The 72,089-nt window shown below is 33.1% G+C and overlaps 2 protein-coding genes and 3 long non-coding RNA genes across 8 annotated transcripts in view; 2 read left to right on the forward strand and 3 right to left on the reverse strand.

Moving 5' to 3' along the window:
* Positions 1-21,006: 21,006 nt before the first annotated feature.
* On the reverse strand, positions 21,007-26,355 carry LOC146916732 (uncharacterized). Of its 4 annotated transcripts, XR_015015251.1 has the most exons (5): positions 23,381-26,355; positions 23,193-23,278; positions 22,817-22,900; positions 22,526-22,703; positions 21,007-21,206 (listed from the first exon to the last, which is right to left on the reverse strand). It is a non-coding gene; the product is annotated as an uncharacterized LOC146916732 (long non-coding RNA). The 4 variants fall into 4 exon arrangements; XR_015015250.1 differs by lacking the exon at positions 21,007-21,206 and having other exon boundaries at positions 22,567-22,703; positions 23,205-23,278; positions 23,381-25,453; XR_015015253.1 differs by lacking the exon at positions 21,007-21,206 and having other exon boundaries at positions 22,573-22,711; positions 22,817-22,932; positions 23,205-23,278; positions 23,381-23,519.
* Positions 26,356-27,279: 924 nt separating this feature from the next.
* LOC146916733 (uncharacterized) lies at positions 27,280-32,113 on the reverse strand. The gene is made up of 5 exons (XR_015015248.1): positions 29,663-32,113; positions 29,487-29,560; positions 29,099-29,182; positions 28,808-28,993; positions 27,280-27,488 (listed from the first exon to the last, which is right to left on the reverse strand). It is a non-coding gene; the product is annotated as an uncharacterized LOC146916733 (long non-coding RNA).
* Positions 32,114-33,561: 1,448 nt separating this feature from the next.
* LOC146916734 (uncharacterized) lies at positions 33,562-36,265 on the reverse strand. Its single transcript, XR_015015249.1, has 5 exons — positions 35,945-36,265; positions 35,769-35,842; positions 35,381-35,464; positions 35,090-35,275; positions 33,562-33,770 (listed from the first exon to the last, which is right to left on the reverse strand). It is a non-coding gene; the product is annotated as an uncharacterized LOC146916734 (long non-coding RNA).
* A 27,298-nt stretch (positions 36,266-63,563) lies between these two features.
* On the forward strand, positions 63,564-69,197 carry LOC146916735 (uncharacterized). The gene has a single exon (XM_085721721.1). The coding sequence runs from the start codon at positions 63,564-63,566 to the stop codon at positions 68,988-68,990; it is 5,427 nt and encodes a 1,808-aa protein (XP_085577847.1). The 3' UTR covers positions 68,991-69,197.
* A 1,602-nt stretch (positions 69,198-70,799) lies between these two features.
* LOC146916736 (uncharacterized) overlaps positions 70,800-72,089 on the forward strand; it is a 3,198-nt gene continuing 1,908 nt past the window's right edge. Inside the window, exons 1-2 of the mRNA XM_085718705.1 lie at positions 70,800-70,929; positions 71,254-72,089. The exon at positions 71,254-72,089 is cut by the window's right edge and continues 1,908 nt beyond it. Of these exons, the coding sequence (XP_085574831.1) occupies positions 71,262-72,089 (828 nt within the window). The 5' untranslated portion in view covers positions 70,800-70,929; positions 71,254-71,261. The remainder of the gene's footprint in view (positions 70,930-71,253) is intronic.

A 72,089-nucleotide genomic window follows, 5' to 3' on the forward strand; every position in this document is an offset into this window, starting at 1 on the left:
TGAACATACTCCTAATTTATGGAAGACAATGTTAGAACCATCAAGCAGTACTTTAAAACTTATACCATGAATTAGACCAATTAACTTCTAACTAATATGTAACTAACTAACTTCTATATATGTAATATTAAGTGTGCTTTTCTCATAACTTCTAGAGTCCTTAAATCTTTTCTCCTTTTTGGCACTAGTTCATACTAAAATCTCAGTCACAGTGCTGCTCACATTCATGCATATCTTAGTGCTGCTCACATTCAAGCCTTCAAGCAAGCATCTTCAACGAATCTTAAATCAGATATATATATATAACCTAATATTTTTATTCCTTAGGTCACCTAGATTTTATAGATAAATTAGTCTCTATTGAATTGATATTAACATGATAATGGTAAATACATAATGGCCCCGTTTGGATTGGCTTATTTTGAGCTTATGTGGGCTTATCTACTCCCATAAGCCTTTTTAAAGGTGTTTGGGTAAATAAATAAAAATAGCTTATCATAGTTTCATAAGCTGCTTATGCCATATTTTAATAAGCCTAAATTTTCAGCTTACCCTCCGGCTTAACAAGGAGCTTATGAATTTATGTAACCTCCTTCGATTCTCTCTGGATCCACTTTTCCAAAACATATATTTTAATTATAATATTAGTTATCTTTAGCCGTGCATGAGTAACAAAATTGTTATATACTTATCTTATTAAAGTAACACACGTAACTAAGATTTTGTTTTTTTTTTTGAAGGATGATTTTTATTATTTTTTTGTCACGTAACAAAATTTAACTGAATAAAAAAACAAACTTAACTTGTCTTTTTTTGGTAACAAACTGTACACTAACATATATATATATATATATATATATAATTAATATATTATAATATTGTTTTTTACATCTTGATTAATATTATCAAAAAAAATGATAATTGTGGTTCGATTCTTTGATTTTTTTTTAAATTAAAAATATTTAAAATTTCGATAATTGCTTATGTAATGTCGCATCCAAACACTTCAATTTATGTAAGTACTTTTTAATGTACATATCCAAACATAAATAGCTTATCGAGTATGAGAGCTTATGATGTAAGCTCTAATGTTACAACCTCTAATGCTATAAGCATCTATATAAGCTGTTTATCCAAACGGGGCCTTAATTGATTAAACGGTTCATTAGTAATAATTTTTTTGGTTTATTGATATCTGAACGGTAGCTTGGGGTTAAAATTTAATGTAATTATTTTTTTTAACCCACCTAGCTTTCAGAAATCAATGAATCGAAATAATCCGAGTACCTAATTTTTTTTTTGATGAAATCAATTTTATAAAAATAATCCGATTCCTTATTTTTTTTTTATGCAATCAATTTTTTTTGTCTATTCTGTCGAATAGAATTGGCGGTAGAGATCAGATGGATCTTGTCTAAAATGAAATATTGGGAGGAGTAACAAATATTAATTGAAATATTATACTAATTGAAATTCATAAAAATCATATATAATTTCATCCAAAAAATAACATTCAACAATTCCAACACAAAACTAGAGCTTCAAATATACTATCTAGTATCTACCAATTAGATAGTTGTTGAAATTGGCTCAAATTTGATGTTGAGGTTTTGGAGAAAAACCGTGACACGATTTTGGTTGAGCATTTGGAGGTTTGGTTCTATCAAATCGTGGTGCGAAGGAGAATAACATTGTGTGGTTTCGAGGATTAATTAGGTTCAATAAAATACTGAATACAAGCTCCAATCTTGGTATGATCCACGTAAATCACGACACTATTTTGCCTGGGTTAGAACTCCGTAAAAGGCTTCATTCTTCAATTTTTTGGACAAGGTTCAAGAGAGAGAATCTTGGTAAATGAAAGGTGGGAACTTTAGAGTCAAGTCTCTTTGACGAGAGGTTCTTGGGTTGGGAATTACTTCACAAACACCTTGGGTAGTGAGATCTCATTAGGATTCATTGTGGGATTGAGTTACTTAATAAATTGATAGAAATTAAGGGGCCTATTGAGCCTCCAGCTTTTACTTGTCACAAGTTTCTCACTACTTAAATTTCTTTAGTTCAAAATCACTTTTTCTGATAATCAGGTTTGCAATGCTAATCTATTAAATGCATTTCGACATTTAGTTTTTAAAATAATTTTGCAGATAATATATTAAGTAATAATGGATTAATTTCTTCATAATAGTAAGTTTTATCTCTTCAAGTTGATCCGGTACTTTTTTGGGGGGATGTCAGTTTTATGATCCTCTTGGCTCTTAGGTTCATCTTTAATATCAGAATTTTAAGTATTAGGAGCTACATCATCAGCCACAGAATTTTTGGGGGATGTCTTTTTGATTCATTTACTAAGACTTGATGTTCAATTTCTTTTCCATCATCGCATTCTAAATAACAATTATTCTATGCAACTACACCAATATTAATCCAAAGTTGAACAAGTTCAAAGATCTAAATAATAGCACATACAAATTCTAAGCACCAAGACATAAAAAAACAGCTAGAAACATGAGCAGAGGAAGAACAAGACATATAAAAATAGTTTGGTTATGATTGTCTTACATCGAAGGTTCTTAAAGAACCAAGAGGAATACTTACGTATAAAAGAACCTTGTATATATGTTGTCGAAGTATAACAATTCGGACCCAATATTGACATTGTGATGTCCACTTAACTGATTTATCATTAGTAATAATTTTTGGTTCTATGATTGGAATGGTCTCTCATGAAAAACAAGTTCTTTCATACTTGGCTAAGTTGACATAGAAACCATTTACATGGGACTTATACATTGCTAAGTTGCTAACTTGGTTCAGATTCAAAGCAATGATTCCTATCATAAAGATTGCTACTCCACTTATACTGTCACTTTACTATATTGTGAATGAATTTTTAATTAGAGTTTTGTGAATATCATAGCAATGGTTATTCTCTATGAAGCCAAGAATCCTGCCATAATTCTTTCACTAGTGGTACTTTTTTTTTTTTTTTGCATCCATGAATGCTTTTGTATTGTAGTAAAATCAATTTTTACTTAAGCATTTTATTTAGTAATTTTTTTGACAAATTTTTGTTCGGTGACAATAAAAAAATGATCGAAAAGCAAAACATACATTATTTAGATATATTTTAGCAATCACATAAAGTAGTTAAACTTTCTTATTAGTTCGTACTATAAGGTATTATGTCATCTTAACACCTCTTCATTTTTATTCAAAACTGTTCACCATTTCAGCAGAATTCAAGAAAATAATATTCTTAACTGATTTTATTTTGGTCTTTTTTCTTAATGAGTCTTACAATGATTGATGAAAATTTGTTCCTTAAGCCTTTTAAATCTTTTGTAATAAAAAGTTTGATTGTGTGATTTTAGGACTATAGAAGAGTGATTGATCTACCAATTTTTTTTTCATTGTGCTATATGTTCTTAACCTTTACCTCTATTATACAACAAATGTGTGATTTTAGAATTAGAAAGTTTTTAATTAGTGTTAACATAAATGAACTTGTCAAACTTAGTAGCTGTTACTTTATTATCTAAGCTATTAGTTACGAGTGTTATTCTTCTATCTACATCATATAGTTTTTGGTAGAAAATTCTCACCTTGGACATTAAGGTTCACCTTTTTATTGCTGCATGTGTGAACAAAGTGTGGGGATCGACCACTGCAGTAAAACTCATTCGAAAATTTCCGGTGGAATTAAAAGAAATGGCTGAAATTCTACTGAAACAACCTATAAGAAATGTATTGTTTAAAGTTCCAGTTTCATTCATTCAGTTGCAGTTAACCAAGGTTAACTCGCACTTGTGCGATGGGCGCGGTCTACATGTTCTCAAGCTGAATCCTCTACTAACAGCTGGGACTTTGTTGTATCCACAACAACAACTGCATGTTTCGACTTCCTCTCATGAGAATGTGGACAGTGAAAGCAAGAAAATTGCTCTCAATTTCAGTATGGATGTTGGTTTGTGTGATTTTAATGTTATTGCTACGTCAAAAAGAAATATGATGCGTCATCTCTTTCCTGATTCTGAAAATATTTTCAAAAAGTATGTTCACAAGGACGGAGTAATTAAATCGATGGCTCTTCTTTGAGGTACGATCTAGGAAGCGATAACTCGCTTTTCGTCTGGGACAAAGAGGTGTTTGAGTAGTGTGAAAGACTAATATCCCAATGTTTTACAAAATGCAAAGGTAGAAGTTGAGAATATAAATTGATGAATATTATTTGAACAATCACTTTTTGGTACAACTTTTGGGACAATTAAAATTTACAAAGAAATAGAGATATTGACACAAAAATCAAAACAATAGAAAGAAAAAATAAAACACAAAAATCAAAACAATAGAAAGAAAAAATAAAACACAATATAAGTATGAGAGAGAAAGTTGTCATAAATATCATTTCTCTAAATAAAAATTGGTGCCTACAGTCCAAGAGTAAACTCACCCTTATTAGTCCCACATTGAAAGTGTTTAAACAACCACAAGGAAGATATACTTATAAAATACCCTTGTATACATGAGACTAAAGTAACTGCTTGGGTCCAAATTCACATTGTGCTGTCCACTTTTACCTTTGGTAATATTTTATTATCTCTTTAGTAATATTTTTTGGTCCGTTGTCTTTCTTAAGGTATTTTGGTTCATAAATTAATTTTATTAATTAATTTTTTATTCAGAAACCTTGTGAAACACAATGTACTAAAATAAAACTAGTTTTAATTTTTTTTTGATTTTTTGGAAGAATTATAGCAATCTCCCCTCAATTTTATCTAAATGTAACTAAGCTCCCCTTTATTTCTATTTACAAGCATCACAAACCTCTGTTTTCCCTTTCATTATACATGCACTTAAACCCTTTATAGTCGCGAGTACTTCTCTTCAAGGTCGTTCATCGCTTGTCATTATTCTCGTGATGTTGACATTGTTGTCTCTCTGTTCATGTTAGTATTTGCATCTTCGTTGGCCCTAATTAGTGTGGCTGTTATTGTTGTTCACATCATTCATCGTTGCGAATTTGAATAAATCAATCGTTACTAGCCTTTACCGCCAACCCCATCCCATCCCTTTAATTCTCACGAAACGCCCATCAGGATGTACTGCTAGAAAGGATGCAACCTGTAAATTGTAATAATAATAAATCATGAAACAAAGTGTGATTGTCAATTAAGAAAGCCAAATTAATCAATCATTTGTGTTACCATTTGATTGAGCAGCACCAAAATTCTAATTAATTCACATACAGTTTTATTAACACAATAAGGATTTCTTCCTAAAACAGATGGACTTAATTAGTCTTTGACGAAATAGTCTTTGATATTTTTATACGAAGAACAAATTAGTTCTAACTTATTATAATAGAATATTTTGTCTTTGTCTCCGACAAATTAGTTGAATTTGAGTTATATATAGTTCAACTCACTTGATTCGCAAGTTAGCACAGTTATATATATAATACTTAATTTTTTAGTAGGAAATATAATACTTGAATTATTTTCTAAAAAGATTGAATACCTTAACCTTTAATTATTAAATTAAATATTCAAAAATTATATTAAACTTACAACCTTCCTACACTCGAGATAGTTTTTATTTTTAATTTAATGTTTGCCTTCTACTGGTGGATTGAACCTCTAATTATTTTCTAAAAATATTAGATTCCTTAACCTTTTAGGTTTCACTCAATATTCTGCAACCTAATCAATATACTATGCAGGAGTTATACTTGCATTTAAAATTGTATTCTATGATGTGAAGGATCTCCCATGAAAATTATTTTTTATTTTTTTATCATCTTTCATACAAGATATATAAGCTTTGATTATGTTAAAGGTTCTGGAAGCTTGCTATGCTTGACAAAGAAAACATTGACATTTGACTACACTTGGCTAATTTGTTAATTGGTTATGATACAAAGCAATATTTAGAGGATATAATGAATGTTTTGTGATCGCATAGTTAATAACTAGTTTAGAAGCATATATGAAGCCATATTTTGTTTCACTAGTGTACTTGTTTTGCATATGTTATAGAAACTATCCATGTTACGTTAGGAATCACATGATTATATAAAGTGAAAGTAATTAAACTTTCTTATTAATTTGTACTCACAATTAGTCTTGCGCTATTCTGTTCCATTTCCATTTTTTCTGATTAATAGTTAATATTTTCCTCATAGTTTTTGTCAAAAAAAAAATATATATTTTCCTCCTAGTTTAGTATTCTTCTTTCCCTCTTCTGTCTTATCGATTTTCTTGTTTTTAATTCCTATGCAAGAAAAACAATATTGAGTATGTTTTGTGTTGCAGACACATGCACACTTGAGTCTTGGGTTCAAAAAACATTGATTTGGAATTCCAGTGGTTGTTCTCTCTTGACCATATCTTCATTTTTATTCAAAAATGTGCACCATTTCATTCTATTTGCTTCATCGAAATTCAAGAACATAATATTATTAACTGGTTTTGTTATGGTCTTTTTTCTTAATCAGTATGATAATGATTGATGATAGTTGGTTTTATAGGAAACGTAAAGTTTAAAGTTACAGTTTCATTCACTCTGTTGCAGTTTAATACCAATCAAGATACAAAAATCATAGTGTACAATATTGTACCATTTCCCTCTCTAAATTTGTGACTTTTCAATGAAATCAGTGTACAATGTACCAGTTTCTCTTTCTCTTTTCACAAAATTTAACAAGATCAAAGTTCTCAAGAATAGAATAGAACAACCAGAAACATGAGCAAAGGAAGAAGTGACACCTTAGAGTTTGGTTTAACAGTCCCACATGGATGGGCTTAGAAAAACAAGAGGAGGTTTTACCTATAAAAAACCCTTCTATGCATCATGTGAACTAAGTATATTGTTCCAACCCCAATGTTTAACACTGTGTTGTCCATTTAATATCTAACTGTGGTCATCGGTAATAATTTTTGGTGTATTGATTCTCGAGAAGCCCAATCATGAGGAAAAAAAATTAAATTTTCTTATGTTTGGCTTTACGAAAATCAATCTGCTAAAATAATTGAGTGGCCAGATTTTTAAATACTTATTCTAAAACATTGAAGATCTAAAGTTTTCCATGTTGTATTGTAAAATAGGCTAAACTGTATTTTTGGTGCCCTAAGTTTTAAAATTTTTCGATTTCGGCCTCCTATTAAAAAAATTAAAAATTTAGTCCTTCATGTTTCAGCGCCTTTGCAATAGTCATCTTTTTTTCTCAATTTTGACTCTGTCAACGCTTGTGTGGCATGCCACATGTGTAATTACATATTAAAAAAAAATGAAAAATGCGTCAGTGTCATGTTGAAGCCATGTTCTCATTACCTTTCGCTTGGGAGTTATTGCATGTGAAGCACTTACACGGACGTTAGACACGACACGAACATGGGTATGTAGTCACCGATTATAATGTGAGAAAATGAATAATTAAATGTAAGTGCATGTGTCGGTGTTAGTGAGGTCGAGGCTAAGGTATTTCCAATAGCATACTGTCAATTTGAAATATTGGTTTCTTGTTTTCACCAAAAATCTCTGTTATCATGAATATATTAATACAATTTGTAAAAGACTTGACTGCAAAATTTATTCTGCTAGACTTAAAACACCTATTTTTTCTACAACATAGTTCATCCTTAAAAAGGGTACATGTCGAAATGCACATCATATTAATTCACATTTGTAAAACCTGGTGAAAATGGGTTTCTTTCTAGATTTCCTAAATTATAAATAAAAATGGAGAAACCTCACATATTTTATTCCTACCTGATCTTGAAGGTTTTAAATATCTTTAATTTTACTAAGGTGGAGCTTCATGTTGACTCAAGAGTGTGGTTTTCAACACGTTGAAAAATAAGGTCAAAGGAAGTGTAGTAGGGAGTAGATTGGTTCAACATCTTCAAAGGCTTCTAGAATTGGATTGAGAGGCTAGAATTCATCATTAATATTGAGAAGCTAATATGTGTGCAGATGCGTTGGTCAATGGGTCTAACGTGATGCACGTTCTTCTTTGATTACTATGAGTATTTTCCACTTCAAATTAGTCATTTACATTTAAATGGTCTCGGTTAAATCTTTGTATCCAAAATATTGTTTATTGAAAACGATGGATTGATTTACTAGAGCCAAAAGAACATGGTGACGGAAACGCTAGTTAGTACATACATGAATCATAAACATTAACAAGATTTGAAAAAGAAAAAAAAATGTCAACTATGTGGTGTTGATATCTAGAAAGCATTATGTTTTATTTGGCACATAGATGGAATGTCAATAATTATTTGAAAACTCACACACAAGTGAGGGGTTTCGGGTCCGAACCACGGTCACTGTGTACAGCCTTGCAATTTCAACATTAGTCAATTGAGCTAGAACTTAACTTGTGAGATATCTAGAAAGCAATCTATGCAATTGATTTCATGTCAATATCATGTTGTTTACGGATTTCCTGAAGTTCCTAAACTTAAATAGCTTTCCCACATAGAAAGCTATGTAGTTAATTAGTTTTCAAAAATTTGTTCATGCTTGAGAATCAATTATTAGAGAGAGGACTACGAATAATATAAAGAGTTTGATCTGTAGTTAAAACTTACTTAAAAGCAAACATAACTATTTCTGTTGAAGTTTCACCTCTAATTCTGTATGCTATTGGTAACTACTCAAATAGAACTTATACGTATATATGCTCCAATTGAAAGACACTGTAACAGGCTCGGTTACTCGATCCAATGTCATTTCTGATTTCTAACTTGCAAGAGCATGCCGTTTCTCTAATACTTTCTTCTTTGATTCAGTTAACAGCGGCGATGTAGCTGAATGGCGTTTGACAAACATGAGAGGAGTACTGGAGTAATGGTTGCAAGAGTTTAAATACACATAATATACATCGATCATTTGATTATTTTTCCATCTCATAATTTTGTGTTTAAATATTGTGTCTAAACTCTTGTGATCAAATAAAAATTAGTTGGAGAATCTATGTTCAATTTCCTCTCTGATAACTTTTTTGACATTCAAAATTGAACGATTATTCTATGCAGCGAAGCCCAGATGGCCAGATTAATCCAAAAATAACAAGTTCAAAGACATAAAGAATACCATATACCAAGTCTGAGCACCAAGTTCAAAGTTCTAAAAATACTGTTGTATAAAAATTCTCAGCATTAAGACATGTAAAACAGTTAAAAACATGAACAGGAGGAAGAATGGGACATATAATATAGTTTGTTTTCGGATGTCCCACATCAACGGTGCTAAAATGACAAAAGGAAGATTTACCTATATAACTCCCCTCTTTCCCAGTGTTAAGGTAATTGTTCGGACTCAATAATTAACAATTTTCTAACTGTTGGTCCTTCAAAACAAGGAACTAAAAAAATTTGGTTCATTAGTTTGGGGGATGAACAGTTAGATTTTTTTTTTTTTTTAAATGGTGGTATCTCAATATTTAATGTACCGAATAATTTCAATAATAATTTCAAAATTTAATCCCAAGTATTTACTTAAAAATAAAATAAAAAACAGTGTTAGTGACACAACCACACTTCTTTTACCTTTTTTTTTTAATAATAAATACATGGGATTTTTTTAATGAAATGTTTAAATAATGGATCTTGACCAAAAAATAATATTGTTAATTGAAATTCTGCCAATTTTTTTTTTTTTAAATATTCATCTCTACTTACCAATTTGGATAAAACATAGATGACCTTAACCAAGATATACTTAAGCCTTGTTTGGATTAACAACTAATATAAATGATTCTATTTTAACCACTAAGAATTTTTTTATACAAATGATTATAGTATTAGAGCTTTTATAACCCAAGATTTTGAGCTTAGAGCAGGGTTTGAACCAAAATAGTCTAGGACCAGTCTTTCTATTCATTTACTTATGTACTTATAGGCTTAATGTGATAGATCAAATGAGCATGTCACAATTTACATTTTTTTTAGGGATGATACAATTTACATATGTAACTAGCTTTTACATGTGTAATATTAAGTGTCTTATACTTTCCAACTAATAGCCATTAAAAGTGATCGAAAAAAAAACTAATAGCCATTAAAAAAAATAATAGACCGGTGAAATTCGGTAGGATATAAAAATTATTTGTGTTGAATTCGAACACAAAAATGACACCAATAAAGTTAGATGTGTAGAGAAAAGAAAATATCAATGAGCAAAGTAGTTTCAAGCAACAGCAACAACCAACAAACCTAGATCTAAGTGTGAAGGAATACCATAATCATATTCAAAGCAACAAAGATAAAAAAGAAGGGAAACAAAACAACACACCAATATTGTTTACCTAATTCGGTCTAAAATGACCTACTCCAATCACTCAACCCTTTAACATGTGGATGCAATGCGACATAGCACGTGGTTGCTGCTCATAGAGGGATTGGTGTCTTTGTAATTTCTCAAATGTGTATTTAAAAAAGAAAGAGATAAACACCAGATTTGAAAGAAAGAAAGATCAAAGACAAAATTGAATCCAACGCCATAAACTACATAATAAGTATAATCAAAAGCAATATCATTAGACTTTAAACAAGACATGAAACTTAATTTATCTCTAATATCTTTCATTAATGTAGACTTAGACATTCATTTGCGGTGTTTCCAAAAAAATTGGCACACTATCCTTTCCAATACATAGACCGTTCATATCCCTTGCCCCGCGGTTGCTGCTTCTGAGTTCGTAACATCGTGTATTGTTGTTTGTTTTTGTTTTGATGGTTACGGATTATATTATGTGATTCTGTTATATGTGACAATGTTCCATGTGCATCTAAAAGACTGATTTGTTTCAGGAATTGGATTAATTTGGAACATTGAGTTCCTTTACTACTGGCTGTTTGAAAGATTTGGTGAATTTTCCCAGGCTTCCAATTTGATTGGATTGATTGAATGGTTCAAACTTCAAAGATTTAAAGAATAACGTATACACATTCTCAGTTGGCACTCTAGAGTTTGTTTCAATAGTCCCACATCGATGGAGCTTTAAAAACCAAGAGGAAGACATATCTATAAAACACCCTTGTATGAGTCATCGATGGAGATTCATCAAAGACTTTTCAAAGATAGCAAAGCCATTGAGCAACTTGCTCAACAAAGATAAGTCTTTTGTTTTTGATAATGATTGTTTAATTGCATTTGAAACCTTGAAAGAGCGGTTGACCTCCGCACCAATAATCACAGCTCCTAATTGGGATTGAAACTTTGAATTAATGTGTGATGCAAGTGATTATGCTGTTAGTGTTGTGTTAGGTCAACGCAAGAACAAAATTTTTCGTGCTATACATTATGCAAGTAAAGTTTTAAATGAAGGACAAATAAATTATGCTACCACTGAAAAAGAGCTACTTGCAATAGTGTATGCATTGGAAAAGTTTCGTTCATACCTTGTAGGTTCCAAGATTATTGTTTATACTGACCATGCAACCATTAAGTACCTCCTTACCAAGTCTGATTCAAAGCCAAGGCTCATCCGGTGGATGTTGTTATTACAAGAGTTTGACTTAGAGATAAAGGTAAAGAAAGGTACAGAAAATCTTGTGGCTGATCACCTATCAAGGCTAATGAACAAAGAAGTGACAAAGAATGAACCGGAAGTTCGTGGGGAATTTCCCGATGAGAAGTTGTTTGCAATCAATGGAAGACCATGGTTTGCCGATATGGCAAACTACAAAGCAACTGAATTCATTCCCGAAGACCTTACTTGGCAACAACGCAAGAAGTTCCTTCATGAAGCCAACCATTATGTATGGGATGAACCATATCTATTCAAGATTGGAGCAGATAATCTCTTGCGTAGGTGTGTTGATGATGAAGAAGCAAATAAGATCCTTTGGCAATGCCATAATTCACCCTATGGAGGTCACTTCAATGGGGAGAGAACAACTGCAAAAGTACTCCAATCCGGTGTCTATTGGCCAACACTCTTCAAAGATGCCAATACACATTGCAAGCATTGTGATGAATGTCAAAGAACCGGATCCATGTCAAAGAGGAATGAAATGCCATTACAAAGTATCCTTGAAGTGGAAGTCTTTGACTGTTGGGGTATTGATTTTGTGGGCCCCTTTCCTTCATCATACTCTAATGAATACATTTTGGTGGTTGTTGATTATGTCTCAAAGTGGGTGGAAGTCGTAGCATCACCTAAAGCTGATAGCAAGACGGTAATCAAGTTTCTAAAGAAAAATATATTCACCAGCTTTGGAACACCAAGAGTGTTGATAAGTGATGGAGGTTCTCATTTTTGCAATACATCATTTGCCAAGGCATTAGATCATTATGGTGTGAAACACAAGGTAGCATCACCATACCATCCTCAAACAAATGGCCAAGCCGAGGTATCTAACCGTAGAATTCTAGAGAAAACAGTCTCGGCATCAAGAAAGGATTGGTCAACAAAGCTTGATGAGGCTTTGTGGGCTTATAAGATAGCTTATAAATCTCCTATAGGCCTCACTCCATTTCAAATGGTCTACGGGAAATCATGTCACTTACCGGTAGAGCTTGAACACAAAGCATTTTGGGCACTCAAGTTCTTAAATTTTGATCAAGAGAAAGCCGGTGACAAGAGAAAGATTCAAATGCATCAACTTGAGGAGATGCGGAACCAGGCCTATGAATCTTCAAGGATGTACAAAGAAAGAGTCAAAAAGTACCATGATAAAAAGATTGTTCAGAGGAAATTCAGGCCAGGACAAATGGTGCTGCTGTTTAACTCAAGGCTAAGACTATTTCCGGGCAATTTAAAGTCCAAATGGTCCGGGCCTTTTAGGATGAAAGAAGTGAAACCTTATGGTGCAGTGGAGCTAGAGGGTCCAGTTACAAAGGCTAGCTGGATAGTCAATGGGCAGAGGCTTAAACCCTACTTTGGTGGTGAAAAAGGCAGAGGCTTACGTCGACAATTTCACTTGACAATCCATGAATTTAAAGAAAAAGGCGTCGAGTTAATGACGATAAACAAGGGCTTGTTGGGAGGCACCCCAATTTTGTAAGTATATTTCCTGCTTTAATGCATATTAGGTCTTAGAGTCATGTGCATACCTCAATTTAGTTCATATTATAGCATTCTCCTTGGTGCCTGCTTTTATATTCCTGGATTATATTTCCTGCTTTAAAATATATTTCCTGTTAAATCTATATATTAGTTCATATTATAGCATTCTCCTTGGTGCCTGCTTTTATATTCCTGGATTTGTTGATTTAATGGGTCTTTCTTTGGTCACTCAGGCCCATTAGTTTGTGATCCACCCGTTGATTGCTTGGTTCTCGTACTGCCACATGTGATCAAGGTTGCAACTCGTTCGTAAAGAACGCGTGAAGTTAAGACGAGCTATTAGAGACGGTGATCGTTTGTACAAAACACGTGGAATTAGAGCATGCATATTCTTGAGTTGGGACCACAAGTTTATCTGCCCAACTTATGTTGTGGTAAGCTTGGTGTAGTTCATATCACTTGAAAATTCGAACCGGTGTTGAATGAAGACGAGCTGAGCTGGCATGTTTTGAATAGTCAAACCAGTGTTGAGTGAAGACGAGCTGAGCTATCATGACTTGAACAGTCAAACAAGTGAGTGAAGATGAGTTGAGCAAGTATGACTTGAACAATCAGACCAATGTTGAATGAGGACAAGTTGAGCTGGTCTGACTTAAACATTCAAACTCGTGTAGAGTGAAGACGAGCTGAGGTTGAGCTGAGTTGACATGACTTGAACAGTCTAATCAGCGTTGAATGAAAACGAGCTGAGCTGGCATGACTTGAACAGTCAAACCAGGGTTGAGTGAAAATGAGCTGAGTTGGCATGACTTGAACAGTCAAAGCAACGTTGAATGAGGACGAGCTGAGTTGGCCTGACTTGAACATTGAAACCAATGTTGAGTGAGATCTTGCTAGTTGGTCAAGTAAAGTATTACAAGTCACATGGAATAGTCCATCCATCCCAATCCAAAATCCACCAAGCATCAAGCTTGTTAAGGCGTAGCCATTTGTTCTTTATTCGGTCGATCTATACCAGTTCAGTATGAAAAAAATTAATGTTATTAACTAAATTTTATTAGACTATTATGTGTATATCTCTAAATTTACAATAGATATTCATATAATAGTCTAATAAATTTCTCTATAGTGGTTTTTTCAAAATTCAATTTATCGAAATAAATAAAGTTCTAATTTCTTTTCCTTTTCATTCCTTAAAAAAAGGCTTAATTACCTTTTTGGTCCTCTAACTATTTAATTGGTATCGGATTGGTCCTCTAACTAAAAATTGATTTAATTCGGTCCTCTAAGTTTCTCACTGTTACTACATTTAGTCCTTTCTGTTAATTTTATTCAAAAAAACGTTAAATTTGTGTTATGTGGGTCCTCTAACTTTATTTATTAGTATCATTTTGGCCCTATACTTGTTAAGGTATTATGATTAAATAGTGACTGATATTATTAGTAACTGTTATGGTTCATATGTATGTGTGAAACAGGAGGTCAGGTACCCACATAACACAAACCCTAACATTTTTTTGAATAAAATTAACAGAAAGGACTAAATGTAGTAACAGTGAGAAATTTAGAGGACCGAATTAAATCAATTTTTAGTTAGAGGACCAATCCGATACTTATTAAATAGTTAGAGGACCAAAAACGTAATTAAGCCTTAAAAAAAATCCTTTTTATGTTGAGGAGTGATATTTGACCGTAAAACTAACTATTCTCTTAACCAAACCATGAATCCTTCGAACCATTCTAATTATTTCCAAAACATGAATCCTTCGAACTATACTTATTTCCAACAATTAGATATGACTCATAGTTTAAAATGCGATTTGATAATTCATTCGATGAATTTGGTTCACTAACAAAATAAGTTGACTATACATACGTATATATTTGCTTCCTTAACTATGAATACAATTATTGTATAGTATAATATTTTTGAATTTTTAATTTTTAATTTCTCTTCCTTTATTATAACCACAAATTACATCAAAAATTCAATTTAAGAATTAATGATAAATTTTTCAAGAACATCAAAAACCAGATCTAAAATTAAGCACAACCATGAAGATAAGTTTGATTTTGTTATTTTAGGACTATAGAAGAGTGCTTGTTCTACCAACTTTTCCTTGTTGTGCTATATGTTCTTAGTCTTTACCTATATTATACAACAGATGTGTGATTTTAGGACTATAAAGTGCTTGGTTAGTATTAACATAAATGAACTTATCAAACAAAGTACCAATTACTAAGTAGTTGTTACTTTATTATCGAAGCTATGAGTTTTGAGTGTTTATCTGTTATTTACATCATGCTGTTTTTGTAGAAAATCTTGCGTTTAAGTGTGGAATGATTCTCAAGTGAATGTTTCGAAAAACACAATAATGAGATGATTGAGAGATCATGTGAAACTTTCAATGAGCACGAGGCTCATGTAGTCCATGCAAGTACCAACTTCCCATTTCTTATGCACAACTTGGACATTAAGGTTCACCATATACACATTCACAACTTGGACATTAGTCCCACATCGAAGAAACTGAAACAACTAAGAGGAAGATTTACTTATAAAAACAACCTTTGATACATGAGGTATGAGTAACTTCTTGGACCGTATACTTCATGTTGAGTCTTTAGAGTACACAAGGTTATATCGGATCCTTAAGTAGTTCAACAGTTAAAATTTTTGGTATATTAATTTATAAGCACAGTGTGGAATTTAAAAATTAATGTCATTAAGTATTTTTTAATCCACATTGTTTTTAGAAATCAAGGTACTAAAATAATCGGAGCCCTTATTTTTTTTGGGGGAATAGAGAGATTGAGGATCATACCTTTGGTTCATTGATTATTCGATCATTGTTGTAAAATTAAAATTTAATGTTATGAATTAGTAACATTAATTTTTAATTTTAAAGTAATGTCCAGAAGTAATGCACCAATTATCACACAAATATTGTCTTAATATTTGTTCTTGTGAAACATAGTATATGTATAGGGAATTTGAACTCAAAACACTTCATTTATTTACTTTTTTTTTTAAGATATCAAAATGGGATATATTAAAACGAACAGATTATCTCTACAGCACAAGGTGTGTCAAAGATGATAGCCAATAATTACAACATTGTTTCAGCGGAAATAATAAGGATTAACCATTATCCAAACATAAAAATGAGTTCTGACACCAATCATAAAATTTATAATGGAAAGCAACAAATTGAGCCACTTATTTGTAATACTTATTTTTTGGTTCATTGGTTTTTGGCAATATTGTTGGTGTAAAAATTAATGTTATTAATTAATTTTTGAGCCAGATTTTTTCTCAAAAATCAATACATGGAAGTAACTATAGTCCTTAAATCCTTAGAATCTTGCTTTCTGTATTTTTAATAATGAATGCATTTTACGAACTTCTTTGAATAATTAATTCATTAAATTTGATTAATTAACAGAATAAGTGGCTCAGTTTAAGCTAACTTTATCGCACAGAAATGAATTCTAGAGCAGGAGGAAGAACAAACAACCACATCAAAGATTCTGAAACAACCAGGAGGAAGATTTGCCTAACATGCCCTCCCTTGAACTGAACTTCATTCAAAGATCAGTTTACAACATTATGAACATCAATCAAAGATTACCATCAATCACTCCCAGTTTTGCTCTAAGCTCATAAAAAGTCTCTAGCTTCACAGGCTTTGTCATTATATCAGCAACTTGATCAATAGATCAGCTGCAATGTACTAGTTTAATTACTCCTTCCTTTGTTATATCTCTAAGAAAATGGTATCTCACATCAATGTGTTTGCATCTGCCATGCATAACTGGACTTTTGGACAACTTTATTGAAGAGCTGTGGTCACGGTTGTGCTCTTCGATCTCTTGAGCTTCCCTTAGATATTTCAAAATCCTTCTTAACCAAATTGCTTGACAGGAGCAAGAAACTGCTGCAACAAATTCAGCTTCTGTAGTGGGGGATTGAACCTCTAATTATTTTCTGAAAAATTAAGATAGCTTAACCTCTTAGTTTTTATTCAATATTCATACTATACTGATTCATCTATCTGAAATTGTATTTAGTCCAAGTTTAGTGCTATCAGTGACTTCTTGGTGATGGTAACAAGATTAATTTTTTGCATGAATATTGACTTTCTATTCTAAAATGGCGGATTCATTGAATGTCCCTAATAACAGGGATCAATTTCTTCAGGCTATAATCAGAAATGGTACATTATGGAGTTTATTTTAAGGTTTTTCTAATTTTCAATGTGTTGATAAGTTGATGTGGAAGTTTTCCAACAATTGACTCTCTTCAATTTAGAGATGCCTATCTTTATTATAAACCAACATATTCCTCCTTCTAAGTCTTTGCTTATTTGGAGATTAATTCAAAACAAACTTACCACTTATGAGAATATTACTAATCAAGTATCGACTCTTTACTCCGTAGATACATAAAATTAAGAAAATCCATATTGCTATATAGACAGATACCAAAACACTGTTAAATCTATTTATCAGCGAAGTAATAAAAAGAGTCCAAGTAGCATTCTCCATTGATAAACACTCAATAATCTCGTTGATTACTTTTCCATTCAGTAATCCAAACAGAATATAGGAAGGAGCTAAAAATTAAATTCAAAGTTCTAAAGAATACCATATATATATACACACACAAATTCTCAGCACCTAAAATAACCAAGGGGAAGAAGTAGCACTCTGGATTTTGGTTTCCACAGTCCCACATCGATTGTTCTTGAACAATCAAGATGAAGGTTTACCTATAAAACAACCAATAGGATGTTTATCAATTCACAGTGTTGACCACGGAATTTACAAAAGTGGTCATTAGTAATAACTTTTGGTGCATTGATTTTACTGTTGGTTTGTCGTTCGAAATTTTTTAATTCTAATTAAAAAATTCGAAGGTTAAACCACAGGAAAAATCAACTCCCGAAACAATTTGAGTCTGTAAATTTTTCTCATTCTTTTGTTGAATAGAATCTGTATAAATGCACCCAAAAAAAAGAATTGGTTGTATAAAAAGATCCAAAAAAAATGAATATTAAAGGAATTATAAAATCATAGAGTAATAAATAGTAAAAGACAAAATAAGAAAATAAGTATTAATTTTTTATTGATATTGTAAAATGACATATAATTTGGAACTAATATGTTTTGCATGAGTGACATATAATTTGAGACGGAGGAAAAATATCTCTAGATTTTTTGAGAGTAAAAATTTATATTTTTTACTTTGTTTATATAAATAAAGTTGACTTTTAAATTAAGTGATTCAAGCAAAGGAGTTGAACCAAGTTGGTTGTGAACTTAAAACGAACCGAGTTGAAGCTAAAACATCCTTTGTATCGAACTCCAGTTAAACGAATTCTTAACAAATCGAGTGCAACCAAGACAAGTTCGATTCAACTCGACGAATTTTAAATCCTACCAACAACTTAAAATCCAATATATTGTAAACAACAATATTAGTCGCATAACCAATTTTAGGTCAGAGGAAGTGTAGTTAAGAGTAGATTGGTTCAACATCTTCAAAGGCTTCTAGAATTGGATTGACAGATTAAAATTATGCATTTACCATGAGACGTGGGTGATGCATGTGCTTATTTGATTTACTATGACCATTGTCTACTTTAAATTATTCATTTACTTTAGCTGGTCGTATTGGAGTTTCTACTCTTCGACTTACCCTCTTTGTATCTAAAATTGAATTTATGATCAGAAGGTTGGATTGATTTACTTGAGCCAAAAATACATGGTGATTAGAGCACTAGTTAGTATATGTGAATAGAAATTAGAGGAGTGCGTAAGAAAAGTGTGGAAAGTGATCATACCATAAGGGTGAAGATTGTGTCACCCTTATATAGGCACGCATGATGGGTAATTGTCTCTTTATGACAATGCAATGGTTAGAAGTGAAAATATGTTTGGTTGAACTAGACTATGCGAGATTCATGTCTGGTCTAGTTAAAAATTTAAGGCTTAAGTCTGACCATTTTAAAAATCTCGTATATGTTAGTCTATTTACTGTGTGTTTGATTATGTAGTGATAAAAAATGATTTTGGTAAAAAGTAAATTGAGTGCTTCCTTCATATTAATGTTTTCACAACGCATCTATATAACTTTTCCTGTCACCTTGAATTTTGGCCGTTAAAGTAATTTTTTACTTGTATCCTAATGAGTCCCACCAAATTGAACTTTATTTCTTCTTATTTTTTTATTTAAAAATAATAATTCTTCTTGTTTTATTTGATAAATGGTAAAATTAGAGTGTCAATATAGTTGGAATACCTCTCTTACTATGTGTGCAATATATGTTTTTAATATTATTCTTAGGAAATTTTTTGCAATGATCAATAGTTCCTTTTAATTTCAAATTGTTTTGATGAAATCATACTCACACAATTCTTAATTCTTTCCGGTAAGTGGTACGAATTCGGCTACGCAGTAGGTAACTTTTAAGGAATTCGGTAATTTGTTTTCCACATATAATATTAGCAGTACCCCTGTAATTTGTTTTCAGGTAACAAGGTTCCACATCGAAAATGTGTAAAACAATAAAGGAATAAATAAATACAAATATGCGTGATAAAAAGAAGATAAACATATGAAACTTTAGAAACACAAATGCATCGAATTAGTTGTGATAAACAAGAGAATTTGATAGAAATATCAAAAACATTATTCAAGAATAGCAATTCCAATGAGATTACAACTCTGTTGACAGCTGACTTTTCATTGTTTCGTATCATCAGCAAGTATAGAGAAGGAGCTGATCAATCTGTCCAAGTAATACAAGAATAGAATATACATTGTTATTATGAATTGTGCTTTGTTTGTTTTTGCGGTTTCCAAATAGGTAAATGGTTCTCTCCTTGGTTTTAGGTAAATACATTCTAAGCACCAATATTAGTATCTATTCAATATTGAACATCTTTCATACAAGATATACAACTCTGATTATAGAAAACATATCATTGAAGAATATATGTGAGTCTCCTAGTTTGTTCTAATCATCAACTTGCATGTAATATGCTGAAAATAACTTCATCTAGGTAAGGACTTGAACCATATAACTTACGCATTGTTTGATTTTGTGGTTGAGGATTAAATATATGCTAATGAATAATGATAAACACATAATGTATTTAAAATGATTCTGTTAAATGTGATAGTGTTTCATTTGCATCTGATAAAGCATCTTCATCATTCTCCTCTTCCTTAACATTATACTTTCTATTCTCAATTTTTTTGTCTGAGTTTCTCTTTTGCTATCACAATCTATTTTAACCGAATTGCCGCTGAAATAATTTGATTTGTTTGAGGAATTAGATTTATTTGAAACATATTGAAGAGATTGAAACATATAAAATTTCTCAGCACCAAGATGTATAAAACAACTAGACACATGAGAAGTGGAAGAACAACATCTAGAATAGTTGGTTTCAATAGTCCCACATCGGTGGTGCTTAAATACAATAGGATGATTTACCTATAAAAGACCCTTATATACCTGTGGGAAAAGTAATTGTTTGGACCAAATAATTCACTTCAGGCTGATTACTTAAGTGATTAAACGGTTCATTAGTAATGACTTTTGGTGCCTTAATCTTTGCGCGGACCCGGTACTTTAAAAGTTAATGTTTTTAACTTTTGATGTACCTGTTCTCTCAAAAATTAATGCACCGAAATAATTCAAGTCCTTATTTTTGTTGTACTTGTACTTACTTTCTCTTTATTTGCATGTATTATGAAAATTAATTAAATAAGTCAAAATTTAAAATTAAGTTTGTTAACTGAACTGTAGTACATATATAGTTCGACTTATTTGATTCACGAGTTAACTTGATTATTATATATATAATAATTAGTTTGTACTCTCAATTTTCATTTTTCTTTCTTAACAGTTGATGCTTTTCTTCTAGTCTCGAACTGTAACACCCATACTAGAAATTACCTAGGATATCTAGTATGCTCGTTAAACTTGGCATTGGATACATTAAAATTACAATAATAAAATTTCTTCCGAGTATATCATAGAACTACTTGTCTATACATTTAAAATAATACCACTGACGTGTACAACATACATGCAATGATAAGTAAACATAATTGTCCAGCTTCTTTCTCTACTTCATCACGAACTGCCCTGCTTGCGATCCACCTGTGTCTCTGAAATAAAATAAAAGGGATTGGGGTGAGACGGGATGTCTCAGTGAGTTCCACCTATCCTAGGCTGTAGGCAATCTCAGGGAACCTAGGATCGCCATCTGTCTCTAAACTCAACCATTTTTGGGTTTGTGCAATTTTTATCATGCATAACTGAGCGATCGGGGGATAACTAGGATCGTTGTCTAAAAGACTGATATAATCCTGATACTAATACTCAACTCATAATCATAATTATAATCATAATGTCTGTCATATTATGTTAGAAATGTTAGCGTTGAACAAACAATATTATCTGAGTTGATTTTACGGAATAAACCCAGGTGGAGTAACCCCGGAATTTATTCCACTCTGACCGGTATTAATTTCCAACTGGCGGGAACCCAACTGACGGGGATACCGGACTCCTCTTATTGTCATGGGGTCATCCTTACGGATAGTGCCCGTTCCAACTGGCGGGAACCTTTCGTATCCAACTGGCGGGAATAGCGAAAGCCATGACTTATAAATTATTTAATATTATAAACTGAACTGATTCTCTAATAACTGAGTTAATCCTCAACTCCACTACTGACGGGGAGCTAGAGAGGAATAACTTATCTTAACTGATTTTCTTATAATGATAATTTTCCTGAGTCTAATAATAAAGACGTAGTAATTTCGTCTTTATTCTGAAATTAACTCTGATACTAACCTATTCAGGTTCTAGGCATATCGTTGTCATATGCCATTCCTAAAAGGTTATAAGATTTCCCCATATCCTGATAAATTAAATTCGACTAATTAAGTTGAACTTCCATACTTAGAATTCTTTTCTTTCCAATGATTGGAAATCTACTCATGAATGATTTGTTTCAATGGCTAATTTACTCTAAACATTCTTTCACAGAAATAAATATACACTATGGTAGTATATGATTAGAGGATATTCATAATACAATTTCGGCTACATATTCGATAAAAATGAGAATTTAGAGTCTTAGTCAAACCAAATCATCATATCACTTTAAAAGTATAATTTATATTAGCTAAGGGTCGAAATAAAGTAATAAAATTCAACAATTCTCACTTTCCGGAATGTTAGCCGAAATTGCATATTTATTCATACTCACGTAAAACTTATCATAATAATTTTCCTCTAATTCCTACATTACCATAAGCATATTTATCAACATAAAAACTATTTTAGAGTTCACTAGCAAGGGTGTGAACCTTAATCATAATGTCACTAAATTATGTTCTAATGTACCGATCATGTTCTATTAATCTAAAGTCATAATTTTAACTACCCAAAGGGAAGTTTCTAACTAAAAGGAACTCACCTTATCTTATTCCAAACTCTGGAACAATTATAAGCATCAATTGAGCATCTTCGCCACTGCCTCTATTCAGTCATCCGAATAGCAGTCCAAAACTGCAACCGCTTAATTCATCACCAACTTGAATCTCAGTTCAGCACAAAATCCTACTTCTGCCCTCAACTTCAAAATTATCTACAGACTTCAATACTGGACCAAAATCAGTGAAACGGGTGCCAAAACGTCCGAAATTTCGTTAGCTAACCATAGCAACAACAACCACTTGATTCGGAGTTACAGGGAAAGAGTTCTTACCATTTTAGTGGAGTCCTGTTCCAAACCCGTAACAGTTTTTCCAGCAGAAATTCACAACTTCAAACGCACTTTCTGAGTTCGTTCCTAATCCGAAACATACAAAATTTATATCCAAACTGAAGGGAATTAAGCGTAGAATCCAAAAATCCAATAGTTACTCAATTATGGATTACACAACAGCATATATGAGCCAATGAAGATCATGCGAATATTCGTCTCAAAATCATGAATTTCAATTATAACTACTTATAGCAACAAACACAACTCAAAATACATCAATAACAACTTATCAAGGTTGTTAAATCACTTTTCCATAATAATTCTCTTAAGTTCCATGCTTCTACTTTCAATCCATTTCTCCAAAAATTCAACTTACTAGTAAACTCACCATGAATGTCATTCATAAGCTCCTTATGCATCAAACAACTCACCACCACCACCACCACAACATATATTGCATTCCTAGACATTGAATTAAACAATTTTAACAAAAGTAGCATTAGAGGTGAGGTGGATAGATTGATTTTCATGGAAAAGGAAGAGAAGAAAGAGCTTGACACTTACTTAATGTTCATTCCATCATGGGTACTCCAAAAGCTAGCTTATTTGATGATTTCCATGAGATTGGGGCCAAAATGAAGATTATGAATGGTAATGGGAGAAGGGGCTGTTTTTGCTTCAAGGAGAGGGAAGGATGAATTTTTCTTGCTAAACACTTGTAATAGCACCACAAGAAACCTATTTGTTGCTTAATTTTGATGATTTCATAAAGAAATGAAAAATTTCTGATAGAGAGGGTTGAAGAAGATGATGGCCGATGGGTTTTAGAGAGAGAAGGGGAAGAAATTATGGAAATGTTTTAGAGAGAGAAATGGATGGAATTGTGTGGAAAATTTTAGAATTTTCCTAATAAACAATCTCTTGGTTGGCAAATACCCATTTTGCCCTTGCTTAAAATCTCATAGATAATTTGAAAAATAGCTGACACAGATAAATGACAAATGACAGTGTTGTTAAGCGGGATATTACACTCTACCCCCCTTAAGAAAATTTCGTCCTCGAAATTTAGATTTTACCTGATAATAAGTACAAATAATTCCTCGATACTTTCGATCTTAGACTTCCACATACGTCTGTTACCAACTGATTCTCTTTATTCGACTAAATTATCGGTTCCCTTGTTACATAAAGTCTTCCGACTACCTAGCCATAGATACAACTGACTTGAATTAATATGTTAAACCGATTTCAGGACATGTTTTCCAATTTCATATGTCGAAAAGATTCGATAATAACCTTCTTATCTGCAATTTGTGGAATACATGATACACATTCCGAACATAATGGATTGTAAAGCTAACCGATGTATCTGATATCTTTCGAGTAAATTCCTTGTTCCACATACTCTTTATAAATTGTCTTAGGTTACTCCTACTTGTTTACCTTTACTGAATTCTTGAAAAATCTCATACGTTTACTAAAGTAACACGTCTATCGACTTCGTCAACTTTTATCTTGTCTTGGACGGATATGACCTTTGGGTGATCTTTCATGCTATGTCTGGTCCCAATAAAATTTTATTTCTGAACTATGCCCCAAATAACGAGGTCTTATAATGATAATCATATCATACTCTGTATAAGATCGTCCCTACTCTGAGCAATATCTGACGTCAAGTTTATTTCATCAAAAGTAAGAATTGTTCCAACTTCCTCCGTTAATTAATACATAAATAGGTAAATGTTACTTCTGATGTCTGTTATGTTTTATATGAATAAACTCAACATTGTGCTACCTCTAACATCTGTTGGAAGTACTAACTGACGAGTACAATCCATAAATCAGATTTAAATACATAGTGTACTAACTGGCGAGTACATTAAATATATAAATCTTATATGAGAATGGTGCACTGACTGGCGAGTACACAATACACGAGGTAGTACAACTGATAGCTTAATACATAACATATATTTGTAGTCATTCAACTTTGCTTCTTCTATATCAGAATTTAAATCAATCACGATACACCTTGATCATATTAGGATGAGTAAAAAGTATCATCATAGATCTTCTCTTGAACTTATATGTTCAAAATATACATTTCATTCTTGAACAATATTGTTATAGCTGTTACTCTAGGGAATGTCTTATCATCTTTTTCTTAATTCCATACTCATAACCTGAACATGCGTAGTCCCATACCGTAGCTCACATAATTTTTCTAACTTGTGTGATATCAATCTTTTCTTTATCTCAAAAAAATATGGAGTTTAGATTTCTGAACTTCACGACTAAAATTGCATTCAAGCATTTGCATTCATATTCTGAGTAGTATCTGTTCCCTCAGATACATGTTAATATACCTGATATTCCATGATAGTATTTCAAACCAAAATAAAAATAAAATCTTCAAGATACAACATTTATATCTTTGCCTCATACATGACTCCTTTTAACTAATCTGATACTTCTAAGTCATTCTTCAAAATCACGGCGTCGATTAACCGGGTTACATACTATAGGTGATTCCAATTTCTTATATTTAATAAGGTAGGAACACCTTCATCCTACTCTTACTACTTGAAATTTTCATATCTGTGAATTATGCGGTTTGGAAAATTGTTTAATTCGTCTCTTAAGATTTCCCATGAATATCTCATTCAAAGTCTTAAACTTTTGCACATTATGTTACTTCTTGCTGATTAATATCTCGTTGCGCTACTCTGATATATTAGTTCACTTCGCTTAGGCGTACTGCTCCAACCATACTGTAAATTTCTCCATCTCATTACTACATGTTATGAACATGGGGCTAACTTTACACTTCTTGCTATTTCGAGCACCGACTTGTAATCACTGACGAGTCATTTTCAAATACTGCAATTTTTCTTTAAACATGCACTACATACTTGTTTTCGCAAAGTGTTCCTTGAATGATTCTCACATTCACATTATTTATGAACTAAAACATACTTGAATATTCGAGGCTTATTTCCATTTAGTTTGTTCTTGTCTGTATTGACAGATACACTTACGATCTCCTCTGTAATAACTTCGACTCCCAAAATTCGATTTAGTTAACAAAATCATTCTTTTGGTTTTCAAGACATTTGCATCAGAAAAATCATCAGATAAAAATGTTTAATTCCTCAATACTTTACTTCATTCTTAACTCTTTTACACTAGCGACAATTTTTTCCTGTAGCAGAACCTTAAAATAATTTTCAAATTCAAAAATCTTGATTTAATCTTTAACACATCAACCTATTGTATTCATGCGTTAATACATTCTTGTCCTCGACATTCCGTTGAAAGAGCTTGACATCATTCGTCCATTAGTTCACCGAACTTCCGCAATTTATTATTATTAAATATTTATTTTCCGTTTAGATCGAAAATTTACATTTGTCTTTGACCATTACCGGGATCTCTTTCCACTTACTGTTATACTTGTATTTCTTAGTTCGAAGAACAACTTAATATCATTATAAATGCAAGAGGTCTTATTCAATTTCCTTAGCGTACAATCCTTATTAGTTTAACTTTTCTGCAATTCCTTGCTAAAAAATGCATCCAATTCGTGCTCTAATCCGTAAGGATCTTCCCACTACTATTTATTCATCTTTCTTGACTCTTATGCGGTATAGCATCTTCACTTTCTAATTCATAAATCTAGCACTTTAGATTCGGGAGGTTTGACTAATCCGACATAGTTTATCTAACTTACGTCGTCCATTCATTGCTCACATCGGGGGTTTCCTTGTCTGCTCCAAAATAATTTACTTATTCCTTAATTAGTTCACCTAATAGTTCAAGCATCAAAATCCAGCTCGTTTCGGCATTCAAGTCTTTCACTTCTTACATACTCTACACCCACCGAGAGTTTATGAATTCCATTGTTCATCAGATAATTTTCTCATATCAAGTTCATCTTCTGATCCCGCAGTTCTAGTTACGCCTTTAGAAATACTCATTTCTTCTATACCTTACTTATGCCTCTTATATTGCGGCTCCTGTCAAAGTTGCAATTATCCCTTAGTCACCCTGAATATCTTACTTCAAAGGTATCCACATAAAAAGTGTCGTTCAACAATACATAGTACTCCGTCTTAATCTTAACATTTCCCTTATGTGCTTGAAGAATCTTCAGCTTCACAGTTTATCAGCCACCATCAGGCTTCGAATACTTCCTTAGCAAAATTCCCTATAAACCTGACACCCTGACTTTCCTTCTTCTTATGCTTCATTCCTCCTAGGTCCTATTCAGCTCTCAGACATTCGTTCTAACTGTCATATACTAGATTGAGTTGATCAGGCTCAGGTAGATATGACATTTAGAATAAACATCCAGAACCCAATGGTCCCACTGCATTTTATTGAATTCTAATGACCCAAGGCACGATTTGAATCGACCTGCTCTGATACCAAATTGTAACACCCATACTAGAAATTACCTAGGATATCTAGTATGCTCGTTAAACTTGGCATTGGATACATTAAAATTACAATAATAAAATTTCTTCCGAGTATATCATAGAACTACTTGTCTATACATTTAAAATAATACCACTGACGTGTACAACATACATGCAATGATAAGTAAACATAATTGTCCAGCTTCTTTCTCTACTTCATCACGAACTGCCCTGCTTGCGATCCACCTGTGTCTCTGAAATAAAATAAAAGGGATTGGGGTGAGACGGGATGTCTCAGTGAGTTCCACCTATCCTAGGCTGTAGGCAATCTCAGGGAACCTAGGATCGCCATCTGTCTCTAAACTCAACCATTTTTGGGTTTGTGCAATTTTTATCATGCATAACTGAGCGATCGGGGGATAACTAGGATCGTTGTCTAAAAGACTGATATAATCCTGATACTAATACTCAACTCATAATCATAATTATAATCATAATGTCTGTCATATTATGTTAGAAATGTTAGCGTTGAACAAACAATATTATCTGAGTTGATTTTACGGAATAAACCCAGGTGGAGTAACCCCGGAATTTATTCCACTCTGACCGGTATTAATTTCCAACTGGCGGGAACCCAACTGACGGGGATACCGGACTCCTCTTATTGTCATGGGGTCATCCTTACGGATAGTGCCCGTTCCAACTGGCGGGAACCTTTCGTATCCAACTGGCGGGAATAGCGAAAGCCATGACTTATAAATTATTTAATATTATAAACTGAACTGATTCTCTAATAACTGAGTTAATCCTCAACTCCACTACTGACGGGGAGCTAGAGAGGAATAACTTATCTTAACTGATTTTCTTATAATGATAATTTTCCTGAGTCTAATAATAAAGACGTAGTAATTTCGTCTTTATTCTGAAATTAACTCTGATACTAACCTATTCAGGTTCTAGGCATATCGTTGTCATATGCCATTCCTAAAAGGTTATAAGATTTCCCCATATCCTGATAAATTAAATTCGACTAATTAAGTTGAACTTCCATACTTAGAATTCTTTTCTTTCCAATGATTGGAAATCTACTCATGAATGATTTGTTTCAATGGCTAATTTACTCTAAACATTCTTTCACACAAATAAATATACACTATGGTAGTATATGATTAGAGGATATTCATAATACAATTTCGGCTACATATTCGATAAAAATGAGAATTTAGAGTCTTAGTCAAACCAAATCATCATATCACTTTAAAAGTATAATTTATATTAGCTAAGGGTCGAAATAAAGTAATAAAATTCAACAATTCTCACTTTCCGGAATGTTAGCCGAAATTGCATATTTATTCATACTCACGTAAAACTTATCATAATAATTTTCCTCTAATTCCTACATTACCATAAGCATATTTATCAACATAAAAACTATTTTAGAGTTCACTAGCAAGGGTGTGAACCTTAATCATAATGTCACTAAATTATGTTCTAATGTACCGATCATGTTCTATTAATCTAAAGTCATAATTTTAACTACCCAAAGGGAAGTTTCTAACTAAAAGGAACTCACCTTATCTTATTCCAAACTCTGGAACAATTATAAGCATCAATTGAGCATCTTCGCCACTGCCTCTATTCAGTCATCCGAATAGCAGTCCAAAACTGCAACCGCTTAATTCATCACCAACTTGAATCTCAGTTCAGCACAAAATCCTACTTCTGCCCTCAACTTCAAAATTATCTACAGACTTCAATACTGGACCAAAATCAGTGAAACGGGTGCCAAAACGTCCGAAATTTCGTTAGCTAACCATAGCAACAACAACCACTTGATTCGGAGTTACAGGGAAAGAGTTCTTACCATTTTAGTGGAGTCCTGTTCCAAACCCGTAACAGTTTTTCCAGCAGAAATTCACAACTTCAAACGCACTTTCTGAGTTCGTTCCTAATCCGAAACATACAAAATTTATATCCAAACTGAAGGGAATTAAGCGTAGAATCCAAAAATCCAATAGTTACTCAATTATGGATTACACAACAGCATATATGAGCCAATGAAGATCATGCGAATATTCGTCTCAAAATCATGAATTTCAATTATAACTACTTATAGCAACAAACACAACTCAAAATACATCAATAACAACTTATCAAGGTTGTTAAATCACTTTTCCATAATAATTCTCTTAAGTTCCATGCTTCTACTTTCAATCCATTTCTCCAAAAATTCAACTTACTAGTAAACTCACCATGAATGTCATTCATAAGCTCCTTATGCATCAAACAACTCACCACCACCACCACCACAACATATATTGCATTCCTAGACATTGAATTAAACAATTTTAACAAAAGTAGCATTAGAGGTGAGGTGGATAGATTGATTTTCATGGAAAAGGAAGAGAAGAAAGAGCTTGACACTTACTTAATGTTCATTCCATCATGGGTACTCCAAAAGCTAGCTTATTTGATGATTTCCATGAGATTGGGGCCAAAATGAAGATTATGAATGGTAATGGGAGAAGGGGCTGTTTTTGCTTCAAGGAGAGGGAAGGATGAATTTTTCTTGCTAAACACTTGTAATAGCACCACAAGAAACCTATTTGTTGCTTAATTTTGATGATTTCATAAAGAAATGAAAAATTTCTGATAGAGAGGGTTGAAGAAGATGATGGCCGATGGGTTTTAGAGAGAGAAGGGGAAGAAATTATGGAAATGTTTTAGAGAGAGAAATGGATGGAATTGTGTGGAAAATTTTAGAATTTTCCTAATAAACAATCTCTTGGTTGGCAAATACCCATTTTGCCCTTGCTTAAAATCTCATAGATAATTTGAAAAATAGCTGACACAGATAAATGACAAATGACAGTGTTGTTAAGCGGGATATTACACTCTACCCCCCTTAAGAAAATTTCGTCCTCGAAATTTAGATTTTACCTGATAATAAGTACAAATAATTCCTCGATACTTTCGATCTTAGACTTCCACATACGTCTGTTACCAACTGATTCTCTTTATTCGACTAAATTATCGGTTCCCTTGTTACATAAAGTCTTCCGACTACCTAGCCATAGATACAACTGACTTGAATTAATATGTTAAACCGATTTCAGGACATGTTTTCCAATTTCATATGTCGAAAAGATTCGATAATAACCTTCTTATCTGCAATTTGTGGAATACATGATACACATTCCGAACATAATGGATTGTAAAGCTAACCGATGTATCTGATATCTTTCGAGTAAATTCCTTGTTCCACATACTCTTTATAAATTGTCTTAGGTTACTCCTACTTGTTTACCTTTACTGAATTCTTGAAAAATCTCATACGTTTACTAAAGTAACACGTCTATCGACTTCGTCAACTTTTATCTTGTCTTGGACGGATATGACCTTTGGGTGATCTTTCATGCTATGTCTGGTCCCAATAAAATTTTATTTCTGAACTATGCCCCAAATAACGAGGTCTTATAATGATAATCATATCATACTCTGTATAAGATCGTCCCTACTCTGAGCAATATCTGACGTCAAGTTTATTTCATCAAAAGTAAGAATTGTTCCAACTTCCTCCGTTAATTAATACATAAATAGGTAAATGTTACTTCTGATGTCTGTTATGTTTTATATGAATAAACTCAACATTGTGCTACCTCTAACATCTGTTGGAAGTACTAACTGACGAGTACAATCCATAAATCAGATTTAAATACATAGTGTACTAACTGGCGAGTACATTAAATATATAAATCTTATATGAGAATGGTGCACTGACTGGCGAGTACACAATACACGAGGTAGTACAACTGATAGCTTAATACATAACATATATTTGTAGTCATTCAACTTTGCTTCTTCTATATCAGAATTTAAATCAATCACGATACACCTTGATCATATTAGGATGAGTAAAAAGTATCATCATAGATCTTCTCTTGAACTTATATGTTCAAAATATACATTTCATTCTTGAACAATATTGTTATAGCTGTTACTCTAGGGAATGTCTTATCATCTTTTTCTTAATTCCATACTCATAACCTGAACATGCGTAGTCCCATACCGTAGCTCACATAATTTTTCTAACTTGTGTGATATCAATCTTTTCTTTATCTCAAAAAAATATGGAGTTTAGATTTCTGAACTTCACGACTAAAATTGCATTCAAGCATTTGCATTCATATTCTGAGTAGTATCTGTTCCCTCAGATACATGTTAATATACCTGATATTCCATGATAGTATTTCAAACCAAAATAAAAATAAAATCTTCAAGATACAACATTTATATCTTTGCCTCATACATGACTCCTTTTAACTAATCTGATACTTCTAAGTCATTCTTCAAAATCACGGCGTCGATTAACCGGGTTACATACTATAGGTGATTCCAATTTCTTATATTTAATAAGGTAGGAACACCTTCATCCTACTCTTACTACTTGAAATTTTCATATCTGTGAATTATGCGGTTTGGAAAATTGTTTAATTCGTCTCTTAAGATTTCCCATGAATATCTCATTCAAAGTCTTAAACTTTTGCACATTATGTTACTTCTTGCTGATTAATATCTCGTTGCGCTACTCTGATATATTAGTTCACTTCGCTTAGGCGTACTGCTCCAACCATACTGTAAATTTCTCCATCTCATTACTACATGTTATGAACATGGGGCTAACTTTACACTTCTTGCTATTTCGAGCACCGACTTGTAATCACTGACGAGTCATTTTCAAATACTGCAATTTTTCTTTAAACATGCACTACATACTTGTTTTCGCAAAGTGTTCCTTGAATGATTCTCACATTCACATTATTTATGAACTAAAACATACTTGAATATTCGAGGCTTATTTCCATTTAGTTTGTTCTTGTCTGTATTGACAGATACACTTACGATCTCCTCTGTAATAACTTCGACTCCCAAAATTCGATTTAGTTAACAAAATCATTCTTTTGGTTTTCAAGACATTTGCATCAGAAAAATCATCAGATAAAAATGTTTAATTCCTCAATACTTTACTTCATTCTTAACTCTTTTACACTAGCGACAATTTTTTCCTGTAGCAGAACCTTAAAATAATTTTCAAATTCAAAAATCTTGATTTAATCTTTAACACATCAACCTATTGTATTCATGCGTTAATACATTCTTGTCCTCGACATTCCGTTGAAAGAGCTTGACATCATTCGTCCATTAGTTCACCGAACTTCCGCAATTTATTATTATTAAATATTTATTTTCCGTTTAGATCGAAAATTTACATTTGTCTTTGACCATTACCGGGATCTCTTTCCACTTACTGTTATACTTGTATTTCTTAGTTCGAAGAACAACTTAATATCATTATAAATGCAAGAGGTCTTATTCAATTTCCTTAGCGTACAATCCTTATTAGTTTAACTTTTCTGCAATTCCTTGCTAAAAAATGCATCCAATTCGTGCTCTAATCCGTAAGGATCTTCCCACTACTATTTATTCATCTTTCTTGACTCTTATGCGGTATAGCATCTTCACTTTCTAATTCATAAATCTAGCACTTTAGATTCGGGAGGTTTGACTAATCCGACATAGTTTATCTAACTTACGTCGTCCATTCATTGCTCACATCGGGGGTTTCCTTGTCTGCTCCAAAATAATTTACTTATTCCTTAATTAGTTCACCTAATAGTTCAAGCATCAAAATCCAGCTCGTTTCGGCATTCAAGTCTTTCACTTCTTACATACTCTACACCCACCGAGAGTTTATGAATTCCATTGTTCATCAGATAATTTTCTCATATCAAGTTCATCTTCTGATCCCGCAGTTCTAGTTACGCCTTTAGAAATACTCATTTCTTCTATACCTTACTTATGCCTCTTATATTGCGGCTCCTGTCAAAGTTGCAATTATCCCTTAGTCACCCTGAATATCTTACTTCAAAGGTATCCACATAAAAAGTGTCGTTCAACAATACATAGTACTCCGTCTTAATCTTAACATTTCCCTTATGTGCTTGAAGAATCTTCAGCTTCACAGTTTATCAGCCACCATCAGGCTTCGAATACTTCCTTAGCAAAATTCCCTATAAACCTGACACCCTGACTTTCCTTCTTCTTATGCTTCATTCCTCCTAGGTCCTATTCAGCTCTCAGACATTCGTTCTAACTGTCATATACTAGATTGAGTTGATCAGGCTCAGGTAGATATGACATTTAGAATAAACATCCAGAACCCAATGGTCCCACTGCATTTTATTGAATTCTAATGACCCAAGGCACGATTTGAATCGACCTGCTCTGATACCAAATTGTAACACCCATACTAGAAATTACCTAGGATATCTAGTATGCTCGTTAAACTTGGCATTGGATACATTAAAATTACAATAATAAAATTTCTTCCGAGTATATCATAGAACTACTTGTCTATACATTTAAAATAATACCACTGACGTGTACAACATACATGCAATGATAAGTAAACATAATTGTCCAGCTTCTTTCTCTACTTCATCACGAACTGCCCTGCTTGCGATCCACCTGTGTCTCTGAAATAAAATAAAAGGGATTGGGGTGAGACGGGATGTCTCAGTGAGTTCCACCTATCCTAGGCTGTAGGCAATCTCAGGGAACCTAGGATCGCCATCTGTCTCTAAACTCAACCATTTTTGGGTTTGTGCAATTTTTATCATGCATAACTGAGCGATCGGGGGATAACTAGGATCGTTGTCTAAAAGACTGATATAATCCTGATACTAATACTCAACTCATAATCATAATTATAATCATAATGTCTGTCATATTATGTTAGAAATGTTAGCGTTGAACAAACAATATTATCTGAGTTGATTTTACGGAATAAACCCAGGTGGAGTAACCCCGGAATTTATTCCACTCTGACCGGTATTAATTTCCAACTGGCGGGAACCCAACTGACGGGGATACCGGACTCCTCTTATTGTCATGGGGTCATCCTTACGGATAGTGCCCGTTCCAACTGGCGGGAACCTTTCGTATCCAACTGGCGGGAATAGCGAAAGCCATGACTTATAAATTATTTAATATTATAAACTGAACTGATTCTCTAATAACTGAGTTAATCCTCAACTCCACTACTGACGGGGAGCTAGAGAGGAATAACTTATCTTAACTGATTTTCTTATAATGATAATTTTCCTGAGTCTAATAATAAAGACGTAGTAATTTCGTCTTTATTCTGAAATTAACTCTGATACTAACCTATTCAGGTTCTAGGCATATCGTTGTCATATGCCATTCCTAAAAGGTTATAAGATTTCCCCATATCCTGATAAATTAAATTCGACTAATTAAGTTGAACTTCCATACTTAGAATTCTTTTCTTTCCAATGATTGGAAATCTACTCATGAATGATTTGTTTCAATGGCTAATTTACTCTAAACATTCTTTCACACAAATAAATATACACTATGGTAGTATATGATTAGAGGATATTCATAATACAATTTCGGCTACATATTCGATAAAAATGAGAATTTAGAGTCTTAGTCAAACCAAATCATCATATCACTTTAAAAGTATAATTTATATTAGCTAAGGGTCGAAATAAAGTAATAAAATTCAACAATTCTCACTTTCCGGAATGTTAGCCGAAATTGCATATTTATTCATACTCACGTAAAACTTATCATAATAATTTTCCTCTAATTCCTACATTACCATAAGCATATTTATCAACATAAAAACTATTTTAGAGTTCACTAGCAAGGGTGTGAACCTTAATCATAATGTCACTAAATTATGTTCTAATGTACCGATCATGTTCTATTAATCTAAAGTCATAATTTTAACTACCCAAAGGGAAGTTTCTAACTAAAAGGAACTCACCTTATCTTATTCCAAACTCTGGAACAATTATAAGCATCAATTGAGCATCTTCGCCACTGCCTCTATTCAGTCATCCGAATAGCAGTCCAAAACTGCAACCGCTTAATTCATCACCAACTTGAATCTCAGTTCAGCACAAAATCCTACTTCTGCCCTCAACTTCAAAATTATCTACAGACTTCAATACTGGACCAAAATCAGTGAAACGGGTGCCAAAACGTCCGAAATTTCGTTAGCTAACCATAGCAACAACAACCACTTGATTCGGAGTTACAGGGAAAGAGTTCTTACCATTTTAGTGGAGTCCTGTTCCAAACCCGTAACAGTTTTTCCAGCAGAAATTCACAACTTCAAACGCACTTTCTGAGTTCGTTCCTAATCCGAAACATACAAAATTTATATCCAAACTGAAGGGAATTAAGCGTAGAATCCAAAAATCCAATAGTTACTCAATTATGGATTACACAACAGCATATATGAGCCAATGAAGATCATGCGAATATTCGTCTCAAAATCATGAATTTCAATTATAACTACTTATAGCAACAAACACAACTCAAAATACATCAATAACAACTTATCAAGGTTGTTAAATCACTTTTCCATAATAATTCTCTTAAGTTCCATGCTTCTACTTTCAATCCATTTCTCCAAAAATTCAACTTACTAGTAAACTCACCATGAATGTCATTCATAAGCTCCTTATGCATCAAACAACTCACCACCACCACCACCACAACATATATTGCATTCCTAGACATTGAATTAAACAATTTTAACAAAAGTAGCATTAGAGGTGAGGTGGATAGATTGATTTTCATGGAAAAGGAAGAGAAGAAAGAGCTTGACACTTACTTAATGTTCATTCCATCATGGGTACTCCAAAAGCTAGCTTATTTGATGATTTCCATGAGATTGGGGCCAAAATGAAGATTATGAATGGTAATGGGAGAAGGGGCTGTTTTTGCTTCAAGGAGAGGGAAGGATGAATTTTTCTTGCTAAACACTTGTAATAGCACCACAAGAAACCTATTTGTTGCTTAATTTTGATGATTTCATAAAGAAATGAAAAATTTCTGATAGAGAGGGTTGAAGAAGATGATGGCCGATGGGTTTTAGAGAGAGAAGGGGAAGAAATTATGGAAATGTTTTAGAGAGAGAAATGGATGGAATTGTGTGGAAAATTTTAGAATTTTCCTAATAAACAATCTCTTGGTTGGCAAATACCCATTTTGCCCTTGCTTAAAATCTCATAGATAATTTGAAAAATAGCTGACACAGATAAATGACAAATGACAGTGTTGTTAAGCGGGATATTACACGAACTCACAGAAACCTTCAGTCCACATTGTACTATTGTTGCACCACTTATCAGATATGTCATCTTACCTTCACCTCTTCCCTGTTTAGTATTCTTATTTTTCTCTTTGGTCATATTTATTTTCTTGTTTTTAATTGCTATACAAGAAAAACAATCTTGAGTATGTTTAGTGTTATAGACACATGCACACTTGAGTATGAGGTTCAAGAAACATTGATTTGGAATTGCATTAGTTGTTCTCGTATGGCCATGTCTTCATTTTGATTCAAAACTGTGCACCATTTCATTTTATGCGCTTCATCGGAATTCAAGAAAATAATATTAACTGGTTTTATTTGGTCTTTTTTCTTAATCAGTATGATAATGATTGATCAAAATTTGTTCCTTAAGCCTATTAAATATCTTGTATTTCAGGTTTGTCCGTTGAGCATGAAAACTCAAATTAGATTAAGAGATCTCTAACCATCTTTGTGAAATAACGAAAGATATACATGTAAAGTGTGATTTTAGGACTATAGAAGAATGTTTGATCTACCAACTTTTTCTTGATTGTGCTACGTGTTCTTAACCTTTACCTCTATTATACACCAAATGTGTGATTTTAGTACTAAAATGCTTAATTAGTGTTAGTATAAATGATTTTTTGAAACAAAATAGTAATAACCAAGTAGCTGTTACTTTATTTTCCTGGCTAAATTACACAATATTGAGATTATTGAGAGAGATCATAAGAAACTTTCAATGAGCATGAGGCTATAATTTTCAAAATGAAACACTTGATTGAATTAATTGACAGTGATCTTCTAGTCCATGCAAGTACCAACTTCCCATTTCTAATGCACACCTTGGACATTAAGGTTCGCCCATTTATTGATGCATTTGTAAACAAATTGTGGGAATTCACCACTGCAGTATAACTCCTTGATAAATTTATGCTGTAATTAAAAGAAATATCTAAAACAACCTATAAGAAATGTAGTGTATACCAGGATGGCCGGTCTACATGTTCTCAACCAACAGAAGTTGCTTCTGCTTCGTCTTCTCATGAGAATATGGACTGTGAAAGAAAGAAACTTTATCTCATTTTCAATATGGACACTTCTCAGAGAGGTGTTTTAGAAATGTGACAAACTAATCATCCGATTCTTACAAGATGCAAAGGTATAAGTTGAGACTATAAATGATGTGATAATTGTAGATGGATGTTGTAATATAATATACCACAGGTATAAAATCTTGTTACCTAAGGTAACAAAATTTCTAGGTGCTATCAACTATTTCTAGGTATACAATCCACACCATAAACTACAGAGTAATCATCAAAAGCAATATCAGTGGATTTTAAACAAGACATGAAACTTAATTTATCTCTAATATCTTTTACTAATGCAGACTCATTAGACATTCATTTATGTAGTTTCAAAAATAATTGGCACACTATCCTTCAACATCCTTCAAAAATATTTTAAACGTGACATTGAAGATTGAGAGTTCAAGATCTGTAAAACACTTTCAGACTAACAATTGAAAGGTACCATAAATTTTGAGATCTTAAAAAATCTAGCTTCAGCAACCTGTGAACTTCAATGACTTCTCTATCTGCTTCATGATTTACACATTCAGAGTTCCAAGCTTCTAGTCTTATTTTGTGACAATTAAAGTGCTCTCCATATTGCTGTCAATCATGTATTCCATGAGAGGACCAAACACTTTTAAATTGATTGCCATCTTGTTAGAGAAAAGTTACCGGCGGGCATACTGAAGCTTCTTCCAATTTCTTCTCAAGATCAACTCGCTGACTTCTTCAAAAAATCCTTGCTTCCTCAACCATTCAACATCTTATTATCCAAGTTGGGATTGCTAGATATCTATCACTCTTCAACTTGTGGGGGGCTATGACATGACAAGAGTGAAGTAGATAGCTTAGAACTCAAGTAACTTAGCATAGCTTAGTTTTAGTTCTAATATGCTGATGCTATTCCACTATAAGCTATTGTACAACATCAACTAGCTATAAACAACAGTTGTAACCTCTGATTCATTAAGTAATAACACACTTTTCTTATCCTTCATAATAAATCTTCTCCTAGAATTTGTTATAGTAATGTGCTGAAAATAGCCATATAACATCTCGCAACTGAGAAAGGATAAATAGTGAAAATGGCTAGATTAAAGTGAATCCAATGCTATAAACAACAATGCAATAAAGTATTAAAAATGGTTAGACTTGACCCAAGACATATAAAACAGCTAGAAACATGAGCAGGTTAAAGATGTAACACACTGTAAAATAACCCCACATCGAAGGATTTTAAATAACTGAGAGCATGATTTACTTATAAAACAGTACTCTTGTATACATTTGAGCAATACAATTCATATTGTGCTGTTCGTTTGATTGAACGGTTCATTTGTAATACTTTTTGGTCCTTGCTCAAAAAGGAAAAAAAACTTTTTGGTCCGTTAGTTTTTGAACTCGATTTGCGTGGGGAAAAATGATGTTATTAATTAATTTTTTCTATGCAAATTTTTTCAAAAATTAACGTGCCAAAATAACTATAGTTCTAATTTTTTAATTATTTTTTCTGTCGAATAGAATAAGCAGTTATCAAATAGAAGAAATTGCCAACTAATTTTCCAAAGAGGAATGATATTTGATTTTGAAAGTAACTTTTTCTCTTAACCAAAACATGAATCCTTTGAACTATATGTTCTTTATAAATAATAGCATTTGGACAGATGCCCGTCTGCTCTTTTCATTGCGTAAATGCATATAATTTTTGTGTTTGTGGTGCAGCTGTGGAGACTAATTCCTCGAGCTTTGTGGGATCCAAATGGATGTCAATCACTCCCTATGAGTTTTAACGTTGCTGCATGCGCAAGGCTGAATTCGAACTCAGAAGCTTGGTTAGGCTACAAGACACCCGTGTCATCTCATCTAATCGCAAATGCCTATAACTTACTAATAATAGTTTAGAGTAAATTTTTTATTTTGAATAAAATTATATTATTTTATTTTGATTTTTATTCAAATTATAGTATAGATATTTTGCACTTTTAGGTTGTAACAAACTATACTAAACTTGTTAATATAAACAAACTATACATATATTTTTTAATGACATCAACAATATAGTATAAATTCTTTTCTTTTTGAATGCAATTTTGTTTGGGATATAATTGAAATTGAAAAAGTCATCTCAAAACCATGTTCGTCCTTTACGTCTTCTTATTGCATTTTTTTTTACAAAAACAAACTTAACTCATTTCATTTATAATAGTAGTTTTAATACAAGATGGCGTATAATCATGAACATGTGAACTAGCATAAGATAATGATACCCTAGCTAACAAGTAGGCAACATTATTTGTTTGTCTCCTAATGAAACTTATCTTTTAGGTTTTTATAATTCATAAGTGAAACTTTGCAAGTATTTAGAATCGCGCCGAACATTGACTTGGTGCTGATGTTGCTTGAGATGCCATCAACCACCTCCTTGCAATCAAGTTCAATAGACACTGAAGAAAACCTCAAGGTACCAATTCATTTGATAGCTTCTTTTAGACCTCTTGCTTCTGCTTCTTTGGGTTGTGGGAGACCTTTGTACGACTTCTTATTGCATTAATGTGTATATATTATGAACAATAGTTTTCATGAAACTTTGATTAAAATTATTTTGATTTTGATTAAAATTATAAGTTTAGATAATAGATATTTTGCACTTTCACATTGTAACAAACTAATCATTTACAATGATACCAACAACATAACAAGTATAATATCTTTCGAAAAATATAATAAATGTAGTATAAATTATTATCTTTTTGAATGACACCAATAAAATAACTTTCTTATTGTGATATTTGCTTATGGCTTTGTTTGCGTGTTTGGAGGGGAAAGGAGGGGAAGACTTGAGAAAAAAGGAATGAGCAAGTGGAAGAAATAGAGGAAAATGGAAGTGGAGGACATTGGGGGGTTAACTTTTCATCATAATACAAAACCCTTCCCATTTGGGGGAACTAAAAAATTGTATTGGAGAAGGGCTTTCGGAGAATTTGGAGGGTTTGTATGAATTCTTCAAATTTGATCTATGTTGTTATAATATTTTAAAAATTATACTTCAAAAAAAATAATTTTAAAATTAAAAATATAGTAATCATAATCATTAAATTATTATCCTCTAAAAAATTACGCTTTAAAAAATTTCGAAAGATTTCTCCATTTTCTCTCATATTTTCCACCCTCAGAACCTTCCATTCACTTCCCCCATTGGAAAAAGTAAAAACCAACCCAAAACGGTCTATTTTCTTTATATATAGTATAGATGTCTAATTCTTCCGTTACAAAGAAATTGACTTTTGACTTTTGAATTAATTATATGGTTCAAGTCTTCCTTTTTTTTTAGTCTTCCTTGTTTAAACTCTAATCATTATATGGTTCAACATATCAAATTTGTTTACTCGAAATAATTAATTCCTTCAACCTATCAAACTTGCTTGTGAACATGCAATGAACCAAATTCGTGCTAAAGGGAAAAGTCCTTATCGAACCCAAGTCATGGTGAACCAATTCTTAACGAGACTCAAAATGTTTGTATCAAATCCAAGTCAAGGTGAACCAATTCTTAACGAGTCGACTCGACTCATTTCTAGGCACTAGTATTAGTTGCACAACCAAAAATAAGGTCATCATTATTAGTGGTGGATTGAACATGTTTTATATTAGTACCTATTCAATATTCTGCAACCTAATCAATATACTTTGTACGAAGGGTCTATGATGGGAAGGGTCTCCCATGCAAAGCATTTTTTCTTTCTGGCCTTCTTCCATACAGGATGTTAGAGAGGACTTATTGGTGAGCAGTCAAGTTCATCTTAGCTATTACATAAAAATTGGTGCCTACAGTCAAAAATAAACTCACCCTTATTTATTTTTTAAGGACAAACTCACCGTTAATAATGGTGGATTCAACATGTTTTATATTAATTAGTATCTATTCAATATTCTGCAATCCAATCAATAAACTATGTAGGATCTATAGTTTATGGTATTTGAGAAGACGAGAGAAATTACAGTTTTTTTTTTCTTTTTTCTCAACTAGGTTAGCACCAATATAAGTGTAGTTACTAGCAAATCAGCTAGCACTCTGGAGTTTGGCACATTAGAATTCATTAGAGTTTTCTTTGTGGAATTAAAAGAAATGGCTGAAACTCAACTGAAACAACCTATGAGAAATGTAGTGTTAAATACTACCAGTCAAAGATACAAAAATTACAATGTATCATTTCCCTCTCTAAATTTTTGACTTGTCGGTGAATTAAATACCAACATCTAGCACTCTAGAGTTTTTTTTCTCAGATTGTCTTTTTCTTTTCACAAAATTTAATAAGTTCAAAGTTGTAAAGAATAGAATATAGCAATTATGACTAATGAGCACCAAGACATATAAATAAAACAACCAGAAACATGAGCAAATGAAGAAAGAAGTAACAGCTTGAAGTTTGGTTCAACAGTCCCACATCGATGGGCTTAAAAGAGCAAGAGGAAGTTTTACCTATAAAACAACATTCTATACACGTGAGCTAAGTATATCGTTCCAACCCCGATCTTTAACATTGTGATGTCCATTTAATTTTTAATGGTGGTCATTGTGAGTGTCTAAATTTTTTTTCCTTTCTTTTGTTGAATAGATTTGGTTTTATACTTTGTTCCAAAAAAAAAAAAATATGTACTTGATTCAATAATTAACTATTGATTGAGTAGAGCCAATGACCCTCAAAAACTAGGACATCTGTATCATAAATTAGTTCATATCTAGCCTAGATTCAACACGTCTTTTTTCTTTGGTCCAAAAGGAAGAAACCATTTTCCTTCATATTACAATAATCTCCACGATTAGATATAATACACAACCTAATATAGCTTCAAAAGATTACTATTGAATTACTACAAACAATTCGTAGTTGGATATAAAAAATAATAGGGGCATGCCTCCGGGGCACTGATTAAGGAAGCCAAAAAAGGAAATTCTCAGTTAAAAATGAAATTTTTTAAGCTTTTAATTCATTGACTACACAACTTTTAATGTAAAATACTATTATATTTGATTCTTTAACCGGTTCCCCGGGGACACTGGTTAGCATTTCCCGATGTTGTATCCATAAGATAAAGTAAAGATTTTTCAATGTGTTCATAGACGCGCATGGATACAACTCTATAATATATAAATAAATATAAACTAGAAGATTGAAGTTATATTAAAATCCCTTTTAATCAGTTAAGAAGAGTGCTTTTGTGAGATGATACAGGTCTTTTTAAGGCTAAAAATGGTCTTTTTTCTTTTTAAGGTAAAAAAATAGAAGGATTTGCCACTTCATTGTTAAAAAAATTAATCCTTTGAACATTAAATTTTGATTTCTCTATAAATGCACATACTATTGGCATCAAAATAAAGAATGCCTAGAGACTAGAAAATATACATCACAACTAAGTCTAAGTCTGACAATGAATCAAATCAAGTTGAACATAGTTTCAAAACTAGATTAGATAATTAATTTGTTGAACTTGGTTAATGAATTAAATTAGTTAAAGTTGCCCTAAAAATTAATAGTTCATCGAGTATTTAAGTTAAATTTGAGTTATATATAGTTTTATTCATTTGATTTATGAGTTAGCTTGATTATATATAAATAATATGTTGATAGCTATAAAAGTAGCTAAGAGGCCATAATTTAAACTATTGTCTTCCACGATTATTTTTATAACTCTTAAATTAGAAATAATACTTTTATAGGATCATTTCATGAAGTGCACATTAAAGCTAAGGTTGAAACGAGAGAGGTGGAAGAGCTGCTTCCTTCAACATTATTCCCAGCAGCACTGGAGCTGTCAAGGCTGTAGGCAAAGTGCTTCCAATATTGAACCGGTAAATTGACCGGAATGTCATTCCGTGTCCCAACCGTCAATGTTTCAGTTATTGACCTTACTATAAGGCTTGAGAAGAAAGAAACCTATGAGCAGTTCAAGGCTGCCATCAAGGAGAAATCAGAGGGTATTTTGGGTTACACAGAAGATGATGTGTATCTACTGACTTTATTGTTGATAGCAGGTCTAGCATCTTTGACGCCAACGCTGGAATTGCTTTGAACGAAAACTTTGTGAAACTTGTTTCTTGGTATGACAACGAATGGGGTATCTATTGATTCGATTGTCCACAATGCTTCTGTGGCTTGATGAGTCTGAGCTTGGATTGCATCATTTGGGATTTTTAAATTTGTCTCATTGAAGATTATCATAGTGTGAACTTCGCCTTAGAATAAAAATTTGTGTTGCTGTGAGTGATGTCAATGAGACACAAAGTTTCTGCATTTTTATTTGTATTTTGAATTAAATACACAGCCTCGGTTTTTCATTTTGGTAATCATCTTACAATATTTTGTTTAGTAAAAAAATAAAAAGGTTAAAACAAGAGAAAATAAAATAGTGTTCGATGGTCGGTTTAGCAAGTGTACTAAATTTGTCGTCATGTGATTGTGCAGTTCCTACATAACGATTAACGACTACAAATATGACTAGAATTATGTAACAAAAGGGGTTGCATATGGCAATGGTTGTTTTGACGGAAATAGAGAGACTAATTAGTTGTGTCAGGTTTGATTCACCTCTCTTTCATTGCTTGGTAACTAGGTCCAGTTCCTACAAATTTCTACTTGATTTCAAGACATTTGAACAAAACAGCTAGGCACTAGTTGTTAGAATTTCTTCTAATATTTTGTGGGCTACAATCAATTGTTGGTTTTGGTTTTAATAAAAACGGACTGATAGTGTGATCCATTTGATGATGCTTAGGCCCTAATAAAAGTGATCAATAAATATCGGGTTTTTGGACACTTAATCTGATTTGTGTAGAAACATAGTGTAGGCCCAAACACTAGGCCCATGATGGGTGATGTCTAGGGTTGCACGGTTATAAATAGAGAGGCTAGGTCCCCTTTGCCATCACTCTGACAATTCTGCTCATTAGCGGTTTGCCCCATCGAAAACCCTAAGTATGGAGCATGTGAAAGGCACAGGAAGACTTTGTCTCAAATCTCGGCGAATCCGGTAATCATGGTTTCCAAGTAAGTGTGTTCTAACTTCATATAATATCTCGATCTTAATGAATAAATTGTTTACATGTGGTATCAGAGCCACTATTATATGATTTAGAACCCTGAATAAAATCTGAATTCATAGGTTTCGACTATGTTTTCAAATTTGATTTAAATCCTTATTTTAACTTTTGAAGCCCCATGAGTTTGAATTTATTTTGATGCTCCCGCTGTAATTAATTAATGGGGCAAATTATAATAACCATTAAATCCCGTGGATTGTAAATTTTGTTCGATTTGATTCGATCGACGCGGGATGTGTATGTTTGTTTCCAGTTCCTTATTGAAGCTAGTATCTAAAATCTAATAATATGAATTGGCACTGCTTCATACTAATTCACTTTATCATGAATTTGATAATCCTGAATTGAGTTTTTCGTATAACCTATGTGTTGCCATGTGACATCTTATGTTTCGTTTGATTGCTTTGTGAATCATATGTTTAAATTCATCATATATACATGGTTTGCAAGTTAATATCTAAATTTGACTGCTTTATGATTTTTTCTTATGGTGCCATTAAACAATTATATATACATGTGTTCGGCTGCCGTGCATCTAAAGCAAACTCATCTTAAGTTCAGGTTTTGCAGAATTAAACCCATCAGGGGTTATTATTTTCTTTAAATTTTGGACAACTTTGATGCATCTTTCATGCCTTGATAGTTTGTTTTAATTTGGACAGAATATATATTTATATTTTGGCATGAGTTGATTGAACCGATAAGTGTCAAAATTATATATTTTGTATATATTAATTTATGTTATATAATTATGAATAGAAAAGACAGATTTCTCATCATATATTTGAATACAAGTTCCTAAAGTGGATATGGATATTGATTAATTTTCAATTGATTTGTTTCTAAATATTTAGATTTGAAAATTTTCACTTTGATTCATTTTCCTTTTAATATCATTGTCATATCTTGGAGCTTGATATTCTTTTCACCTTGGTATTATTTATTTGGGCCATTTCGACTAATATATTTATATATATGGTTTGCACTTCAGGGTGAATTTGAATATTTGTTTAAAGGTTCGATTTTGTTTCAAAGAATTTATTCTTATTTTGAGCATACAATTTGAAGTTTTGAATTAAAAGATTTGATTTTTGATATTCAATTTGAATAATTTAAATTGTTTCAATTTTCAAAATCACATGACTGATAGAGAAATTAAATATTTCCTATTGTTGTATGTGTTCGGTCTTTGATGATCTGGCAAACAATTTCCAATCAAATTGAAGTTACTTGAACAAGAATTTTGATTGTTTTCTTTGTGCAATTTTTGGTAAATTTCCTCAATCTATATGAAAAATGGTTTGAGTTTTATAACTGTTTGCTCAACTATTATTGTGCCATAGATGTATCAATATGTGTGAAATTAGTAAATTGATCCATTTTTTGTGTGGCTCCTTCTTCATTTGAGTTTATGGATAGTTTCCTTTATATATGGACATTGTTTCTACTATGTTGTTTGAGTGGATTTGAGATTTGGTTTATTCATAGATTGATTTTGCTTTAGCAATATGTTTATCATGATTGAATTTCAATTGCATGTGTGGATCCAAATACAATTTTGAGTAGCCATGTTTAAATTAAAATCATGTATTTTTTGTGCCACTCCTTTTGATGTTGTATTTGTTGTTGCAAATTGATTTTACATTTGTTTATGTTGCCAAAAGATTTGCAATTTTTTGAAACAAATTTCACATGTTGTGATTCACTTTGTATGTGCATCTAATGTGTATAAACATTGGCATGATTACTATGGATACTCCATCAAGCATAATTTTATTTTATCTCAAACCCGAAAGGAAACACCATGATTAATATTTTATGGATCAAATTTTGCATTTTCAAAAGGATTTGATTTGATTTTGGTGGATTGATTTGTTTTGAAAATTGAGTAATTTGATTGGAAATAATTTTCAAACATTGTTTTCACATTTTTGTTTATGGGAATAAATTTTATTTTGTGAAATATGTAAAATCTTTTTTTTATATATATGTGAGATATATATTCCCAAGGATGAGTCTAAAATATTATATGTGAAAATCTCTTTTATAGAAGTAAATTATTCTATTAAAGTGTTGTAATTGTGAGATTACTTTCGACTGAATTTTTGTCAATAGCACCAAATATTTTTGATATGAATTTATAGTTATTATATAAATTCTATATTGCCTTGTTCTTAATTGTATGATCACTTGTGGAATATCATAAAAGATGATTTTTTGAGCAATTCTTAAGGCAATTGAAAACTATTATCCTTGTATTGTATTGATATATCATTGGAGTCTTTCTTTTGTTATATTGGTTTGTTGTTGAATTATGAACCAATTGAGACGACAATATGTAAATTTTGGGAACTTTGTTTGAGTCGTCGAAGCTTAATGACTCTACATACAAGGAGAATTGATTACACTTTTCGAGGTTAGTCATGATTTAATTAATTTAAATTCTTTTATTGAATTTGATTACACGTGTTCCCTTATTATTTAGGGGATGAACATATCCTATTGGTGTAATATTAATTGACATGACCATTGTGTGATAGAGAATATAGTTGAATATTTGTTTAAATATTTATTAAAAGTATTGGATTGATAATCCAACTATCATTCTCTATCAAGTGGGAGAATTTTACATGTCAATTATCTTGAAATGTGAAACAAATATCATTTGTTGATGAATACTCTTTTTGATTATTATGGAGACTTACATTGAGGATATTAGTCTTTTCTTAAATTTTTTTGTGACTATTTTGTCTTTTATCCTCAATTGTATTGAAATTGAAGTCTCATTTATTTCCGCTGCATAAATAAATAATTACTACATGTCAATGAGATTATGAGTTTAGCAGTAATAGTACTCTTCCAAAAGATAACACATGATTATATGTTGATATTTCTTTTATGTGTTTTTAATGTACTATTCTACCACATTGTATGAAACAAAATGTATGATGAATGCAAAATGATATTGACCAGTTTAGATGCATTTAAATGATGCATAATTTTTCTGTGTCATATTTTGACAAGAGTAATTGATTCCTATGCAAAAAAAATTTCTTGCGTTGATATAGGTCGTTACCACCAAAGTGGGACCGCCTCTATTGATTGATTGATGAAATTTCCTTTTGTACTTTGAGGAATGTTTTTAATTGTAACATGTAGTTTCCTGCCCAAAGGTGTTTATTGCATTTTACAATTAAAAATTTATTTGGGATAAGTTATTAGAGAATGTTTTGAACTAAGGAATTTGCCTGCCCAAAGGTGACAAATTTCTGAATTCAATACATGCTCATTGATTAACTTACCTGAGGTTTTTACTAGGGTTATAACCTTAGTTTGTACATTCTGCCCAAAGGTGATTGTACAAATATATTGGCCTCATTGTGATAGCTTGTTTATTTCGAGCTATATCTTGTCAAATAATATATTTTGATGCATTCATGTTTTGTCTCATATATTTCCTCAAAGGATAATTGTTATGCTTTTATTATGCATGCTCATTGATTAACTTATATAAGATGGAGTTATTGGAGTATATGTTGAACCAAAGAATTTGTCTGCCCAAAGGTGACAATTTCCCAAGTTTAATGTATCCTCATTGATTAACTCATTTGAGGTTTTGGCTTGGGTTTCGACCTTAGTTTGTGCATTCTGCCCAAAGGTGATTGTACAATTATATTGGCCTCGTTATAATAGCTTGTTTATTTTAAGCTATATTTTGTATTATGACATATTTTAATTCATTCATTTTTTTTCCTTATCAATGAATGGTTGTTTTGCTTCCATCGAGATCTTAAACAAGTCAAACCGTAAGAAATGGAAGTAAGATTTGGAGTTATCTCTAGGAGAACATGTCTGAACTGAATTAACCTTTTGGTAAGTGGGAGATGACTCACAAGTTAAAGTATCTGACCATAATGGTCTCCATGTGTCTAATGAAAAGTTATTGGATGTAACAATGTTGTAATTTAGGAGTAACTGTGAAGTCAGTGGGAGATGTCAACTTAATTTCAGATTAATATGATCTAGGAGTAATTGTGGAGTCAGTGGGAGATGTCACCATAATTTAACATTCTAGTTTTTTTTTAACTTGTTTTGAAAAATATCTTTCACGTAACCTTCATTTAGGATGAATCCTATTTGTGTTTTCTTGTTGGAGCAACTTTGTTTTAGTTTTACTCTTGGAGGTAGAAAACTAAGTTTGAGATTAAACTCACATAACCTTGCTTCATCCTTTATTCATCTATTTAAATTGTCTCTAGTAGATGGTTCATGACTCCCTGAATCTTTTGTTGATCGTTTATTTAAGTTGTCTTTGACTTCACATAACCTTGCTTCGTCTTTCATTGTCAAAACTTTTGTTGCTATAAGGTCTAATGTTGAGGAAGACATCCTTTACTTTATGACATAAGCACTTGGATCATATTTATTGGGGAAAAGGGCTGAGAAATTAATCAAAGTAAATATTCTACCTTTCTTAAAGTTTGATGATCCAGGTACTTGTGTGGATTGCATTAGAAGCAAATTTACTAAAACCAAAGGTTACACATAACATTTTTGAACCCTTTGAAATTGTCGAAAATGAAATTAGTGGCTTCCAACTCCTATAATTTATGGTAATGAATCATTTATTACATTCATTGGCTTCCTAACCTTGACATTAATTGTTCTTTTAACCAAATGACTTAGGTTCATTGTTTTCAAGAGTCATTTTGAATAACATGAATATTGTGAATTCTTTTGATGCATTTGGTTAGTGGGAGTTTGAATTTTATATTATTAATTTTTGATGATGAATTTTTCTTTCACTTATTTTCTTTGATATATTGATGTGAATTTCCATTCAATTTAATTATTGATGATGAGATGAATTCTTGTATATATCAAATATCAAATGTGAAAAATTATAGCTCAGTGTTGAAGGGATCACTATGCCGGTGATCGACACTATTTTGGAGCTGAGGCAATGTGGTTTTCCGTGGACCACATAATTTCTCTGGCTTTAAGGCATTTGAGAGAAATCACATAATTTCTTTGGCCTTAAGCATTTGAGAGAAATCACATAATTTCTCTGGCTTTAAGGCATTGAGAGAAATTGAGGACCGACAATGAAAATGATAGTATGGTCTATGATCACGTTGACATATCATTTCTTGCTACACTCTACACAGATGACTAGTCGACGGAATTGGTGATATTTGTAACCATGGAACGTGTTGTATCAATTAAGGATATAACTACCGCCATGATTCGATATTATTCAGTTCTTAGTTGGACGGAGTCTTTATTAAGTGTTGCATCATGGGATCATGTAGTGGCCACGTTAGGAAGTTTGTTATCAGTCCGAGAGTCGTTTTCAAAAAATTACTTTTAAATTTTTATTTTTATTTTATTTTTATTTTATTTTTTAAAATACACAATTGATTTTGCCCAAGTGGGAGAATGTTAGAATTTCTTCTAATATTTTGTGGGCTACAGTCAATTGTTGGTTTTGGTTTTAATAAAAATGGACTGATGGGGTGATCCATTTGATGATGCTTAGGCCCTAATAAAAGTGATCAATAAATATCGGGCTTTTGGACACTTAATCTGATTTGTGTAGAAACATAGTGTAGGCCCAAACACTAGGCCCATGATGGGTGATGCCTAGGGTTGCACGGTTATAAATAGAGAGGCTAGGTCCCCTTTTCCATCACTCTGACAATTCTGCTCATTAGCGGTTTGCCCCATCGAAAACCCTAAGTCTGGAGCATGTGAAAGGCACAGGAAGACTTTGTCTCAAGTCTTGGCGAATCCGGTAATCATGGTTTCCAAGTAAGTGTGTTATAACTTCATATAATATCTCGATCTTAATGAATAAATTGTTTACACTAGTTAGCTGGCTAGCACTCTTCTCAGTTGCAACACCCTGAATTCTTATGTATGTTGTAACCTTTGGTAGGTTTGGATGAGTGTCAAGCTATTGTCACTTGCAATATGCTATTCCTAAACTATTACAGATTGAACAATTATACTCGTGTAAATCTCACCACCAAGGTTTATGGCCAGTTCGGTTGGAACATGTTATGGAGATCTGTAAATGCGTTAAGAACAGGAATAATTGAATAAAACCAAAAGAAATAATTGCATTACATATAAACAGACGATTAAAAATAAACAGTTAGTACTTATTAGTATATGAATGACAAAAGCTCATTACATATAAAATAACCTTATGTATACTTCATCATGTAATGTGGTACCCTTCCTATATAAAAACATCATTCTTATAAATAGATTCTTACATAGTTGTGTAGCCTAGCCAAATTACTATACTTCTCAAGACTCTTGCTAATGATGCTTTCATATGGAAGACCTGGCCATGAGTAGCATTTGAATTGAGGTATTATTATTAAGGGAGGTGATATATTGTAGATGCCACACTAAACAATGCAAGTCTAATTTTTGGCTCAAAAGCTCCCAGAATTGAGTTAAAGGCACTTGCAGAAAGTCTTGAACTAAGTTAAAAACAATACAATTGTCATTTAAAGAAAGACAAATGTTACAAATGTATCTGCTACTTGGTTTGCCTCCAGGTGAATATAGTTCTACATGATTGTGCCTCCAAGCGAATATCATGGACGAGTTGAAATGACTGCTGGACTGGTTCTCCTTTGGACATTAATCTTTAATCAGTTTGATAGCAATTTAGGAGTATGATTTCAACCTGAATGAGCCGAATGTAGAAGGGAAAGACAACCATGAAATTACTTTCACTATCGCGTATGACACCATTGCAGCCAGCAACTCCTATGTCTATCTCCAAATCTGCATCATAGTGAAGAGAAACACACAAGTCGTTGATTCCGTCTAGTATTGTTTGAACAAATTACAAAGCACAAAAAAACAAATCAAGTATCTATTATCTACTTCATATATATATAATCAAGAAAATCGATATTCATATAGACTAATTCCAAAACCCTGTTAAATCTATTTATTAGCAAAGTAATCAATGGAAAGGAAAAGAAAAGAGTCCAAGTTCATGTTCTAGCATTCTCCATTGATAAGCACTCAATAGTCTCGTGGATTAATTTTCAATTCACTAAATTGTTATAGATAAATTAGTCTCTAGTGAATTGACATTAATATGAATTGGTCTCAAAAGTGGACTGTTAGTACCTCAGGTTGGGAGAATTGCATTTAATTTCATAACTATTGGATTTCATTTAATATGAATTGTCTTTTTTTCCTCAACTGTGTATTCTTTTCCCTGTAAACAAAATAACCCAAACTCTTAATAACTTTTACTGTAAATCATGTTAGTATCTATCTTATTGTTCAAGGCTACAAAACAAAAGATAAAACCTACTAAAACGTCTATATTGTTATATTTCAATGACACTAATCTTTCCAATAACATGCAGAAGGTTGATGAAAATTTGTTCCTTAAATGTGTTAAATGCCATGTATCTCCAGATTGTTCATTGAACATGAAAATGCAAACTAGATTAAGAAATTTCTAACAATCTAGGTACATGAATATTAGTTTGATTGTGTGATTTTAGAACAATTAAAGAGTGCCTGATCTACCAACCTTTTCCTCATTTTGAAAAAAATTTGTCGCAATCAGAATTGACATTGGCACATCACCATGCTGTGTTTCTTTGTGGAATGATTCTCAAGTGGATGTTTTGAAAAACACAATAATGAGATGATTGAGAGAGAACATGTGAAACTTTCATTTTTCAAAATGAAATGCTTGATGGAGTTAATTGACAGTGATCTTGTAGTCCATGCAAGTACCAACCTCCCATTTCTGATGCACAACTTGGAAATTAAGGTTCACCGTATACACATTCACAACTTGGACATTAGTCCCACATAGATGAAACTGAAATTACTGCGAGGAAGATTTACTTATAAAAACAAAACCTTGTATGAGGTATGAGTAACTTTTCGATCCCAATACTTCATGTTGAGTCTTTAGAGTCCACAAGGTTATACCGAAATCTTAGTTTGCCAGAAATCAATGTACTAAAATAATCTGAGTCCCTAATTTTTTTTTGGGTGAATAGAGAGATCGAGGAACATGCACATTATTGTCTAAAAAAGAATCCTCTAAATTTCATGTCATGCGTAAAAGTTAAGTTTGCTAATTTATTAAGCTAAGTTAGAGTTATATATAGTTCGACACATTTGATTTAATTTTTTTGTTACACATTTAATTTAATATTTTTTACGGAGATATAATACTTAAATTATTTTCTAAAAAATTTGAATACTTTAACCTTTAATTTGTTAGATTAAATGTTTTTAATTCCGTTACATTAGATCCTTCCTCTACTTGATATAGTTTTTAAGTAAATTAAACTCCCTTTTTGTAAGAAAATCTTGAGTTAGACTACTTGTCCTTCTTCTGGTACATATTAAGAAGCTTGAAGAACATTACATGGAGTAGATGTCTACCATCTACTCCATGTATACATAAAATCAAGAAAATTCATATTACTATAGACTGATTCCAAAACATATTCTAGTATTCTCTATTGATAAGCAAGCACTCAATAATCTTTTGGATCAGTTTTTGATTTACTAAACCAAACATAAATATAGAAACTATAGAATAAATACAAATATATGAAATTTTAGAAACTCAAATGCATCAAATACAACTCCGATGAGATTATAAGTCTGTTAACAGCTGACTTTTCATTGTTTGATATCTTCTCCTGCCATTGAAGAGTATAAAAAAAAAAAAAAAAGGAAGACTTGAACCATATAATGTATTTAAAAATGATCAAGTTAAATGCTAGTGATATATGCTAATGATAAACACATAATGCATTTAAAATTAGGGAAATGTTAACTAGTGCCCCCGGGGCACTCGTTAAGACCTTTAAATGACAACTTATCATGAAAATATGTGTAATCAATGCATCGGAAATCGAAATATTTGACTTTTTTATAAAATAGTTTCTTCTTTTAGAATCCTTAAAGAGTGCCCCGGGGGCACTCGTTAACAAGACCCTTAAAATTATTAGGTTAAAAGTGACAGTGTTTTATGTGCATCTAAAAAAGCATAATCATCATTCTCATGATCTTCCATAAAATTAGACTTTCTATTCTCATTTTTTTTCCTCAATGTCTCTTTCTGTTGTCACGATCTAAAGAATAGAAATTCTGAACACCTAGACATATCAAACAACTAGAAACATGGGCAGAGGGGAAGAAGTAACACCTTTTAGTTAGCACCAACTAGTAACAACCAAGAGGAGGATTTACTTATAAAAGACCCTTTTATAAAAGTGGTATCAGTAGTAACTTTTGGTGTATTGGTTCTCAAATAATTAATGTACAACTACTTTGCAAAATTAAATTATCAATTCTGCATATGGTGGTATTTTTGAAAATCAATCTACTGAAATAAATGGAGTTTCTAAATATTTTTTAAATGGAGTTTTTAAATGAAATTTGAAATATTTTTTATCTTTAGAAAAGATAATCCAAAACATTAAAGATTTGAAGTTTTGCATTTTGTTTTATAAAATAAAATTGACATTGACTTTTTAATTTCGTGTTTCAAACAAAGAATGTGAACCAAGTTTTTTGTGAATTTGAAATGAGAGTAAGTTCAATTTTGAATTGAACTAATTATTAATGAGATGATCACAACTAATTTTCTGCCCTACCCACAAGTTAGTCGCATAGTCAACAATAAACAATGGCCTTTATTAGTGGGGGTGAATATATTGAACTTGTTTTATACTAATACTTATTCAATATTCTGCAGCAGAACACTATACTATTCCTTCTGCATTCATAACCCTGTTATTGATGAAAACTTGTTCCTTAAGCTTGTTAAATGTCTGGTATTTCCTGCCTGTCCATTCAACATTAGATTTCTAACCATCGTGTACAATATCGAAAGGTACATGTGAATAAGTTTGATTGTGTGATTTTAGGACTATAGAAGAGTGCTTGATCTACCAACTTTTAACTCATTGTGCTATATGTTCTTAACCTTTACCAATCAAAAGTGCAACCATAACCAACTTCCCATTTCTGATGCACACCTTGTACGTTAAGGTTCACCTTTTTATTGCTGCATTTGTGAACAAAATGTGGGGATCCACCCCGGCAGTAGAACTCATTGTAATTTTTTATTTTGTGGAATTAAAAGAAAGAGCAGAAAGAAACTCTACAGTGTACAATGTACCATATCCTCTCTACTAACTACACTTTAATGTAGTGGATTGAACATGTTTTATATTAGTAGCTATTGTGAAACCTAGCTTCAGTGTTGAGAAGAAGAGAGAAGTTACAGTCCCACATCGACTGAAGCAGAGATGTTATCCATGAATCCTTTTATATTGTAGTGAAATCGTTTTACGATATGAAAAAGCAGAGCTGTTTTGAAGAATTTTACATTAATAAGTCCTATTATGCGGCCATCCCTTTAAAATGCTCTGGGATGGTTGATTAGAGTAGATGAATTGAAAAAGTCACTGTTAAATCTAAGTTGATATCATGTTTTGACCATTTTTGAGCTATATTCCCATAGCTTCCTTTACAGCTCTGAGTCAGCTTCTTCTGATATCAAAAGAATAAATCACAGTGTACAATTATAAGCAATGTGACTTTGCATACAGTGGCTGCTCTTAGTTAGACAAGCATTCAAGTATATTGTCAGGAGCATAAGGAAGTACTCTTTCTATGAATTTATTGAAAAAATCCTAGTTCTTACATAATTGTTTTTCATGACAAATTTATCCCTCAGTGAACTGACATTGATATGGATTGGTCTCAAAAGTGGACTGTTAGGATCTCTGGTTGGGATAAGTTTGCATATCAATGGCTAATGGAATGTGATTCATGTTCAATGTTTATAGTTTGTGCCAAAGCTAGTTAGCTAATACAAACTATAGACAGGTAAAGAAATATATATATTAAAAAAAATAATGATTTAATTCAAAGTTTACAGTGTTTTCTTTGTTTAAAAAAAAAATAATGATTTAACTCAATGAAGACATATAAAACTGCTAGAAACATGAGTAGGGATGAAGAACAAACATATAAAATAGTTTTGTTTCTGATAGTCTCACATTGAAAATTCTGAAACAACCAAGAGGAAAATTACCTATAAAAACCCTTGTATACATGTTGACATGGTATAACAGTTTGGACCCAATAATTCATATTGTGTTGTCCACTTAATTTAATTAACTGTTTACTAGTAATAACTTTTGGACTGTTGATTTTCAAGAAGCTCAAAGGGATCAAAATTAATGTTATTAGATAATTGTTGATCCACTTAGTTTTTTGAAAATGAATATACCAAAACAATTCAAGTCCCTAATTTTTATTTTTATTTTTGTTAAATCAATCTTTTTTCTCTTTTGTTTGATAGAATGGGGGTAGAGATATTGAAGAATATTATGCAACAAAATGAATCCTTTGAACCTTGCTTTCTATATAAATGCCTGCATTATATGTGAATAAGAACAATTGGTCATTTGTCTAAATCATTTTCTAGTCTGACATAGAAAACATTGACATGTGAGTTGTGACTATACACTTGGCTAACTTGGCTCTGATACAAAGAAATGATTAATATATCAAGGATTGCCGCCATAATTCGTTTTCCAGTGTACTTGTTTAGTAATCGTAGTAAATAACTAGCTAGTTATAATCAGATTAGGTTTTAATTACAAAACATTTCTTTCTAACTTTATATAGAGACTTCATAATAGGGAGTCATGATATCAAGTTTTGATAAGCTTATTGCACTGTAATGAACTCTAAATCTTAGGAGTAATGATATCAAGTTTGGACCAAATTTGACCTATAATCCATATCTTCCTTGACAGCTTCTTCTGATATCAAAAAACTAAATTAGAATGGAGCAATGTGTCATAGTGTGTGGTTGCTGCTCTGTGCAATGAAAGGAATTAGACCAGGCATACTGGTATATGGTATGTATTTTAACGCAGGCTTTTTATGAATTTATTTGAAATTATGTGAAAGAACTAATTTAAATCAAAGAACTAATTACATAACTGTTATTAGTGAACTAACATTAATATGAATTGTTATCAAAAGTGGAATGTTAGAACTGGAAGTGTTTCATGTGCATATAAAATGATTCTCCTCTTCCTTAAAATGATTCTCCACTTTTCTATTCTTGACTTTTTCCTCAAATTCTCTTTCTCTACACAATCTATTTTAACTCTGCTAAAAGACTTTGATTTGTTTGAGTAATTGGATTTATTTGAAACATTGGATTCCTTTTCCAATGGATGATTGAATCTGAATGGTTCAAACTCCTTGATGGCAACCCCTGATTTCTCGATAATAACATGATCATCTTGAAGAAAGTAGTAGTTGGAGAGAATCCTTTGACAATGCCAATGAACACAATGGAGATATGGGCTCAAGTACACCAGTTGCCGTTTAGATTTATGGATGCTAAAGTTGGTGCTTTGGTCGGAAGCCGTATCGGAAGGATGGTCAAGTTTGATGAGGAAAATAATTATGGTCCATGGAGGAGGTTCATGAGAGTACGAGTAGAATTGACGTGGAAGAACCGATGCAACAAGACCTTGTGATAGAACGAGAAGAAGTCAGAACATAAAACTCGTTTTTAAATACGATAAACTAGGTAAATTTTTCTTTGTTTCTGGAGCTACAGGTCATACGGAGAATTTTGCAGTGATAAGTTTGAGCCTAGCTCCGCCAGTAGTGAAAAAAAATGGGGGCCTTACCTCTGTGCTGAGAATAATTCCGATGGTGGTCACAAGGTGGCGAGTAAATGGCTAGTTGGTAGCCATTCCGGTGGACGAAAGGAGGAGGGAACATCCATTAATGACAATCAAAGTAGTCATTCAATGGCAGTTGACAATTATGGAAATTCAAGACACAACTTTTCGGTGTATTAAAATTGAAGTTGATGCGCAAACAAGAGCATTAATTTTTTTTTCAAATATATGGAATGTCAACGATCGGATGAGGCGGAAATAGTAAGATGGTGGACAGAAATTGATCCCACTGGTAATACTAGTGGTGGGTCCAGAAAGGAGGAGGTCAAAACCAATAAGAAGATTTTTGCTACGAATCTCCCAAAATCAGATCAAGTAAATCAAGTGCTAGCGCGCACACACCCCCCACATATTTTCATACAAAAATTCACCATTTTCATACAAATTCATCATTTTCAGTTTTACGGAAATTAGTTCATTAACTAACCTTTGTCCTTAAGGTTATATGAATCATATGACTTGTGCACCATTTCATTATATGCGCTTCATCGAAATTCAAGAATATAATATTCTTACAGGTTTTATTTTGGTCTTTTTTCTTAGCCATTCTGACAATGATTGATGGAAATTTGTTCCTTAAACTTGTTAAATGCCCTGTATCTTCGGTTTGTTCATAGAACATGAAAATGCAAACTAGATTAAGATATTTTTAACAATCTAGGTACATGTAAATTGGTTTGATTATGTGATTTTTAGAACTATAAAAGAGTGCTTGATCCACCAACTTTTTCCTCATTGTGCTATATGTTCTTAACCTTTACCTCTATTATACAACAAATGCATGATTTTAGGACTATAAAGTGCTTAATTAGTGTTAACATGAATGCCTTTTTCAAACAAACTAATAATTACTCAGTAGCGGTTACTTAATTATCTAAGCTATGAGTTTTGAGTGTTTTTCTGATATCTACATCATTTCGAAAAACACAATAATGAGATGATTGAGAGAGATCATGTGAAACTTTGAATGAGCACGAGCCTACAATTTCAAAATGAAATTAAATGTTGTAGTCCATGCAAGTACCAACTTCCCATTTCTTATGCTCACCTTGGACATTAGTCCCACATCGAAAAAACTGTAGCAGCCAAGAGTAAGATTTAGTTATAAAACAACCAAGAGGAAGACTTACTTATAACTAACTACTTGGACCCAATACTTCCTGTTGAGTTTTTACGGCCTGTTTGGTGCGCAGGATAAGAAAATAGGATATATCATATCCTGGTTAAATCCGTTGTTTGGTGCATCAGTAGGAAAGGATAAAATAATCCTATTACTTATCCTATCCTATTGTTTCTTTGTAATTTTAATCCTTAGTTTTTGGTGGGTAAACAACCTGATAGCATAAAGCTATCAAACGCGCATCATCTATTCCTCAGTAAACCTGTTTCGACCCTCTGCTTCTCCTTTTTTCATGTTCTATTCTTTTTTTCATTTTTTTTCTTGAACTTCTTCTCAATCGATATCAATTCCAATCAATTTTCTTCATGTTTCCTTCCTCCAATATATTTTCTTCCCAATGAATTTGGCTGCTGCACATGAATTGGAAAATTCCATTTACGATTTTCCACTATTTTCTTCATATGAAAATTGGCTGTTTTGTGTAATTGATTTTCTGCAATCGATTTGCTTCCCAATGTTACTCCAATCATTTTTGCTTCCGAATATGTTTTGTGCAACCAATTTTGTGGACAATTTTTTTTTCCATAATTCTTTATAACTTTCTTCATAATTAATGTTTTTAATACAATATTTGAGTTTGCTTTATTTATATTTGAATTTATTTTATTTAAGTTTATTTCCTTTTTAGAATTATTTTACTTCAATTGCATGTTATTTAATTTCAGGAACAAATATTCTAAAGATTGCGTCTTGGAGCAAAAGAAAGGGATTGAGAGCTGATTCGGGATGAAAATAAGAAGATTCGGTGCAAAAATATAACATCCCCCAAGTCAGAAACTTGGCACGGCCCGTGCCACCAGCCACACGGCCGTGCTAGCCTTCAGGATCACTTTTGCTGCTTTTCTGCTTCCCGGACAAGATACCTATTAGTTTCCTTCTGACCTAAAAGCCCATGGTTTCTTGTGGAACATTCTAGTGTTATATTTCTTAGGGCTTAAGTCACTGTAAACTATAAATAGAGTAGCTAGCTATCACAACAATTCATCTTTTGTTCTTGGAATAAAAGTTCACCTTTATTTTATGGGTCTTGCTAACGAGTGCCCTAAGGGCAATGGTTATGAAATCTAAAAGTAGAAGTTTTGTCTTGGAAATGTAAGATGTTACATTTGATCAAGTAGTAATTATACTACTTTTTATTAAAAACTTACTTGTGTTTAGTTGTTAACCAATGCCCTTAAGGCACTAGTTAGCATTCTCCTTATTTTATTTACTTTTATGTTCTTCTTCTTCTTCTTCTTCTTCTCTTCTCTTCTATGTCTACAATGAACGTGATGTCTACAATGAACGTGAGTGAGTAGACTCTTCTTGTCTTGGGATTGTTGGATAAGTCTAATGACGTAATCCTAATCAATCCAAGCCTTGAATCCTAATTTTATGTAAACCTAATTTCTAATCTATTTCACCGTTCTTATAATCAATAACAAATATTAATCGATGGATCGAAAGATGAAGTTTATTAGTTGTTATAGACTCATCACAAATATTAAGCGATGTATCGAAAGATGAAGTTTTAATATTGGAACAAGTGAATATAGACAAGGATTGCGAAACATGAAAATAGTCTAGCAAACCTTGAGACAATAAAGTTTCGAGCTTCAAGGATTTCAATAGCAATCAACCATGAAAATAGGCGTGGTTGCTAGAGAAACACACTCACTGAGACCAAAAGGAGATGTGATAGGGTAAAAAGAAACTTGTCTTTAGAAAAAAGGTCTAACATAAAGTTCTAGGTTTAAGGTTTGATTTGAGAAGGGTTTGTCACCATGACGGACCAATAATCTCAAGGCACCTTTTATTATTATTGTTATTTTCTTTCAATTAAAAATCCAAACTATTAATCATTGTTGAAAGTTAATTGAATTCATAACTCCCTGTCGGAACAATACTCTTATTACTACTTCGGTAAACCGTGCACTTGCGGATTTACTACATCTAACTCCCTGTCGGAACGATACTCTTATTACTATATATATTTTTTATTTTATATATATATATATATATATATATATATATATATATATATATCACTATCATATCATATCTTTATCCATTTTCTAATCTTATCATATGCAGGGCCGTTCCTAGAGTTTTACAGGCCTTAGGCATAATATGAAAAAGGGCCCCTTACATAATACATCATAATTTTTTTTAACTCTTTATTGTGATTTTATCATGTCTTCTTTTCTTTTTTTCCCCGCTTTTTACTACCAAAAAGAACAAAAAAACAAAAAAAGATGAATGGGCCACATGATCCAGAATTCGTCTCACATGATTTAACACGATGATATAATTTAATTTTTTGGGACCTTTGAAAGACAACATTAAGATTAATTTCTCTAGTAGGCTTATTTTCAACTAAAATATAATTTGTTTTGTTATAAATTTCCCAATTTTTTGGATAATAAATATGATAAATATATTTAATATTAGTGAGGCACATTATTTGAAACAAAGGGCCTAAAAAAATATTACAAATGTATTCGATAATAATTTGTTTGACACATTATTAAGAAAAACTAAAAAATTTATAGGGAGCGTGTAGATAGAAATCTTTGTATATAAAGGGGTATATATAGCAAATTGAGACAAAAGAGTCATAAATATTAACAGGCTTCAATACAGACTTTCAACATGTTTGGGCCTTTCAGTAATCTTTGCTATACACACCCCCCAAATACCAAATATTTCTATATACACCCCCTTTCGTAAAACCATAGGGCCCCCTACTGATAGGGGCCCTAGGCCGTCGCACCCCCGACCCTGATCATATGTCTATCCTATCATGCGCACCAAACGGACTCTTAGAGTCCACAAAGTTATAATGAATTATTAAGTAGGTCATTAGTAAAATGTTTTGGTATTTTAATTTTTGGAGGGCACTGTGGATTTAAAAATTAATGTTATTAAGTGTTTTTGAATCCTCAATCTACTTCAGAAGTCAATGTACTAAATAACCTGAGTCTCATTTATTATTATTTTTTTTGGATGGATATATTATCTAAAGAAATAAATCCTTTCTCTCTAAATGCTCACATCATGTGCAACCAAAAAGAAAAAAATGCAAACATCGTGTTTTAAAGGTTATTTGCCTAAATTCTTGTTTGTTCTATATAATCTTAAACTCAAACTCGATTAGATTATTAATTGAATTTGATTAGATAGTTAATTGAATTTGGTTGGTTAATAAACCAAATGAACTGACTTGAGTTAATTGAAAATATTGAAAATTAAGTTTGTTAATTTATTAAGCTGAATTTGATAGTTTGACTCATTTTACAAGTTAGCTCAATTATATATATAACACTTTTTTTTAAGGAAATATAATACTTCGATTATTTTCTAAAAAATTGAATACATTAACCTATAATTTAATTTGTTAGATTAAATATTTAAAACTACATTAAATTTGATCCTTCCTACGCTTGAGATAGTTTTGATTTGGGTAAATTACGCTCTCATCACCTAAGAAAAGCTTGAATTACACTTCCCTCCTCTTGTATTATAAAATATATCTCCCTTAAAAAGTAGAACTTATACTCTCTTCCCTTATGAGATACTTGAATTACAGCCTCCTCCCTAATAATTAAATATGCAACACACATTATTCTATTTTAACATAAACAAACAATTTTATGATATTGATAACCGACAAAAATGTAGGTTATTACCTTCAATTTTACCTCTAAACCAAGTTTCTTTTGAGTGATTGCATAACTTATTTCTCCTTATTTTCGTGTGTTTTTAATTGTTTTACTATGCTGATCTCCTTTGCAATTTATTGCATGATTGTTGAACATTTGACTTGCTCCAAGGATGTTTGGTTATGTAGGAATGGAGACGGATAAAAGGTGAGTCAGAAGATAGCTTCAAAGTGGATGGATACATGTTTGGTTAAAGTTTGCTGATAGATTCTTGCTGGCCAACAGGCGCTAGGCGCCAGAACCACGTTTTTGAGGCGCCAGACACCTTAAAGAGGGCGCTAGGCGCCCTAGTCGGGTCCAAAGCGCCCCGTGTTGGGCCTGTTATGCTATAAATACGTTTTTAATCAGATTGCAAGCATCTTTTTATCATTATTGAGCAGAGAAACTTGTGACCTAGCAGAGAAAACAGAGAGGAGGCGGCTTACAACACCATTGAAGGAGATTTATCAAGAATCGTTCATGGATTGTTCTTGTAATTCTTCTTTAATCTCTTTCTCTTGTTTAATTGTTATGAGTAACTAAACCCTCCGTTGTTGGGGATGAGTAGACCTAGATGAATACTTTTGTCGTATGATTTGATTATGATTATTGATGAAACTTGTTGAATTATTTTTCTTATCTCCATGCTTAATGCTTTTATTGATTGATCACCTTTAAATTGATTTATGGTTTATATTGTGAAACGGAAGTGGAATTTATAAATGCTTTGAGATAAGAAATTCTTGCCTTTGTAGTCTAGGAATAGATGCAAACCCTTGAAACCATTTGAGAATTCTTGTTCATTCATGCTTAATTCTAATCTTAAATTCACTAAGGAATTAGGGGTTATTTTAGGATTAAAGATTTTGTCACTAAGGAATTAGGGCAAGAATAAATTAGAGGATTCGGTAATGATTCGATAAGCTGATTCAATTGTCATATTCAAGTTGTTAACTCAAGATAGTCATCTAGTGAAACTCATCCCTGACAATTTCATTATTATAAAGTTCAAACAATTTTACCTTGCTTAATTTTCATTATTGCTATCAAACCAATCTCATACCTTTTTGTTCAACTAAGTCACAAATATTATTCGACAGTATAACGCGATCCTCGAGTTCGACACTCGGTCTTACCGTTTTAAATTTACTACTTGCACGATTTCGTACACTTGCGAAAATCGTTATCAAGTTTTTGGCGCCGCTGCCGGGGATTGCCAAATCACTGTTGAATTTTATTTTTCTTAATTGAAATTTTTTGCTCTGCAACAAAATTATTGCTTTTATTTTATTTTAAATTATCACTCACTCTTTTTCTAACCTTGTATGCGAGGCCAGCCCTCAGCTGAACTTACCTTTATTCCAGAAGTTGAAAAGTACTGCCGAGCAATCCGGAAAGAAACAAAACTCAGGAAACTTAGGGAACAAGAAGAGGCAAGTAAGGTGGAGGCTGACACGGAAGAAGAGGTGCTTGAAGTAAACGAAGAGATGGAGGAAACACCAGGGCCACAGCCCCAACCTGCAGAAAGACTTCTTGGAGACTATGGGGCCCGTGACAGAAACCGAAACAGGTTGACCATTACTAATCAGCCTGTAACGGTGGACAAGTTTGAGATCAATCCCGGTCTATTGCGGGAGTTGAAAGAGAATCAGTATGCTGGAAAGTACAATGAAGATGCCAACAAGCACTTGAAGAGTTTCTTGATACTCTGTGAGACAGCAAAAGTGCAAGGGCATTCTGAAGAAGCCAAACGGTCGAGACTTTTTCCGTTTACTTTGACTGATGACGCTTATGAGTGGTTTGATTCCTTACCTGCTGGTAGCATAACAACTTGGAATGAGATGGAAGACAAGTTCTTGGAGCAATTCTTTCCTACAGCCCTGTTTGTGAGAAGGCGACAAGACATTTCCAGCTTCCAACAGAAAGAGGGAGAGTCTTTGGGAGAAGCGTATAAAAGGTACAAGAAGCTACTCTCATCATGTCCCGAGCACAACTTTGATACTACAGTTCAAATGCAGATTTTCTGTAATGGTCTACGTCTGGCTACTAGACAAGTCCTAGACACAGCTTCCGGTGGTTCCATAAATTTCAAAACCGCCTCTCAAATAATCAAAATCATTGAAGCTGTTGCACTTAATGAACAAATGGAGATGTATGATAGAACTGGTGGCACAAGGGGAGGACTCATAGATCTGAATCAACTTGAGTTCAAAAATGCTCAAAACATATTAACTGGTAAGCAGATTCAAGATGCAGTAGCTGCTGAAGTGTCAAAGAAAATGGCAGCACTTAACTTAACTCAACCCCAAGTTGCTCCGGTGAATCAAATGAACACTGTCAAATGTGATTGGTGTGCTGGCCCTCATTTCACTATGCATTGTGATGTGCCCATGGATGCAACCCAAGTGGAGATGGTGAACTACCTCAGCAGTCAAGGGAACCAGGTTAGAAATAACCCTTTTGCAAATACATATAATCCAGGCTGGAGGAACCATCCAAATTTCTCATGGAAAAATCAACAAGGTGGTTCTCAAAATCAACAACAAGGGGGTTATCAAGGAGGTCCATCAAACCAAGCTCCAAAGAAGGCTGATTGGGAGTTAGCTATAGAAGCAATGGCAACCAACATGAATTCCTTAGCTCAAGAAACCAGAGAGGCTCAAAAGAATACAAGGGCTTCAATCAAAAATCTTGAAACTCAAGTTGGTCAAATTGCTCAACAACTCTCACAACGAGCTCCAGGAACCCTTCCAAGCAACACTGTCGTCAATCCAAGGGATCATGAAAATGTGAACATGGTTACCACAAGAAGCATGAAGAGGGATGAATCACTATCATCTCAAGCTAAACATGATGAAGGTGACCCATCTCCTGAACTAATTGAAGTGGAGGTTGAAGTGCGTGATGTTGTTGATACTCAGGTTGTCGAAGAGCCAGAAAAGAAAAAGAACGATGACCTCCCAAAGCCACAAATCAAGCTGCCTTATCCTCAAAGGTTGAAGAGAGAAAAAGATGAGAAGTGCTTTGCAAAATTCATCGAGATGTTCAAGAAGTTACAAATCAACATCCCATTTGCTGAAGCTCTCCAACAAATGCCTTCATATGCAAAATTCATGAAGGACATCCTTTCAAGGAAGAGAACAATTGATGATGAAGATGTGATGCTCACCGAGCAGTGTAGTGCGGTCTTACAAAGAAAAATACCAAGGAAACTAAAAGACCCCGGGAGTGTCACTATTCCTTGTACCATTGGGGATAGAACTTTCAAGAAAGCTTTGATTGATCTTGGAGCTAGTGTGAGCTTGATGCCGCTGTCCATCTACAAGAAACTTGGCATCGGAAGGGTAAGAGATACAAGGATGACATTGCAGTTTGCAGATAAGTCCTACAAATTTCCTTATGGCATAGTTGAAGATGTTCTTGTGAAGGTTGATAAATTCATCTTTCCGGTAGATTTTGTTGTTCTTGAGATGGAAGAAGATGATGACATCCCATTGATACTAGGACGTCCGTTCTTACAAACTGGAAGGTGTTTGATTGATATGGAAGATGGTACATTGACTTTGAAATTCTTTGATGAAGTGGTCAAGCTAAATGTACTCAAAGCTATGAAACATCCTGAAGAAAAGGAGAAATGCTATAGGGTAAATTTGATCAAATCCTTTGTGAAAGAAAAATTACAAAAAGAAGTGCCAGCTTTACCACTTGAAAGAGTCTTGAGTTTACCACCAGAGGTTGCTGAAGAAAGTGAAGACCCCCATGAATGTGAAGTTCTAGCTATGTTAGAGGCTTGCCCATCCCACAACCGTCGCACCCCTACTAGGTGGGAGGAATTACATCCTCAAGAAGAAGTTGTGGAAAAATCAAAGAAAGAACCGGTAGTTGAACTCAAACCATTACCTCCTCACTTGAAGTATGTGTTCCTTGGTGAGAAAGAGAAGTACCCAGCTATCATAAGTGCTAGTTTGAGCAAACTTGAAGAAGAGAAACTATTAAGGGTGCTTAGAATGTACAAGGGAGCTCTAGGCTGGTCCATTGATGACTTGAAAGGCATAAGTCCTACGTTCTGCATGCATAAGATCTTGATGGAGGATAATTACAAGCCGGTGGTGCAACCACAACGAAGACTCAATCCAGCCATGAAGGAGGTAATCAGAAAAGAGGTTGTCAAGCTACTTGAAGCAGGTATTATCTATCCCATTTCAGACAGTTCGTGGGTTAGTCCTGTCCAAGTTGTTCCTAAAAAGGGCGGGACAACCGTGGTGATGAATGAGAAGAATGAGTTGATCCCAACTCGCACAGTCACTGGGTGGAGAGTATGCATAGACTACAGAAGGCTGAACACTGCAACCAGGAAGGATCACTTCCCACTACCTTTCATTGATCAGATGCTTGAGAGGTTGGCGGGTCATGAGTACTACTGCTTCTTGGACGGTTACTCCGGTTACAACCAGATTGCTGTAGCACCAGAGGACCAGGAGAAAACTGCTTTCACATGTCCTTATGGGATATTTGCTTACAGGAGGATGCCATTTGGGCTATGCAATGCCCCTGCCACGTTTCAAAGGTGTGTTATGTCCATATTCTCCGATATGCTTGAAAAACATATCGAAGTTTTTATGGACGATTTCTCTGTCTTTGGCTCTTCTTTTGATAATTGTTTGCATAATTTATCTCTTGTATTGGAAAGATGTCAAAAAACTAATTTAGTCCTAAACTGGGAAAAATGTCATTTCATGGTAAGAGAAGGAATTGTTTTGGGTCACCGAATCTCCCACAAGGGGATAGAAGTTGACCAAGCAAAAATTGAAGTAATAGAAAAACTTCCTCCTCCCACCAATGAGAAAGGCATTAGAAGCTTTTTAGGCCATGCAGGTTTTTATAGGAGGTTCATTAAAGATTTTTCAAAAATAGCAAAACCCCTCACTAACCTGCTTGTCAAAGACATCCCTTTCCAATTCAATGATGAGTGTTTAAAAGCTTTTAACACTTTGAAGCAAAAATTGATCACTGCCCCTATTGTCATTGCACCTGATTGGTCACTACCTTTTGAAATTATGTGTGATGCAAGTGACATAGCTGTTGGGGCAGTGCTTGGTCAAAGAAAAGATAAATTGTTGCATGTAATTTATTATGCAAGTCATGTGCTGAATCCGGCACAACTTAATTATGCCACCACTGAAAAAGAACTTCTGGCTGTTGTTTATGCTTTTGATAAATTTAGATCTTACTTGTTAGGGTCTAAAGTTATTGTTTACACTGACCATGCTGCACTAAGGTATTTGTTTTCTAAGCAGGAATCTAAGCCAAGGCTTCTTAGGTGGATACTGTTGTTGCAGGAATTTGATTTAGAGATCCGTGACAAGAAAGGATCGGAGAACATGGTGGCTGATCACCTTTCTCGTTTGGAGAAGATGGATGAAACGGAGGAGGAGAGGCCTATCCAGGACCTCTTTACTGATGAGCACATCTTAGCTGTTACGATGGTGCCGTGGTTCGCGGACTTTGCGAACTACATGGTGGGTAAGATTATACCTCTTGACTTTAACTCCCAACAACGTAAGAAATTCCTGCATGACTGCAAGTCATATGTGTGGGATGAACCATTTTTGTACAAAAGGGGGGTTGATGGTTTGTTAAGAAGGTGTGTCCCCGAAGATGAACAGGAAAAGGTGTTGTGGCATTGTCATGACTCCAGCTACGGGGGACATTTTAGTGGGGATAGGACTGCTGCAAAAGTCCTTCAATCAGGCCTGTTCTGGCCTACTCTTTTTAAAGATGCCTTCACCTATGTTAAGAAATGTGATCGCTGCCAACGCACAGGAAATATTTCAAAAAGAAACGAGATGCCACAAAACCCCGTGTTAGAAGTGGAAATCTTTGATGTATGGGGAATTGATTTCATGGGACCATTCCCATCCTCATGCTCAAAGATGTACATTTTGGTGGCAGTGGATTACGTTTCTAAGTGGGTAGAAGCAATTGCCACGCAAACCAATGATGCTCAAGTAGTGGTTGCCTTTCTTAAGAAAAATATTTTTTCACGCTTTGGGGTACCTAGAGCGCTAATTAGTGATGAAGGCACCCACTTCCTCAATCGAAAGATGGAGGCGTTGTTGAAAAAGTACAATGTGCATCATCGGATTGCCACACCTTACCACCCTCAGACAAGTGGCCAAGTAGAAGTGTCAAATAGGCAAATCAAGCAAATCCTTGAAAAAACTGTGAACTCGTCCCGAAAGGATTGGTCACTTAAGCTTGATGATGCCTTGTGGGCATACAGGACCGCATTCAAAACTCCTATAGGTATGTCTCCTTTTCAAATTATTTATGGAAAATCTTGTCACTTACCATTGGAACTAGAACATAAAGCATTATGGGCCACCAAATTCCTAAATTTTGATCTGTCTAAAGCGGGTGAATCTAGAATTCTTCAACTTCATGAGTTGGACGAGTTCCGGAATTTCGCCTATGAAAATGCCAAAATTTTTAAAGAAAAAACAAAGAAATGGCATGACAAAAAGATCCAAAATAGGGAATTTCGGGAAGGGCAACTAGTTCTACTTTTCAATTCCAGGTTGAGATTGTTTCCCGGAAAGTTGAAATCAAGGTGGTCTGGTCCATTCAAAGTTTCAAAAGTTTTCCCATATGGTGCTGTTGAAGTGAAGGATCCAGACTCAGAAAGAACATTCAAGGTGAATGGACAAAGACTCAAACCATACTATGGGGGAGAGTCTGAGCGTCCAACCTAGTCCATCACATTGCAAACCATTTAAAAAATGGTGCGTCAAGCTTAGGACGGTAAACCAGCGCTTGATGGGAGGCAACCCATCTGAGGGAGTTATCTTTTTCCTTGTTTTTGTTCTGTTTTTTTTATTCTTGTTGAGTTAAAAAAAAATTGTGTTTTGAGTCAAGTCTTTGTTGAGTCGAGTCTTTGTCTATATAAAAAAAAAGAAAAAAAAAAATCTTTTGAGTCAAGTTTAGTTAAATTATGCAAGTGTCGATGATGTTGCACCCTTGGTTGCTACTCAGTTGTAACAATGCTTGTTGAAGTGCATGAATTTCATAACCTTTCCATTTAAAAAAAAAATGAAAAATATTCATTAAAATTGTTTTTGTCTCAGAGAGCTGTTTTTACCATCAAGACAGAGGGCTAGCTTACTTCTAAAGTTCAAGAGCATTACTATGGGGCTTGCTGCGGAAGATGCTCATCAGAATCACCACTACTTTTCTCTATAGCATAACCGGTGAGGAATTTGAGCCAAATACTTTCCATTTTATTTACCATATTTCTTTCATTTGTGAGTATCCATGTTTCAATGTTATTTTCCTCGAGTTTGCATTAGTTCTCTACAGTCTATTGGTCGTATTGTCATACACACGAGGCACTTGTTTGGTACTCTGAGCCTTTTCAAGCCACCCTGATTATTGTGATTATCCTTTGCTAACCCCTTTGAGCCTCCATGCAAAATTCTTTGTTGTTTTCGTGACAAACCGTGTCACAAGTTTTAAACCCAAAATGTTACATTTGTTTAATTTCTTTGGAGTTAGATAGAACCATAGGTACTTGATATTGAGTTTAAAACTAAGTTTGGGGTTGCCTTTGAAATTAGCAACGTTGTAAGTTTAAGGTGAGGTACTAGTAAAACTTGGTAAACAAAAAAAAAAATGAAAAATGGTAGACTTAAAAAAAAAAAAAAAAAGGGGGTCTACAGAAGAAAAAAATTAGAAAAATAAGAGCCAAGGAATCAAAAAAATAAAATAAATTGGTCTCTTAAAAAAAAAAAAATGTAGATAATGAATAAGCAGTTTTACTAGTTCCCATGTTGTTTTGGCAAAGAGATTGAAGGTTGGAAGTACTTTAATTTTTAGGGATCCATAGTGTGTATCTAACTCCAATTCTTTTGTTTAGTCCACTTTCCCAAATTTATCCACCCTTAACCCAAGCCACGTTACAATCCTGAAAGACCTCTAAAGTGTGTGTGATGGTACTTGACTTTGAAGGATTGTTTAGAATTTCTTCAAGTTCATAGGAAAATGCATTAACATGTTGAGTTGAGCGGGCAAATGCGATATGACCAGCCCCACTGGCTTTGAGAATTGGTGAGGAAGAGAATAGGGAAAAGAGTGTGGTTGAAAGAATAAGCTATCTTCTCTAAGTCTGCCCCGCTTGAGCGAAAGTGGTAAGCTAGTCAACGTCTGAGGTGGGACAAACAAGGATTTGAGCACCCTCTCGGAAAGGTAAGTAAATTTTTCATATTTGTGCAAACTTTGACTTTTTAGCTATTCTGTTACTCGAGGACAAGCAACATAGTAAGTTTGGGGTTGCGATTACTCGTCATTTTCATAATAGTTTGTTAGTTTTAGACTTTGTTTTAATTAATTTTCTTCGTTTTTCTTGTTTTAAGTTTGTAGTCATTTTCTTTAAAAAAAAAAAAAAAAAAAAAAAATTGAAGTTGCGTTGCAACTTTTCATTGTGTTTATTATTTGTTTTTTAACTTTTCGTTATAAAAAAAAAAAAAAAGAAAAGTATATATTATAAACAAAACCGAAAAAAAATCGATGCCCATTCTTTCCCTGTTCTCTTTTCACGCAAAACAACAGGGGCTTCTTTCTCTTGCATCAATTGCATAAGCCCTTCTCTTCACTGAATCCCCACCTTTCTTTTGTTAAGTTTTCTAAACTCCACAAGTAAGTTTCTTCAACTCTTTGATTTCAATTTGAATGCGAAATTGCTTGATGTAATTTGCTGTCACGTTAATTTGAATGTTAATTTGCTGCTTGTGGTTTTTATTTTGGGTTTAATTTATGAGATTGAATGCTTGGTATTAGTTGTTATAATTTTCATGATGCCCTCTAGGTGTTTGATATTTTTCCTGATACAAAGGAACACTAGTTTGAAGGTTATTTGTCTAACTAAGTTGATAATGACTGAGAATTGGGTTCTAACTCACCTTGTGAAGAAGCTACTGACCTGTTTGTGTGAAACAACATTTATTCTACCTTGTTTTGTAGATTATCCCATGTCTCGAACAGGAAGAGGTAAAACTGCCACATCGGTGCCAAAATTCGATGCCAAAAAGTTTCTCTCTGTAGAATGTGAAAGCAGAAAGGGGTTACTTGCTCGTCGGAGTATCATTCATGAAAGGGTGCTCTCGATACCCGGAGATGATATGCCTCCAATCCCTATTCAGATTGAGAAGAGAGGTTGGGAGTACTTAGTGACATATCCAGGAGAAAAGGAGGCATATGCTGAGTTAGTCGTTGAGTTCTACTGCAACGCGTATTGTCCACAGAAAGATAAGCAAAAAGGGATAAGTTTTGTGAGAGGGAAACACATTTCTTTTGATGCTGACACTATTAATTCCCTGTTGAAAAGCAAGTTACCCAAAACTAGGGATGAATGGCCAGCCTTCAAAAAAAATGTCAACACTGTTAGCCTCTTGAAGGAGTTATGTAAGGATGGAACCTACTGGATGTTGGATTCAACCGGAAAGCCCAAAAAGTTTCCCTCTTCGTCGCTTGTGCCTTTACCAAAAATTTGGTCAGCATATATTGGGTCCAATCTAGTTCCATGCTCGAATGTTTCAGATATTAAAGTGGAGAAAGCTGCCCTCATTTCAGCAATTATGACCGGGAAAGTAATTGATGTCGGGAAAATTATTCATGCTCAGATTCAAAACATCGCCAACTCGGCCACAAATGCGTTGGCATTCCCTCGGTTGATCACCCTGTTATGTGAAAAGGCCAAGGTTGACATGAAATCTCTCCCTCCTTTGAAGAAACATACTGTTATTGATTGGAACTATGTCCGCAAGTACTGTGGGGTGGATGACGATGACGATGTTGAT

The sequence above is a fragment of the Medicago sativa genome, chromosome 6, assembly GCF_051527215.1.
Source record: "Medicago sativa cultivar Bolivia chromosome 6, Bolivia_mono, whole genome shotgun sequence".
Lineage (NCBI taxonomy): Eukaryota > Viridiplantae > Streptophyta > Magnoliopsida > Fabales > Fabaceae > Medicago > Medicago sativa.

Bases quoted from the DNA above. Each gene is read 5' to 3' on its own strand.
- LOC146916735 (XM_085721721.1), top strand. From the start codon at position 63,564: ATGCGAGGCCAGCCCTCAGCTGAACTTACCTTTATTCCAGAAGTTGAA.